The sequence below is a fragment of the Beta vulgaris genome, chromosome 4 (assembly GCF_026745355.1).
Source record: "Beta vulgaris subsp. vulgaris cultivar EL10 chromosome 4, EL10.2, whole genome shotgun sequence".
Taxonomy (NCBI): domain Eukaryota; kingdom Viridiplantae; phylum Streptophyta; class Magnoliopsida; order Caryophyllales; family Amaranthaceae; genus Beta; species Beta vulgaris.
Window position 1 is genome coordinate 48,892,511 of NC_079205.1, and position 72,089 is coordinate 48,964,599.

A 72,089-nucleotide genomic window follows, 5' to 3' on the forward strand; every position below is an offset into this window, starting at 1 on the left:
GATATATATATATGCTTTTCTCTTAGCTTGTAAAGATAAGATGAGAAAGAAATACACACATTTTACTTTCTTCTTCAGGCTTCTCTCTGAGAATACTCTCTATTTCCGCATTAATTCAACTTTAGTAAGCTGAATTAACAAATAGTATACAAAACTATCTTCTCTGATTGTTGTATCACAAATACTAAGGCCATGTTTGACATTAGTGTTTGAGGTTGCGGTTAGCGGTTTGACAAGATTAAAACGCTACTTAAAATAGTTATGAGTGTTTGGTAAGGTAGTGGTTGTAGTTGTGGGTAGCAGTTGGAGTAGATTATGAGTAGCGGTTGTGGAACGTTACTACAAGTAACGTTTGAGATTTAGAAGTAGTGGTCAAGCAAATAAACATTATATAATAGCATAAGGTAGAATTATTAACCAATGTTTTTTATTTCTTTATCCTTTTACTGTATTAATTGTTTTATTTTATGGCAATTCAATGTTTATTTTACAATCAATAGTAGAGATGTAATTTAAATATTTATTTTGAAGATAAGATATTTTACAAGTATTTTAGTAAAATGGGTAATAATTTTTCGAGGGTTGAATATTTTCTTAGATTTATACATTTTTTGAGCAGATAAAAAGTCGTATCCTCCTTTTTGTGTAACTCCTTTGAAAAAATAAATTTTGAATTTAACTATTGAACGAACATATGAAATTATTGTAGCTCATTTCATATTAGAATAAATGTCATTTATTGTCTTTTACAATTTCAACTATTTTTACCAAACACTTCTAATTAACAATTAATGTAATCGTTGATCGCTGACAGCTACTAGTAGACAGCTAGCAACTACCCCTAACAGCTATAGCTACTAGTAGACAGATAGCAGCTACCCCTAACAGCTGTAGCTACTACAACCGCTAACAGCTACTAGAACCGTTAGATTTGCCAAACATACCTTAAGAATAAATTTGTTAATCCATTACTAAGAATAAATTCCCAAATAGTATACAAAACCATTATGAAAGATGATTTTGAATATCCAAAAGTTTTCAGATCAGATGTTGGATATCGTGTACTGCCAGCTTCAAATATGCTGATTCATGGTAACCTAATAATCGGGTCATAGTCTTTTTGTAATACTGTAAGGGGTCGTTTGGTTCAAAATAAGGAATGGAAAGGGAATGGAATGGGATGAAAGGATGGAATGGAAATGGAATGTGTTACTTTAGACACTTGTTTGTTTTGATGTAGGAATGGAATTATTGGCCTAATGACTCCCTTACTTTTTGTTTCCTATGGTGTGAGGAGAGTTTCAAGATGGGGGAATCAAAATTGGGCTAGTAAGGGAGTGAAAAAAATGGATAATCCAACCAAACATAAAATAAGGGAGTGTGTTACCTCAATCCGTTTCCAAGCCTAAAATATTTCCAACCAAACGGACCCTAAGTCTGTAACTATAACTCTATAAGTTATCCATATGAAAAGGGTTGTGCAAGGGGAAGCATGAATGTTCATGAGAAATTAATGAGACCAATGTGTTTCTTCTAAAACACCTCTTCATGAATCTAAGAACTCCTTAATGAAGATCTTTACCATAGTACTAATCAAAGAGGTCAATGCAAAATCACAACAAACACAGCTATGCAATAAAACCGAAACAAAGGACAATACCAAATTGGAGTTCATAGCGTTGCCACTGTCTATAGAAACACTAAGAAAACAAAGACTGGCAATTATTAAATCTATCTTTTGATAATTTAATATATTATGATTAATGTCGAAAAATGAGTTAATACGATAGTGAAATACGAGTACAGAGGAAAATTACGTTGTGTAGAACGTCAGCAAATAAATCTTCAAGGCGTCAAACCCAGTCCCAAGACACCTTCATCCAGTATACTAATATCTGTGGGAAATTTTATGTGTGTTTGAAATGAAAAAGTTTAGAATAATCCTTGATCTTCTGAAAGCTCCAGCAGAGATGTCAGAACGAGCTTCTGTTCTCAATGGCCTTCTTAATTCTGCAAGTAAAGTCATCAACTGACATGAAGCCCAGTTCCCCACCAAATCTGGATCTAACAGTGACGGATTGCGCCTCCACCTCTTTAGGACCCACAACTGCCATTAACGGGACTCTCTGCTTCTCTGCGGTTCTGATGAGCTTAGGCAGGCGCTCACCATGACAAACTTCAGCACGTATACCATCTGCCTTGAGCATGTTGGCGACCTCATTACAGTATTCAAGCTGTAGAAACACCCATGATGATGTTTGCTCAAGATGTCAAATTCACCCGCGAAAATAAAATGTGCATATTCTAGTAACATAATATTGCATAAAGATTCATCAATTTTTACCTGTGAGTCAGTCACAGGCAGGAGCCGAGCTTGTACAGGAGATAGCCATAATGGGAAATCCCCAGCATAATGCTCTATAAGAACTCCAAAGAATCTCTCCAAGGATCCAAGTATTGCTCTGTGGATCATGATAGGCCTTTTCTTCTCTGAATTGGAGTCAACATAAGTAATGTCAAATCTTTCTGGCAAATTGAAATCAACCTGCGATAAGCAAGCATAGATTAATCTTAGCTAGCGAATTTAATCACTCGATGTAAATTCCGTACGTACATTTTATTCGATTATTCTTGTCATATCTAACGATAAAACTAATAAATCCCCTTCAGAGAAGGGTCTCGTGATGCTTCTTTGTATTTTATTCAGTTTTTACAATTAAAAAACTAGCACTAATAATATAAACAGATATAGTCATTTCATGCTTGACAAGAAAGAAATCACCAGAATAATTAAGCTCCTCTAACAGCATATGTGCCCCAATAATTTAATTCTTTCAAGAAACTGTCTAGTTGTTTTTACCTGGATTGTTGAGCACTGCCATTTTCTTCCAAGTGCATCTTCAATTTTAAGATCAATTTTCGGGCCATAGAAGGCACCCCCACCTTCATCAATTTCATAGCTCCAGCCTTTATCATCTAAAGCGTCTTTCAGAGCAGATGTAGCCTTTTCCCATATATCATCACCTCCAACAGCTTTTTCTGGCCTTGTAGATAGATTCACCTCATATTGATGAAAACCAAACTGAAGCAGTATTTGCTCTGTAAGATCGAGAACCCCCCTTATTTCATCTTTAATTTGATGCTCTAAACAAAATATGTGCGCATCATCCTACAATAGTGTGAGTACAGTTAGTCCCATACTCAAAGATCGCTAAGTAAATTTCGAATAGCAAAATTTTAAAGTTTCAGAGAGGTCACGTGGTAGGCACAGACATAAGAGAAGAATGGATGGCCAATCTTTCACAAAACTACATCTTTACCAAAAACTTAAAGGGAGGGGAGGGGGGGGGAGCAGCAGCCTGATTTCTACACAAATGTGAAAAACAAAAGGTACGCAGATAATAGGGATTTCAGCACTCATTTTGACTTGAAAATCATAAATATAAACTGAAAGGGATGCCTCGCTTATACTTCAAATAGTGGTACATAAAAAGGTTTGAAGCAACAAATTACTAGTCTCATTGATCGATTCTTCATACATAAGGGAGGAAGCAGTATCCTCGTTCTTGCTTAAGACATTATCTGATTTTCTTAGTTACTATCATTCAAAATTCAAGTGTCATAAAGACTCAACAGAAATTGTCGAGTGATTAATGCAATTTCGAAGCTAAATTTTTTTTCCTCACAACCCAGACACAAGAAGCAAAGAGAGAGAGAGAGAGAGAGAGAGAGAGAGAGAGAAAGGGGGAATACAATCCTCGAATAATAAACAGGTTGATGAATTTTGACAGCTACAAAGTTCAAAAAGATAGACAATGAGCTTCTAATATAGGTCGAAATATGGCTATCAAATTAAGTTCCAAAACAGTGGATCTTGCCAAAAGGGAGTGGAGATTCACAAGCATAAAGGAAGACGCTCATTGAATAATTTGAATAACACAAGAGCTTCTAACACTTGAGCAATCAAGCTGCTAACAAAAGTGATTTTTCTTTTTCCAGAAAAAGATAAATCCAAATAAAGTCACAGTAAGACTTCATACCTGAGTGAAACCTCTTACACGGAAAAGGCCATGCAAGCTTCCAGATAACTCGTATCTATAAACTGTTCCCAGCTCCGCCACTCTAATTGGAAAATCTCGATAAGAGTGCATTTTCCTTTTGTAAATCAAAATGTGGTAAGGGCAGTTCATTGGTCGTAGTTGATAAAGCTCATCCTCGATATTCATTTGGTCATACATATTCTCTTTGTAGAAATCGAGGTGACCACTTATCTTCCATAGATCTCCCTTCGCAACATGGGGAGTGTACAGCATACTGTATCCACGTTCAATGTGCAATTTTTTCCATGTATCTTCAATGATGTGCCTCACAATGGCGCCTTTTGGATGCCAGAAAACCAAGCCTCCTCCAGCATCTTCCTGAATACATCACAAGATGATACTTCAGCACATATTGACAATAATAATGCAATCCTAATTATATGAGGTTGTGCTATGCTGTAATGAACTGGCATAGCTTGGACTGAATTTAAGAAACTAATTTTAGAAATAGGATGAACTTTGACTGATAACCTCTGGAATACAGTGAGATAAAATAACAACTACAAGCTTTTGAGAGGCTTGCACTCTCCCAATTACCAAACTAATCTCGCAACAATATTCAGCATACTTTATCTATCCCTTATATGTCCTAAAATATAGTGCTTCTCCTCTTAAAAACTACCATCTTCTTCTTCAAGCTACTAGAAGGATGATAATAATTCTACTACCCTAAGTACTCCTGTCCATAATATTGATTTATACATACGCATTATATAATTCTATGGTATCATGTAGACTACTACACCCCTTCCTGACGTAAGTGTTCTCATCTTGGTATAGGAGTCCCTAAACTTCAAAAAAAAAGTTATGAATGATTCCACTACACTGTGCAAGTATGCAACCACACTAAATAGCACACGCGCACACTCATATATGTGTGCGTGTGTAGAAATATGGATATGAACAAATGTGTTCATAAGCAGAAGTGCACATACATGGGAATACATATTCACCATTCACGCACACAAGAGAGAGAGAGAGAAAGAGAGCCACGCGAAAGCACACACACAGTCTCATTCTTCAAATTAATGACTGAAATGGTGCAAGGCAACCTTCAAAATTTAGCAGAAAAGATCTCAATACACTTCTAGGAGAAAGAGTGTCGTCTTTACGTCCTCTTTACAAAAAAAAAGTTCGCAAAGTTATAGCTCATAGAGCCTGATTCTTCCCGGTTCTTAAAAAGCAAGAGGGGGTTTCTTTCATTCTGCAATCATAATCTCTTTTCAAAAAGCAATGACAATTATTTTAGTTAATTTCTCCATACCTAAACTTTTCATATAAATTAACCAAAAGCATAGAAGATTCAAACTTCAGCCTACGCTACAGGGTCTAAACTCTAAACTTTATAATTCCTTTCTTCATCTAAACCTGGGGTTCAGAATTTTGATCTTCAGTAGATCTATGGTAATAAGGTCAAAATTTTAAGGTAACCACAACTGGCAACCTCGTCAGTAATTTTCACGCCAATCTATGAGCCTATGTTGACAGTGGCCAACAGCTGCCAGTTGTGGTGCCCCAGAGATCATGATTTGTGATAGAGGATGAAAGGGGTGTTCTAATTTGAATAGTAATTGTATGTAGAAGAAACATATATTTCTGTTGCTACTGAATGTTAGCAGGGTCAATCGTTTTGGAGGTAAATATGCAGCGTCACCAGAGCACACAAAACCATCAAGTTCTTCTAGGTGACAAGGGAGAAGCCAATATTATGACAAAAGAGATTTAAGGATTTTAACGTGATTATATGACAGATGACCATCAAGCAGCTTTCATACACTTATGAGCTTGACTCCGGCTCAACACAAACTCCATTAGCACTTATACAGCACAAAGAACGAAGCTTGAGCTACTTAATCCTATAAAGAACCAAGCTTATCCGTAACACTTGATGCCCCTTATTAGCAATTGGCAGAAAGATATGAAAATGAAATCTTGCTTCCAGCATCAGCATTTAAGAGAAAATCATACTATAAGCTTTCCGAATGGAGCTACAAGTCTACAATCAATAACTAGTAAACAGGATAAATAAAATCTTCCAAACAGACACAATGTGAGGAAAATAAAGGATAATGCTGCTAAGAACTAATATTGTAGGGGGAAGGGTATTTTAGATATTATCTCTTCAGTTTACTTGGGGAATAAGTTGGGTAGTTTGCTAAGGGGAGTAGTATAAATATAGAGGAGTTAGAAGAGAAAAGGATCTTGAAAATTGATGAGTGGAGTGAGGTAAATGGTTATTTGGGAGAGCTTCAACCTCTCGAATGTTGGTTAGGTTGTAATCGGTGTTTATCATCAATACAATCAAATCTTAGTAGTTTTATCTTTCAATATTCATTAGTATTATTCTTAATTCCTCTAAATTTGTTGTTATGCTGAGAAATTAGCTTAGAGTCATCTTGGTTCTTAGCAAATGCATGAACTGAAACATCTCTAGATAATCTTAGAAAAGCAAGAAGCAATAGACTTTGGATACCTGTATGGAAAAGAGGTCAAGATCTTGGCCAAGACGCCTGTGGTCTCGCCGTAGAGCTTCTGCTTTGAAATGCAGGTAAGCTTTCAGCTGCTCTTCATTTTCCCATGCTGTGCCATAAATCCTTTGTAGCATTGGCCTCTTTACATCTCCTCTCCAGTAAGCACCAGCAACAGATTCAAGTTCAATGGCTCTCCTATTAATAGTTCCAGTAGATTCAACATGTGGCCCAGCACAAAGGTCCCACCATTCATCCCCTACAAGTAGATAGAGTGAATACATTACAAGACAACAAAGTAAGAAAATATACCAAGAGCATAAACTACATTGCACAAAACCATTTTAAGCTCGAAAGGCACAGAAGTATTTTATGCAAGACATATCAAACACACAATCATCATAGCTTCATAACTGGATAGCACAGGAATACTTAGCAAATTTTCATATTGACAAAATTTCTCAAACTTCAGCAATTTCATCAAATTGCTCTAAAGAATTCCGCACCATAACCAAAGTTATACAATTATAACAACTCTGATAATAAATTTCATAAGGATAACAGATTCAGCAGATGCAAACCAAGCAGAAGCAGTGACACTCAAAATTGATGATGGCATTTTCCAAGCTTATTAAGTAAAGTTGTCTTCACCGATTCTTAGCTCGATTATCTAGCTATGTCAAATGGAAAATGACGGATTTAAAACCATATGAGTTATGACAGAATGGATAGCCAGAGAGAGTTGTCTAAATTATTTTTCCACATTTTATGCTACCAAGAAGATGAATGAGTCAGACAGAAGAAAGATATTCAGAAAGAGAAAAATCAGTGTACAAAAGAATTATCACAGTGAAGATGCCAAACACCTCCTACTGGAAGCAAAAGGAAGATACCACCTTATAGTGTTCAAAGTTCAACGTTAAACTCATTAGCAAAGGACTAACCAAACAGAAAGAAAACTCAAAGTGCATACAAATAAAACTGCAAAACAAAGAAAGAGACCCTGAAAAGACCCCAAAACAAAATAGGCCCAAAGTGATGCTAGGAAGATAGCCCGATCCCGCAAGAGACCACAATCTTTAACCTTGTTCATCTTTACGCATACTACCCAGAGAAACACCAAAACTACACTACTGTAAAGGATCTTATAATCCTTATCCCTCGTAATACAATCAAAAACCCACCCAGTTTCACTTTCACCTGTGAGGCTTATGCAAAAGAAAGTTAGCTGCTTTAAACTGCCTGACACTTTCCGAACTAACAACCCTTTGTAGAGCAGACAGCAGGGCACAAGTAGAACTGGAAAGATAGAGCAATTCAGTTAGCAGAAATACAGCCTACCATGAGTTTCAAGCTTACACAACACTGCCACCCTGCACCCTTGTAGGGACAATTGGTTTTCTAAAAAAGAACGCACGGAGGTATGTGTCTAGAACTCTAGATGATGTGTTTGTCCCACAAATAATTGACGAAGGAATTACAGAAAAATAAACTACTAGAATCGCACTTCCATGCTGTAACCTCGAGATTTGGAGGAGCTAAACTGTAACATAAATGGAGAAACAGTAGAATAAGAGAAAAGAAGCTAGTAAGACACATATCAGAAAGCTTTCTGCTTTGCCTCAACAGCTATCTAAATCAATGCACTGAATGTCGGTAAATGAAACTGACACGACAGATTAACTTGAAGATGGTCTCCAAGTGTTACAGATTTCTGTAGTGGTCACATCGAAGAGAAGATTAATCTTTTTTTCAATTTTGAGAGGATGTTTGAAGAGAATATTATCCATAGAAAAAGGCCAGACTATTAAAGGGACCAATGCCAGCAACATTCACTGAAGATATCCATGATAGCAAATGCAAATACAGCTGCAAGCATGTCATATTTTTCATACCTAAACCAAAAAATAAATTGAAGTTTCTACTAGCAAAAGATTAACCGCATATAGGAGAAAATGTCACAACTGAAAACAAAAAGAAAAAGCAATCATGAACGCTCGTACTTTTTCACAAAAGCTTACCAATATGATATACTGTAATGGGTTCTTCTTTAATGCTGTCCAAAATCTCCAACTTGTAAGGTTCATTCTGAGCCATTATTCTCTTTTGGGCTTCATCCCGGGAAACTTCTTCTCTCACTAGCGGTAAGTTTCGACCAATAATGCGGTCCTACAGACGATGTAAGAAATAAATTCTGTACCATGAAACCATAAACTAATAAATATTTTACCCAGCTAGAAGTAACTATGGTTAAGAATTTGATAGATAAACAGTTCTTAACTAACCATTTCCTTCTTAATTCTCTTCAGGTCTTTATCAGTTATAGGATCCATATCGAAATCATAATAAAATCCATTATCGATCCATGGCCCAATTGTCACTTTGGCATCCGGGTACAGCTTCTGAACAGCCATGGCCATCACATGTGCACACTGCAAACAAGTATACCAGCATTACTCCCCTTAACCAGTAAAAATTAATTAGCAACACAATGCCAGAGCTGACCAAAAAAAAATAAGCCTTCTAGAAATAACGACTTTATGTAGAATGGACACGGAGGTCAACTAGCCTAGTTAGTGGTAAAGTAAGAGAGTAAGCATGTCAATTTCGTACATATTTGCACATAGTGCAAACAAATTCCATCATAAGAAAGATGAGCAGTCATAATCTCATACAAACAGAGCTACATTCTACTAGTGCACAGCAACTCAGATGGGTCTAGGAAACACCCCAAGATTTGTGTTCTTTTTTACCTAATCATATATCCTCAATTTAAATAGCAAACGAGAACTCAATTTAGAAGTCATGTATTATATTGACCTAGTTTATATAAGGGTGCATTTTCTTCACCAATTTTGCTGAGCTAAACTTATCTTAACTTGTCATAACTTTCGGGAACTTACTGAAACTTATATTAACACCTTACTAGAACTTATCGGAACTCATCTATCCTGAAACTTATTTTTTTAAGGTGAAAAGAACGCACCCTAAGAAAACTTTTAAATCCCAAACTTGAAAACTCCGGTCCTCCAGCCATTGCAAGCTTCCAACAAAAAATTGGTCCAGTGACTACCCAAAATGTAAGTAAGATACCAAAGAATTTTGAATCAACTATCAAGAGGTTATAGGCCTGAGCCGGAGAACCCCCCATCTCAAGTTTGCACCTTCGTTTCACACATGTCATCCTACCAAACACCAAAATATAAGAACCCAAATACACTCATTTTAGCAATAAAAATACAAAAGGCCAAATATACCTATTTCATGTTTCCATGTATACTTCACGAAATTCATCCAACTGGGTACCACAAACTCAATACAATCAAACTTCCGTCCACTCTTCACAATTAATCAATGGTACAATTCAGATAACAAGAACATTAAGTACCCATTCAAGTTTCAACCTTTTTCAAACTTCATACCAAATTGGATACCCAAATCTTAATTCACCCATCTACTTCCCCTGTTTCAGCAATCAAAAACAGAAAACCAAAAATACCCATTCATATTCCATCTTTTTTTCATCAATTAAGTTTCAAAAGAAGAAATTACAACCCAAAAAATAAAATACAAAACTAAACCACTAAACAAAGCAATGAAAACTTACCGTATGACGAACCCTCAAAAGCTTTTCAGAAGATTCATTAGTGGGAAGCTTAACTCTAACCTCAGAAAAACTTCCCTCCTCCAAACTTTTCTCATCTTCATCTACTAAAGTTTCTATAGATTCAGGAGAAGTAATAGCAGAAGTGCAGAACCCATTATTACGCCTACTTTGTAAAGAAAAAGAGGTGATTTTTGTGGGAGAAATTTTGGTGGAAAATGAGAAGCCATTTTTGAGAGAAGAAGTAAGAGAAGGAGAGGTAGAGAGCTTAGTTAGGAGGCGAAGAGAGGTGGAGAACAGAGAGAAAGTTATGGGTGTGGTGGTCGCCATCCTATGGATGACCAACATGGTGGTGCCTCTCAGATTTTATCGAAATCTTTTACCAGAAAAACTTGTGATTTTTGACGTCGCTGTCTTTGATAATCAGTTTTGTGAAGGGCAGAGATACCAAAAATTAGTACATACACATGTGATTAGGATGATAATCATAGTTACAATTGAATAATTTTTTTTTTTTTTTTTGCATCAAAAAACAATGAATAATTTTTTTCAATTGAAGGTGATGCTAAGACCACTAAGCTATCATTTGCGACTCATACACATTGTTATGGCTAAAATTTCAGGTTGATATTGACGCAAAGACGTTGACGCTTGGACTAAGTCAAAGATGGAACTGTTGCCCGAGAAACAAGGAATAAATAGTCGTTGTAATTCGTGATGTTGCTAGGAAGAGCTGAAGTCAAGAGTAAGTATCGTCAAAGTAGGAAGTTGGTTGAGATCATTCGAGAATTATGCGAAGTTGTCTTCGAGATCTTTGGAGACATGTTGCACCTAATTTTGAGGAGGCTAAGAGGGTATTTAAGTGGCAAGAGAGAGTAAAAAAGATATACACATTACAACAATCATCTTGAGATTTCCTTCTATTTCATATTTATAGTACTTTACATACTTCATACGAAAATAAGCAATCTTTGTATTTAGATATAATTACTTAGGTTGTACCGATTGTCTTTCACTATGAATGACAATTGCATATAGTGGATTGGTGGACTCATCTCCACCCGCGGTTTTTACCCACCTTCATTGGGTTTTCCGCGCCAACACTCATCTGTGTCGCTCCCTTGATTTTCCTTTTCCACATTTCATTATTATTTACTGCATAAATATGGTTGTCGAGTTCCCATATCGAATTACGTCGCCTAGGCGAAATTATGCATAAACACGCATGATGAGCATGAAGGATAAGATTATGACCAACAAAGACCAATACTAATGAGCATGTACCAACAGAGATGTATATATGTTCATTTAGCTTGTTATTCATGTATATATGTTCATTTGGCTTGTTATTTATGTACATATGCGCACGATACTCTATGTACTAGCATGTGCACTATCTAAGCTTTGCAGAGATACAATTATAAAAACTATTAGACTTCTCAGTTCTCACCTGGCTGTGTAGTGAGCTATTATTCAAACAAAATGATGCAAAATATGTATTTTTACATATAGTGCCCTTAAATTTTACGTTGTATTCTGACTTTTTTGAACTTTTTACATTATATTACTAAATTTTCTAAATATTACACAAAAAATCTTACAAAAAATAGATCTTTTAAGGGTATTTGTGTGAAGTTCATAAAGTTTTGGAGTATAACATGAAAAAAAATTAAAAAGGTCGTATACAATATAAAATTCCGTAAAATCTTTTAAAAAAAATTTACCTCGTCACAACCATTGTGCCATGGGGTAATACCACCGTCTCACAACTACAAAAAATTAGGAGAGGTTTTGGGGATTTATGAAAAACTACAATAACTTTTAAATATTATTGATTGGTTGAGAAATATTTGATTGTACCACATATGATTTACAACGTTTGTATCTGATGTTTTGCTTCTATTGTTCAACTTTAATACTTTAGTATTGGTGTTTTTTTTTTCCAAATTGTGACTATAAAAAGGCTCCCATGGTCCCCTAATAAACTTTAATTCTTTTTTTGGAATAGAGGTTGAGGAGAGTAAATATACAAAGAGCAACCCGTCTTGCGTACGGTCGACCACACCTGTAATACAGGTGTGGTCGTTTGCACGTGCATATCAGTCTGTAAGATCATTTTCAAAATGTCATATTTCACTCGTTTCTCATCAAAATTAAGCTTTTGACTAGGTGTTGGAAAGCTATCAAGCCAAAATTTCATCTCCAACTCGAGTCTTCACAAAATACTGAGTGTGCTGTGAGATTTGACCTTTTAAGTTGATCCTTGTGCACAAATCCTTATTATGAACAAATGGAGCTATGTGTATGAATAACAATAGAAGGATGTTCGTCTTACAAATTTTTTTTTACTTTTTATAACAAAAGGGAAAACTGATCAGTTTACTCTTATGAATAAATGAGGTTACTTGTACAAAGAAATAGGGTTACTTTTGTGAACAATAGGAGTTACTCGTATGATTAAACTGGATCGTCGTATGACTAAATGAGGTTCTCTTATGGACACATGAGGTTAATTATTCGTATGGATATATGGGGTTATTTTTGTTATCGTTTGAACATATAGGGTTACAAACCAGTTTACTCTTATGAACGAGAAACTAATCAGTTTACTCGTATGAATGAATGTGATTACTCGTTTGAATAAATACGATTACTTTTGTGAATAATTGAGGTTATCGTATGATTAAACGAGGTTACTTGTTTATATAAATGAGATTAATATGGTATGGATAAATGGGGTTACTATAAGATTAAATGAGGTTACTCATAAATTAAATGGCATTACTTGTATGACTAAACTAGAAAATGAGAAAATATAATTTACTCTTTTGAGGAATAAGGTTACTCTTATGAATGAATGAGGTTACTTTTATGAATAAATTATGTCATTCGTATGAATAAATTATGCTAATTTTATGAACAATCGAGGTTACTCGTTTAATTAAATAGGATCGTTGTATGATTAACGGGGTTACTCTTATGAACGACTGAGGTTACTCGTATATAGAAATGGAGTTACTTTTGAGAACGGTTAGGGTTACCTGTATAATTAAACAGTGTCGTTGTATAATTATATGAGGTTACTCTTGTAAACGAATGAGATTACTTGTTTGAATAAATATGGTTACTTTTGTAAACAATTGGGGGTACTTGTATGATTAAATGAGGCTACCGATATGAATAAATGAGGTTATTTTTATTAAATAAAATTACTCAGAATATTAAACTAGGCTACTGATGTTATGGTTTTATATAGAGTTTTCTCCCCTAATTATATGCTAAAAGTTGTGATTATGGTGCTCTTAGGAGCCATTTGGTACTATCTCTCTCCATCTAGTTGTGGTTTGCTATTTTGTATTGAATTGTAGGTTTTGGAGCTATTACCTACATTACATGATTGCACAGTGGATTGGAGGGGTTAGATGCCGAGTTTCTAGATCCCGAGGATGATTTCCGGGAATTTGAGCAAAGGAAGAACAAGAAACGAAGCATAAGCTGACCGGCCCGACAGGATCGGGCGGCCCGGCCCGATCGGGCGTAAATACGGATTTATATCTTTGCTGCGGGCCCGATCGGGCGTCTTATGCCCTGTCGTAATTCGGTCTTCGGCCCGATCGGGCGACTTGGCCCGACGTCGGGCGCTCTTCCAGATGCTTCTGCCTATCTTGTCCTCAGACCGCCCGACGGCATCGGGCGGGTCAGCCCGATCTCATCGGGCGACTGACAGTTTTTGCATTTTCTACTCTTTGGAGCCCGATCCCGTCGGGCGACTTTGGCCCGATCGGGCGGCTGGCGAGACGCGAGATTTTTAATGGTTGCAGGCCCTTTTCGAGATTTTCTTCTATTGTTTTAGGGCTTGTATAAATAGAAAAATCAGAATTATTAACTCCTATCTAGTTTTATTATTAGTTTTCTCCATAGAGTGTTTCAAGAACCTGATTTATTGCTTGTGATTTCAATTCAAGATCAAACCTTTTGCTTATTCATAGTTCAATTAATCGTAATCTTCTTCTTTACTTCTTTGTTATTTCTTCCATTGTTAACTATATTGTTTTTAGTTATTTGCCTGTTTCAAAGTATGAGTTTTTATATGATTCTTGTTATTGATTTATGATTATGAGTGAGTAGTTCTATATCTAGAATTGTGGAGATCTATGTATGCAATAAGTTGATAGATTAGTTTGATTATCGGTATTTCAATTGTTTCCTTTGATTGATTCTTCATGCTAGGATTATAAGTTAGGCCTGATTTATATTTCTACTGTTGCAATACTGAATCTACTTCGAGAGGAGAGATACCGTATAGGCTTTCAATTATTAGGCAAAGTGATCCTTGACTATGCGAGAGCGGCTGGGTGATCTTTGAGGGAGGTAATGTTCGAGAGAAATTGCATGTGCCCTAGACAGTTGACTTACTAGGTGGTTATTTTTCCTGATTTCCCGAATTGTATGCATAGTGATCATGATTCTAGTATTATTGATATATTTACACTTCATTTAATTCTGTTACTGTTTAGCTTAGTAACACAACATTCATCTGATTTTGTTAGTATAATATTAGAGTTCAGATACAATAGTATAACTTCTCCCTGTGGATTCGATCCTGACTTCCCTGACTACTAGTTAGTGGACCTTAGGTTATTTTTGATTAGGTGATACGACTTTAGCCTGTCAAATTTTGGCGCCGTTGCCGGGGAGACGGTTTATTTTATTTTGTCTGAATTATAGTATTAAACTAACCTCTACTCTGAAGAACACATGTTCTTTGGAGCATCTCACGTTTGTTTTAGTGTTTTTGGTGTATGAGCAGGAAATTGAAATCTCCAAATCTCATCCCGTTCGATCCAGAGATTGAAAAGACCGCTCGTAGACTCAGAAAGAAAACTAACAAGCTAAGCTGTCTGCAGGGACACCCTCCCAAAAGACACCATCTCCACCATCTTCCCCACAAGAAACCCCACCTCACCTATTACTGTCAACATGGGTGAGAATGTTACTCGAACCTTCAGAGACTATGCGCAACCATCTCCTGATAACGTGCCTACTGGGGTACGGATGCCCACTATTGCTGCTACAAATTTTGAGATCAAGTCTCATGTTTTGAATATGGTTCAGAACAATCAGTTCGCTGGGTTACCATCTGAAGACCCAAATCAGCATCTGCAGAGATTTTTACAGTGTTGTGCTACTCAGAAGCAAGCTGGTGTTACTCCTGATGAGATGAAAGTCCTTCTATTTGGTTTCTCTCTGCGCGATAAAGCTTTGTTCTGGTATAAAAGCTGCCTTCCACCATCACCACCTGGCCAGAACTTTCCAAGATTTTCCTCATCAAGTGGTACCCTTACCAGAAAACTGCAGATATGAGACATGCCATAGTTACTTTCACCCAAGATCCTGGTGAATCTCTATATGAAGCTTGGGAGCGGTTCAAGGATCTGCAGCGTCTATGTCCTCATCATGGGTTGGACCAGTGGTACTTGTGTCAGATTTTCTACACTAGAGTTGATGCAGATACACGACGGGTAATTGATGGAGCATCTGGTGGTTCTTCATGGATAAAGCAATTGAGGAAGGGTATGAACTTTTGGAGAAGCTAGCATCTAATCAAGCCTCTACCATTCGTTCCTCTTTGAAAAAGGGTGGTAAACATGATGTTGAAGCCATTTCTCTACTGTCTGGGCAACTAGCTACTCTAACTCAGAAAATTGACTCCCTGAAGTTAGGTAATGATTCCTCCCATATGAGTGTTAATGCGATGGCTAGTGCTTCTAACTATAATGTGCATGTATGTGATGCTTGTGGAATATCTGGGCACAACTCTCAAGAGTGTCCTGCGCTGGGAAATAACTGTGAGGCCGTCAATGCTTTCCAATCACAACCTAGGAACCAATTCAACCCTATTCAACACCTACAATCCTGGGTTAAGACAATCCCAATCTCATATAGGAGTACTAATGTGTTGAACCCTCAACCTCAACAACCATATCCACCTCAACAACAGGGTCAACAATACCAACTTCACAACAAGCTCCACCTGGTTTTCAGAGAAATCAAGCACCTCCACAGCCTGCTCCTCCTGCGACCAGCCATGACAGAGTTGAAGAATATGATGTTCCAGATGCAGAAGGGGTTCAATGCTTTTCAAGCTGACACAAAAGCTCAACTGGAAAATTTGGGCACGCATAACAAGATGTTGGAGACTCAACTAGCTCAGTTGGCTAGTTCTTCTGCTAGTAGGCCACCTGGGGCCTTACCTTCACAATCAATGCAACCAAGGGACACTGCCAAGCCATCACTCTTAGGAGTGGACACATTATGATGGTCCCCAATGCCTAAGGATGGTCCGGTTGAGCCAGAAAAAAATGCAGACATAACTGAAACTTCGTCAGCTCCTGAGGCTACCACCAACACATCTGCAGAGAAGCAGACAGTACCTGAAACAGTCCTCCACCACTCCTGCGATCAAGGTTCCATTTCCCACTCGTCTATCAAAGAATAAGCTGGATCACCAACTTGGTAAGTTTATGGAGGTAGTGAAAAATCTTCAGGTAACTGTTCCATTTACTGAACTCATTACTCAAGTACCTGCATATGCTAAATTTTTGAAGGAAATTTTGACTAGGAAAAGAGCCTTTAATGCAGTAGAAACTGTTGCCTTTACTGAAGAATGTAGTGCTCTTTTGCAAAATCAATCCCCCCCTAAATTGAAAGATCCGGGGAGTTTCTCCATCCCTTGTAATATTGGCACCATATTTATTGACAAAGCCTTATGTGATCTAGGTGCTAGTGTTAGTGTCATGCCCTTGACTGTTTGTAAAAAGCTTGACATGGGAGATTTAAAATGTACCAACATTACTCTTCAAATGGCTGACCGTTCTGTTAAATACCCCCTAGGTATCTTAGAGGACGTTCCTGTGAGGGTAGGTAAATTTTACATTCCTGTGGATTTTGTTGTGCTTGACATGGAAGAGGATACTCAAATCCCAATCATTTTAGGGAGACCATTCCTTCATACTGCTGGAGCTGTCATAGATGTAAAAATGGGAAATTAACTTTGACTGTGGGGGATGATAAGGTAACTTTTAGTTTGACCAATGCTTTGAAAAGTCCCATGCTAGAGGAAGCCTGTTACAGAATAGATGTCATTGATGTGCTGGTTAATGATGACATGCCTCAATCCCTTATGCGGGATCCACTGGAGGCTTTGCTTTGTTTTACTCTTCCACAGGTGATGATATTATCCGGACTACTGAAGTGGATGCTTGGGAAGCAGCTTTTACCTGTGTCGAGCTTGATGGTACTACCACTCATGAGGATGAACGGTTAGTATGTGCTACTCCACCGGTAGAGGTAAAGAAACCTGAACTGAAACCCCTTCCCCCTTCTCTGCGTATGCTTTTCTGGATGATTCTGAAAATTGCCCTGTGATTGTTAGTGCTGCATTAAATGATGGTCAAATGTCTCAACTTTTGTTCTTTTGCGACAACATAAAAAGGCCATTGGATATAAATTGATGATTTGAAAGGCATAAGCCCTGACTTTTGCATGCATAAAATTCATCTTGAGGATGATCATCGTCCTAGTATACAAGGTCAGCGTCGTTTGAACCCGAAATGCAGGAAGTTGTAAAAAAGAGGTTATGAAATTGCTTGATGCTGGGATTATCTATCCTATTTCTGATTCTAAGTGGGTGAGTCCAGTTCAAGTGGTTCCTAAAAAGGGCGGTACTACTGTAGTTAAAAATGAGAAAAATGAATTAATTGCTACAAGAGTAGTTACTGGGTGGCGTATGTGCATTGACTATAGGAAATTAAATGTTGCCACCAAGAAAGACCATTTTCCCCTTCCCTTCATTGATCAGATGTTGGAACGTCTAGCTTGTCATTCTCATTTTTGTTATCTAGATGGCTATTCTGGTTTCTTCCAAATCCCTATCCACCCAGATGACCAGGAGAAGACCACCTTTACATGTCCTATGGTACCTTTGCATATAGAAGGATGCCCTTTGGCCTATGTAATGCCCCTGCTACTTTCCAACGTTGTATGATGGCCATATTTTTGAATTTATTGAGTCCATCATGGAAGTATTTATGGATGACTTTAGTGTGTATGGCATTGATTTTGATGCATGTTTGCTGAATTTGACTAAAGTACTGAAAAGATGTGAGGATGTCCACCTTGTTTTGAACTGGGAGAAGTGCCACTTCATGGTTACTGAAGGAGTGGTACTTGGTCATATTATTTCTGAACGAGGCATCCAGGTGGACAAAGCAAAAATTCAAGTGATTGAGCAATTACCCCCTCCTGTGAATGTTAAGGGTGTTAGAGGTTTTCTTGGTCATGCGGGATTTTATCGCCGCTTTATCAAGGACTTCTCTAAAATTGCTAAACCACTTACTCAGTTGCTCCTCAAGGATGCCCCGTTCCTGTTTACTGATGAGTGTCTAGTGTCTTTTAACAGGATCAAGCAAGCTTGATTACTGCTCCTATCATCGATCTCCAGATTGGACCCTCCCATTTGAGATTATGTGTGATGCCAGTGATTATGCTGTGGGAGCTGTCCTTGGTCAGAGAAAAGACAACATCCTCCATGCCATCTACTATGCTAGCAAGACACTCGATGAAGCTCAAGTCAATTATGCCACTACAGAGAAAGAGCTGCTAGCTGTGGTCTATGCCTTGGACAAGTTCAGGACCTATCTGCTTGGGTCTAAAGTCATTGTCTACACTGATCATGCTGCATTGAAGTACCTCCTCGCCAAAAAGGAGGCCAAGCCTCGACTCATTCGGTGGATTTTCTGCTCCAAGAATTCGACTTGGAGATCAGAGATAAAAAGGGTGCGAAAATGTAGTGTTGACCATTTGTCCCGCTTGCAGTATGAAGATATGGAAGAAGGTCTTCCCATTGACGACTCCTTTCCTGATGATAAGCTCCTGGCAGTCACTTCTGTTACCCCGTGGTATGCGGACTTCGCCAACTTTTGTGTGAGTGGACAAACCCCTCCAGAGCTGAGCTACCGAGAGAAAGAAATTTCTCCATGATGCCAAACAATTCTTTTGGGATGATCCTTTGCTTTACAAGCTCTGTGCTGACACATTACAGGCGATGTATCCCAGAGTGGGAGTGCATGACATTCTGAAGCACTCTCACTCCCTTCCATGTGGAGGCCATGCTGGGCCTCCAAAACATAGCAAAGGTACTTCAATCTGGTTTTTATTGGCCAACACTTTTTCATGATGCTAGTATTTTGTTAAGTCTTGTGATGCATGCCAACGAACAGGAAATATTTCCCGTAGACATGAGATGCCCCAAACCCCATCCTAGAAGTTGAACTATTTGATGTGTGGGGTATTGATTTTATGGGTCCTTTTCCCTCTTCCTCAGGCAATAACTTTATACTTGTTGCTGTTGACTATGTCTCTAAGTGGGTAGAAGCTATTGCATCACCACCAATGATCTAAGGTTGTCATGAAAATGTTCAAAAAGATTATCTTTCCACGGTTTGGGGTACCAAGAGTTGTCATTAGTGATGGGGGATCCCACTTTCACAAAAGAACCTTTGAAGCCCTACTCAAGAAATATGGTGTCTACCATAGGACTGGCCTAGCATACCACCCTCAGACAAGTGGGCAAGTAGAAGTGTCTAACCGGGAAATAAAGTCTATTTTGGAGAAAGTGGTAGCTAAATCGAGAAAAGATTGGAGTGATAAGTTAGATGACACCTTATGGGCTTATAGAACTGCTTTTAAGACCCCTATTGGTACCACCCCTTATCGCTAGTCTATGGAAAAGCATGCCACCTACCTGTCGAACTAGAGTATAAGGCTTTTTGGGCGGTTAAAGAGTTGAACCTTGATGCAAATTAGCAGGAGAAAAGCGTTTATTGCAGATCAATGAGCTTGATGAACTTAGATTAAATGCTTATGATAGTTCGCGTTCTACAAAGAGCGCACTAAGAGATGGCATGATAAGAAAATTCTGAGTAGGGAGTTCAATATTGGTGACAAGGTTTTATTGTACAACTCTAGACTAAAGCTTTTTTGGTAAGCTAAATCTAGGTGGTCTGGTCCTTTTTCTGTCACTAACACTAACAAGTTTGGTTCTATTGAGGTGATGAATGCAACAGGTGAGAAATTCAAAGTTAATGGACAACGTCTGAAGTTGTACTATACCGGAATCCCTGTTGGATCTGTGGAGGAGTTATACCTTCAACCCCCTCCCCTTCTGTTTGAGGGATGAAGCATTATGGTCGTGCGGGACCTTTATAAACCAGCGCTAATCGGGAGGCAACCCGATTTTCTTCTTTTTTTTTCGTAGTTTTTTTTTTTTTTAGATGTTTATTCTTTTTTTACTTTGTTCATTTTTGTAGTTTGGTGAGAGAGTGAGAGGGTACTGATATCCCTCTTCAGGTTACATGTGTGCAGGAGTGCTTACCAAAAGAAAAAAAAAAAAACGAGACAGTGCTTACTGGGATGCCCGAAGCCATCGGGCGAGGCTGCCCGATCGGGCGCGCAACAAAAATACGAAAATCAAAAGAAAATGCGTCGCCCGATGCGATCGGGCTTGGGAGCCCGATCGGGCGGAAGTCCGTCAACTATTTTGCGACAAATAGAAGAGCCCATATCGGGGACACGCCCGATCGGGCCCGCAACCGAAATTGGAAAGCAGGAAAAATGCCCGATCGGGCGTGGACACCCGATCGGCCCGCAACCAAATCTTTGGAAAAGGCAGACGCCCGATGCGTCGGGCGAGTCGCCCGATCGGGCCGCAACCGAATGGAAAATTACAAAAAAAAAAAAGAACGCCCGATGGCGTCGGCGAGCTCGCCCGATCGGGCTCGGGTCCGGCTGGCGATATTTAAAGGGGATTTTCCCCTTCTTTTCACTCACTTCCTCTCACATTTTCTCTCTCTTCCAAACCCTAACCCCCAAATTCTCCCATCTTCTTCTCCAAACCCCCTTTCCACCATTGAAGACCCTCCTTCAAATCTTCAAATTCTTACCAATTTTCTCTCTATCACTTTCTACTCATCTCTCACCTATTTTCTTCATTTTCTCCCACTCTATCTCTCCCTTCATCTTTTCTCATTTTTTCTCACCATTAAAGTGAGGATTTGAGTGCTTCAAGTTTTCCCCATCTTTTCCCCATTAGAGATGAGTTGAAGGGTTGATATTTTTGCACATCTTAGCATAATGTTCACAAGGCGACGAAGATCTACACGGGTCCACACCACCACCACCACCACCACCGGAAATTCCCAGAGATGAGACTTTCCCGGAGTCATCTTCTCCACGGAAGAACAGAGGGAACGATTTCAGCGCCTCAAGGGGCGCGAGGTAAGTCCTACCACATTCCTTGATATTGAATTCTTGGATAAATTGGGCATTCATAATGAATTTAAGGAATTCATGAAAATCATTGGTATGGAACCCTTTATACTGTTCATGTCAATACCTATCCCGTGCTTGTGTATGAATTTATAGTAGCTTGAATGTGACTCACCCTCGTTCCGGACCAATCTCACATGTTTCCTATAGGCTTTAAATAGGGACTTCACCCTCACCCTGCCGGATTTGCTCGCATACTCCGTGTCCTCAACCGGGGGGAGATTGGGCATCCACCTGACTATCATCACAGGGATGTACTATGCTATAACGGGGGATGAAACAGATTTTACCTTGCAACACTGTCATGCTAGGTATATACACCAACCCATCTTCAAAATTTGGGTTCGTTTCATGTCTAAGACCTTGTTTGGGAGGGTTGAGGGCAGCTCATTCGCGGGATGAGCTTTATCTCATAGGCAGCTACATGTATCGGGGCACTCCCCGCCGTTTCCACTACAACATCCCTCACCATGTTGCGCTCCAAATGGAGCGTATTGCCACCACATACCCTAAGAGGCGCCGACGGGACGTTCTCCTCTCGGCCCATCGTGAACGGGGGGCTAGTCACTCTTTTTGCTAGGGCCATTCCAGACTTTGACGAGACCGTATCAGCCAGCCTTAGGCCCTACCCTCTTGGACTATGCCTATCTCACTCGCCTGCATTGGTTAGAACGGGGTGGGGACACATACAAGTGGCAAATTAACGGAATGCGTTCCATTGACCTGCCCAACCCTTTGGCCAAAATCAAACCTGGCCAACCTCACTATCACCTTCCCATTGCAGGTTCTGACTTTCCCACTCCCCGCCCCGAGATCCCTGAGCGTACTATTATCGTCGTCCCCATGTTGAGGATATTCCCTCATCTTCTGATGCTCCCCCTCCCCCATATTCTACTGCTCCTCCTTCCTTTGATTTTCAGGAAATGATGACCCTGCTTCATCGCATGGATACTGGCATTACAGCCAATACAGCGGCTATCCAGGGCAGCCAGCAGGTTGATGCCAATGGTGTTCTTCTACAGAATCTTAGTCAGCGGGTCGATACACTAGCCAACGATCAACACCTGGCTTTGTACTCGATGTATGACGAGAACTGCCGCTTGCATCGCATTGCTGAGCATGATGCACATCCTTCGTGGTATACTGGAACCCGAGCTACAGTCAGCCCGGCAATGAGGTGGATGGAGATGATGCTAGTGAGGACGTGCACATGGATGACTGATATCCATGTCTCCCTTCCTCTTGTTGCAATGAGGTCATTGCCTCGTTCAGCTTGGGGGAGGATTTCTGTAAGTACCCTCTCACTATTATTGCTTTTTAGGTAGGTTAGTGTTGTGTTCTTAGGTTAGTTAAGCTAGTTAATTAGTTAACTTTTTCTTTTCATAAAAAAAACAACAAAAAAATGAAATATTGCTGGAAAAAAAAATACCAAAAATACGAGTTGAACATAGTCTAATTGCTTCCCTGTGCCCCAAACTTTGCCTTTAAAAATGATTTAACTCATTATACTGGATAATCGGGCATTCGTGATTGGGATGTTGTGATGTGATCTTTGATTGCCTTGGTCTTGAGTAGATTTTGATGATAAAACACCTACTTTAACTGCATGCTTGGACTGGTTACATTGTAAGGATTCATTCGAGCCTTCGGATGCATATTTATGTCCGAATTATCCTTGTGTGTTAGTTCCTCATATCATTCTTATCTTGACTTTGGCATTGTACTCGTTGATTTCTGATGACTTTGAACATTGTGCTGTGATAGAGGCGTTCAATTGTTTTGATTTTTGGCCTCAGAATTTTCTACAAAAGAATCATTTCCCTCCTAGCCCCGCTGAGCCTAATGAGTTTTTTGGATCTATATCAAGCCACATTACATGCCTTGAGCCTTTTCAATGTTTATTGTCCCAAGCCTAGCTTGGGGGAGCATTTGTTAGGATAGAACTAGTGTGGTTGATTTTCGGGTTGATTGGAAATAATATGTTTATGATGACATGAGGTGAAGTGAATAAGAGAAAAGAAAACAAAAAAGAAAAAAAAAAATAGAAAATAACACATGAAAAGAATCAAGAAGTCACGAGTCATGAAAAAAGAGTAAAAACAGAACAATACATTTTGCTGAAAACTATCAAAGAGACAATTGTTGGTTGGTTCGAAAAATCTAAAGTTGGTCATTATTTTGGGTATGTGATTGAGACCATGGAAGCTGTTTTACCACACCTAGTTCTACTAGTGTTGATTGCTCCCCTTTTCTGGGCTTTTCCACCACATTCCCCAAATAATTCCCATACCTTTACCCGAGCCCCATTACAACCCTCAGAAAGACCTTTTGAGCACTTGTTTGAATGTTTATTGGAATGATACAGAGTCAATGTGCCAAAGTCGAAGTTTAAGTTTGTTATTCGAGTCGACTTGAGTAGGATGAGCGATATTTTACCTTTTCTAAACACATGAGAGTGTGAGAGGGAAGGGATATTATGGTTGGGTTGGTGAGCGTTCGGGCACACTTTATGCTCGCCACAAAAATTGAGAGGAGTGACATCCTGGTGAGCCCTTTTCAAGATGTGCAAGTTATGTATGGTTGCTATTTCGGACAATCTGCTTAAGTGATTGGTAGTCAAAAGTGATCTGATCAACTGAACTTGAACTTTGCTTGCTTGAAGGTTTTTGAGGTCAAAATGTTTGAGTTTCATACTTTGAGGGGTGAAGCAAATTCTATTCATATTCATGTTGTGCTTTGCTTAGGGACAAGCAAAGGTTTAGCTTGGGGGAGTTTGATGTTATGGTTTTATATAGAGTTTTCTCCCCTAATTATGTGCTAAAAGTTGTGATTATGGTGCTCTTAGGAGCCATTTGGTACTAACTCTCTCCATCTAGTTGTGGTTTGCTATTTTGTATTGAATTGTAGGTTTTGGAAGCTATACCTACTTTACATGATTGCACAGTGGATTAGAGGGTTAGATGCCGAGTTTCTAGATCCCGAGGATGATTTCCGGGAATTTGAGCAAAGGCAGAACAAGAAACGAAGCATAAGCTGACCGGCCCGATCGGGCGTAAATACGGATTTCATATCTTTGCTGCGGGCCCGATCGGGCGTCTTATGCCCTGTCGTAATTCGGTCTTCGGCCCGATCGGGCGACATTGGCCCGACGTCGGGCGCCTTCCAGACTCTGCCTCTTTCATAGACCGCCCGATGTCATCGGGCGGGTCAGCCCGATTCATCGGGCGCTGCGTTTTTGCTTTTCTACTCTTTGGAGCCCGATCCCGTCGGGCGACTTTGGCCCGATCGGGCGGCTGGCGAGACGCGAGATTTTTAATGATTGCGGGCCCTTTTTTCGAGATTTTCTTCTATTGTTTTAGGGCTTGTATAAATAGAAAAATCAGAATTATTAACTCCTATCTAGTTTTTATTATTAGTTTTCTCCATAGAGTGTTTCAAGAACCTTAATTTATTGCTTTGTGATTTCAATTCAAGATCAAACCTTTTGCTTATTCATAGTTCAATATAATTCGGTAATCTTTCTTCTTTACTTCTTTGTTATTTCTTCCATTGTTAATATATTGTTTTCTTAGTTATTTGCCATGTTTCAAAGTATGAGTTTTTATATGATTCTTGTTATTGATTTCATGATTATGAGTGAGTAGTTCTATATCTAGAATTGTGGAGATCTATGTATGCAATAAGGGATTGATAGATTAGTTTGATTATCTGGTATTTCAATTGTTTCCTTTGATTGATTCTTCATGCTAGGATTATAAGTTAGGCCTGATTTATATTTCTACTTTGCAATACTGAATCTACTTCGAGAGGAGAGATACCGTATAGGCTTTCAATTATTAGGCAAAGTGACCCTTGACTATGCGAGAGCGGCTGGGTGATCTTTGAGGGAGGTAATGTTCGAGAGAAATTCATGTGCCCTAGACAGTTGACTTACTAGGTGGTTTATTTATCCTGGATTTCCCGAATTGTATGCATAGTGATCCATGATTCTAGTACTTTATTGATATATTTACACCTTCATATTTAATTCTGTTACCTGTTTAGCTTAGTAACACAACCATTCATCTGATTTTGTTAGTATAATATTAGGTTCAGATACAATAGTATAACTTCTCCCTGTGGATTCGATCCTGACTTCCCTGACTACTAGTTAGTGGACCTTAGGTTTTTTTGATTAGGTGATACGTCTTTAGCCTGTCAGCTACTCAATTAATTATCTTCACATCTTCAATTTTCACTCTTAAAACAATCTCACCTTTGAGCGGTATTCTTAAAACAATCTCACCTTTGGACGAACTCTCTATAATCCCACTTTTAACCTTATATTCTTATATTGGTCCATTACCTATTAGTAACTTGCAATTGCAAGTGAAAACCCTTGCGTGCTAATAATTGCTACTAACATGTTTTTTTTTAATTGTATTCATGCTTCTCTTTGGTTGTTTCTTCCTCCTCCTTAGTTCTCTTTAGTCTGTCATGTATCTCTCTCTTATCTAGCTTCAACTTTTTTGTGATGCGAAGATTAATTTATCAATGCTAAAACTAATCTCCCCGCCTTCTTCCTCTACAGCATTGTCAACCCCCTCAATTCCGCTACCAGGCTCGTTCTCCTTATCTTATACCTTTTTTTTTGAAATAAACATTAATTCATTGATTCAAAGTCATACGACATCTACAATAGAAGTCAAAACTAAACAAATACATATCAAAATGAAATAAATACAATTCTAATATGACAAAACCACGATCGTTGAGTAGATCTAACAATTCTGAAAACCCTCGTCTTTCACATCGCTGTCTGATGCAGCCTTCTGCAAGGGGGGTCTGTCGATCTTTTGTAGTTTTGAAGTAGAATCGGATTCAATTCAAGTGATTGCAAACGAAGTCTTGACATCTGTTGCAACTCCGCACAGATTTCGATCAACAAATCAATATCTTGAATTACACAAAAACCCGGCCTAAAAATAAATTCTCTAGACTCTCACATGGAGAGAGATAAAACCCAATATATGGGTAGATATAACCCAATATATGGGTAGAAAAACTCTCCATTAAAGAGTGACTGAAGTTTATTAAAAACATAAACATAAAAAACTAGTAATAAGAGGAGAAAAGGGGCTTACCGCCGCCCAAAAGGGTGGTGGTAGCCCCTAGATTAAAAATTAGGATTTTGTGGGAGAAGAGAGAGAAGAGAGAAAAAGAGAGAGAAAGGAGGCGGGATATCTTGACTAGATTAAAACTCATTTCCTTATCTTATACCTTATTGTCAATTTCTTCTTCGAAACTTAAAATCATATTAATCTTAAAATTCCCACTATTTCCTTCTCATTAGCAACATTAATGGGCGATGACGTCAACGATATTATATTTCGGCCATAGCAGCATCTCTTTCTTTGTTGCTTCAATATTGTGATTTGGGTGTATGATGGTATCTTCAATGGATTTAGCAATCAAGAAATCGAGCAAATTTGCCAAAAAATTCAAAACTATATCAATCTGAGTTAATTGCTCTAAAATCGTTTTTAATCGTACTCATCTAAAAACTTGCATCGATTGCTTGCTAGTAATAGTCATGAGTAGAGGTGGGCATGGGCGTGCCGATTTGGACCCAGCCCGACACGAGCCCGCTACGTGGGCTGCAGGCCTGTCGCGGTCAAGAAATTTTTTTTTAGGCCCGCACCAGAACGATCCCGCAGGCCAAACGTTCCTTTCCTTTGTTTTTTAGCCTAAAACTGTCAAAAATACAGAAAAGCAACATAAAACACGGGTCAGGCTCGCAGGAGGCACGAGCGCGTGGACAAAATTTGAAAATTTCAAGCCCGGCCCGCCACTCACGGGCTCGGGCCTGGCCCCACCCGCCACTTACGGGCTCGGGCCTGGCCCCACCCGCCATTTTCCCAAGCCCGCGGGCCTATCCCCTAAACATGCCCGAGCCGACCCATGCCCAGGTCTAGTCATGAGTCTTTTTCTTGGTTCATCCCCTATTTCAAAATTTAACAGGGGAGTAATAGAGCAATGTGCAAGATTTGTGAAAGATTTAAATTAAAAGGATAATGCAGCAGAATTTTAATTTTTAGGAAAAACTGACGATAGATGTCTCAACTTTGGGTGATAATTTTTAAAAGCTCTGAGCTATTGATTAACATGTGTAGGTCCCAACTTTAGGGGGTATTAACTTTTAGCGGGCCTTATTGACTTGAAACTAGGTTAATTGGTCATAACTTGTAAAACTTGGGTCACACCAGAAGGGTTAATTGAGGGAGGGAAGTAGGAACTAGGTGAAATTTTTAAAAAAATCGTCAGTTTTAAGTCACTGAGGCCCGCTAAAAGTTAAGACCCCCTAAAGTTGGGACCTACACAGGTTAATCAATAGTTGAAACCTTTTAAAAATTATCGCCCAAAGTTCAGACCTATATTGTCAATTTTTCCTAATTTTTAATACCCTTTGAATATAATTGGATGCTGTAAATTCAACTAGTTTGTCAATTGTTAATCTAGTATTTCTGATCAACTTTCACACATACAATAATTGTGATCCTTGGCTCTCCTTCTTCAACTTTTCAACACTTGAAATGAATCAAACCTGGAAAAACTGAAGCTAGAAACTACGATAAAAACAGTTGAAATTTTCAATTGTGAGAAAGAAACGGTAATTTACTAATTTATGAAGCTATGTTGAAGATGAATGGAAAGTAATTTGGTAAGTATAAAGTTTTTGGTATTTGGGTTAAATCTGGGTTTGTCAAAATCTATAAAATTTGAAGGATTTGTTTAGGATCCAGTGAGAAAGGCGGACAAATCGAGTGGTAGAAGTCGAGAAGAGGAGAGGATAGACCTTGTTGCATCTACTGAGTTAATTTTGAAAGTAAACTTGATTTACTTTGCTATTATGGTAATTAATTAATGCATTAGAGAGGAAAAACATGAGTTTTTGATGGTTTACCGGTTTCTACAGATGATAGGTTAACCCGGACCAGTATAAGAAGATAAGATTAAAGGTAGGATTCTACTGAGTTAATGTAAAAGTGGGACTGTTTTACGAGTATGGCTCAAAGGTGGAATTATTCCCATCAATTTTTCCTTAAAAAAATCCCTTTACTATAATAAACCTTCTACTTCACTCTTCTTTTTCGAAAAATTGATAAGAATAATCCCACTTTTAGGTGGTCTTCTTTAAAAAGTTCCAGTTATGGGTTAACTCAATAAAATCCCACTTTTTGTCTTATCTTCTTACGATAGTCCTTATTTACCAGTTATCTGTTGGTAATAAACTCATTAATAGAGGTTACTTTTGAGGTAACTCTCCTTAATGAGTTTTAAACCCAAAAAAAAAAAAAAACGCAAGTCCTGTTCATCTTCTTCTCTCCAACTCTATTGAACCTTGGGAAAAAGCTTGAAAAAACCCAGAATATCAAAGCCTTGAGTTAACCCAAAATAAGGTTCATTTTCTTCAGCTCTTCTCTTGCGAAACTTTTAATTTTTTTTTTTCAGTAAATCATTCCCAATCATGTTCTGAGTTTTTAGTCTTCATGTTAGGGTGGAAAAATTGTACCTCTTAAACAATTCTTTGACGAAAGTAAAAATCTTTGTGTTACATTTTTTTTATAAACGAAATATCTTTAACAGACTAAAGCATCAGACATTTAATATTTTCAAACCAAAAACAACCCTTCATCCCAACATCTCTCACACACTCGTCCCCAAATCGTCATAACACCAAAAACCCATTACCGCCCATCACCGGCAAACCACCACTATTGAACTACACCAGCCCATCGCCAGTGAACATCACCGCAGCAAAAAAAATCATCAGGCAGCAGCCGAAATCACCGCCACAAAAATGATGAACCCAAACCGCACTAGCGGACGAACTGGACAACACTGAATTTAGACCATAAAGTAGAAAATGATCCGAAACCCATCCAAATCAGATAATAGAGCAGCGCATTCATCCCTCTGCCGACATTTTTATGCACAACAACAATAAAAAAACCAAAATAGCGAGCAAGGATTTTGCGAATTGCAATATACGACTAATCTACGCATTGAAAGAAGAAAATAGAGGATTTGAAAGCTAAAAAATGATACAACAACAAAAGTACGACTTTAAATTTCTAATTGTCTTGAAATAGGCGAATTTCTCTACTGCATGTATAAGAAGTGAATTTGTGACTTAGATTTTTTTTTCACTTTTGCAGAGTAGTGTGAAAGGATGAAGAAAGAGATGAAGAAAGGGATGAAGGGGAGTTGAGGAAAATGAGGGATTTAGAGAAAATTATAACGGGCAAAAAATCACGTGGTTGTGTCATTAACCTGTAGTTGTAGGTAACCAACAGGTGAAGGACCATTTTAAGAAGATAAGACAAAAGGTGGGATTTTATTGAGTTAACTCATAACTGAGACTGTTTAAAGAAGGCTACCCAAAGGTGGGATTATTCCCATCAATTTTTCCCTTGTTTTTTTGTCTCTCCTACAACTATTCCATCATTTACATAGATTTTTTTACTTTTGAATTTCGTGTGTTTCAAACAACACATGAGAGCAAAACTCCCCCAATTTCAATAATCTGAAAGCAAGGCGTTGGCCACCAGCGAGCTTCACTTGGGACAATAGGATTGACGGCTAAAGGAAAAGAGAGAAACTGCACTAGGGTTACTGATACGACCAAGATAAAAGGAACGAGTAAAAATTCTCTTATGAGCTCTATATATGAGTCAGCCACATATAAGAATATGTGCTCATTGTAAATTTCTTAAGCTATCAACAACATACTTGGATCTCTTTAAACATAACTTTTTTTTTTCTAAATGAAAAAAATGATTTTTCAATAGTAGGAAGCAGCTTACTCAAAATAGAGCTAAGATTCTTAATTTTTGTGCAAAAGTTTTACCACTATAATTATCACCTTCAATGTGAAAAGTGTGCATTTAACCATGATTCTTATATAACATCATTGTTAGTATTTTAGAATAAAATATACTAAAATCTCTATAATTATATCTCATTATAAAACTTACACAAATAATTTGATCTGCAACATTTGAACGGTAATAACAAAAAATTATGGTAGAAAATTAAACTATTGCTTTCATACCAAAATTTTCAAATATCATGCAATTACTTACCACATCATGACATTAACTTTTTCTCACTAGACAAAATTGAGAACTAACCACCTGGGCAACAAAAACCTGCTCTGTATGAGCATAATCCACGTTTATGCTTAAATGTGAGCTGTTGCTCTCTTCAGAGCCTCATTTTTCATCAATCAAGCGAAGAATATCATTTAAGACAAACTAATACATAAGCAGGCACTAGCACACGACGACCGAAAACACCGTGCCAATGTACATCAAAATCTACCAGGCGCTTCCTATCACACAAATTATTTTCCGTACGGCGGCATCTACATAATTACAATCCACTGGAGAACCAATACTAGAAAAACATTAGCTTAATACCTTGCTTGCCAGGATATCACGAATCAAGCCATTACCATTCAATTGTTAGAGAAATATGCAAACAATTGAACATATCTGAACATTTGAGTTGCAGTTTAGCATACTTAATGTTTAGATCGCTTATCCTTTTTCTTCTTTTTCTTATCCTTTGACCTCTCTTTTGATTTATGTTTGCTGGAGTGTTTCTTTTTTGATCCTTCTGAGCTAGTCTTCTTAGTTCTCTTTCGCTCTTCATCGTCAGACAACTCTTCAGAAGATTCACAATGTTTCCAAGAAGATGGCTTCTTTGGACCAAGAATAGCCTGAAGATGCCTCTCATCTTTCATGTAGTCGGTAGCCACCCTATCCGGAGATTCTGAAGAACGGGGAAGATAAGGACCAGTTTCATCCATCCTTGACCCTATAGAACCCCTTCCGCGTTTAACCCTGCCATCAGCAGAAAATCCTGGTCAGCTATTTGACATGAGATCTCACTGGGAGCAGTTAATGCACTTGACCCAAAATACAGATTGCCTTAACATATTTCCTATGTATATATCTTCTCTTTTTTCCTTTTTTTTGGGGGGGGGGGGGGGGGAGGGGGGTAGGTGTTGGGAAGCGTAGAACATAAAAAGCCCAACAAAGAAAACTTTGACTAATGGCACGACTTGACACAGAGGTGGTCTCAGAAAGTTCCTTAGCGAAGACATTTCTAGGTAAAGAAGAAGTAAAAACAATGTGGCACACAATAAATGCAAATGAGATATAACACTCGTGGGAAGAACAACATGTTGAACCAAATTATAAGTTTATTGGTGATGACAAACAGAAAATAAGAAAAAAGTAATTTATCATATTTTGAAAAAAATAAAATAGCAAACTGAATTATGCACAAAAGATACACTATCAATTATCATAACAGGAAGCAGATAAAAATTATCTCAAATTAACATAAACCGTAAACTGATCAGAACCATTTTCAACATAAAAAGAAGAGAATTTTCATAATTCTTTGCTACAAGCCCAATACATCAAGAAAAGAAAAAAGTAATATGAGACAGTATAAAATAGGAGCCAGTCTTTTAAGACAGTAAAGAAAATAAAGCATTGAAAACAGAGTATGAACTAAGGATGGCTAAGTGAATCATGCAGTGAGGTGGATGATAAGTCTGGCATACATGAATTTAAAGCAAACAGAAACAAAATGATGGGGGAATAGAGCTAAATACAGGAGCTGATTAAAAACCTTGAGTGCAGAAACTCCTCGATCTCTTCATCCCTCAAGCCTTCATCTTCTTTGGCATGATTTTCATATGACCTTTTGCTTGATGCGCAAGAGGCATTTGAATCATGCTTCTTGCTTTGGCTTCTGCTTGATGAGCAAGTGGTATTTGAATCATGCCTCTTGCTTTGGCTTCCAGACAACTCTCGATGCCCATCTCTGCTACTGTGACTACAATAGTCCCTCGACCTGCCCTTAATCCTATCATCCAGCTCCAGCTCTTTCTGCCGAACCCGCCACATTTCATCCACCTCCACAGCTCGATTTACTGTTAAACGAATAATAGAGGGTATATAAGAAAATTGAAAGTGAAAATCAAATTATTGTTCTAATGAATCAATCCTTCAAGAAGTTCATGAAAAATGAAAACAATAATGAATTCCCCAGCTGAAGGAAACCATAAGCATAATTGATTAATTGCCATACACCCAGCCAAGCCCCCTATAAGGTTCACATATGTAAGGCGCAGCAAGGGGAAGGCCGAAAAGGTAATTCAGGAATTGCGTCTTAGAGTTAACGACGTGGGGAATTTGTTCGAGGGTCAGAATGTCAGAGACGGAATAATATATAGAGAGTCTATAAATAAGAGGGAGGGGGCAAGGGGCAAGGGGCCAGTGAGAGATATCCAAATATTTTGAGAATTCAGCTTGTATTCTGTGGGAGTGATCCAGCCACTCAACAGCTGTTAAAACTGTGCTTGGTGAATTGAATGCAATACAATATCTCTCGTTTTCTCAGTCTTTTCCCTTTTGCTTGTTTTTATTTGGACTTCCCATATTCTTCTTCTCTGTCTTTGCATCTAAAATTCTCTGGTTCTTGTCAAATCAAAGTCAGTTTATAACAATAATTCAAACATTGTGCAAAAGCTAGAGGCTACCAAACTCCAAAGTCCTCCAGACATCACTCCAAAAACCTTCGGAAAAATCAGTTGCATGAGACAAAATTATATCTCCGATGGCCAACCACATGGAACATTTGCCTCCACTCCCTTCTAAGTCTATCAAGAGTTAAATGCTCTACATTATAATTTTTTCAAAATTCGGCCTACCCAGCTGCTTCTAATATCTCCAATATCCCCAACCTTCCACTACCCTAACCGGTGTCCAGTGCACCACCCTCTAGACAACACCTCTCATGGCCAAACCACCGCAGTGGATTCTCTCTTATCTTAACCTCAATTTTTGCAACTTCAGCCCTCATTCGTATATTTTCATACCAAATTCTATATCTTAGAGTATTCTCACACATCCATCTCTGCTACTCTAATCTTGCTAATATCCTTCCTAAATGTCCAAGTCCAACATTTAAACACACATAATAACGTTAGTCTAGTAAATGTACTCTCTTGTTTTCCTTTCAACCTTAAGAGGTACACTAGCGGTCGCACAAAATATTAGTTCCCCCTCTTCGTTTCTCTCCATTTAAGCCATCCTGACAGAGTCCTATGAGTCATGTTGTAGCCAATATTTCCCTTCCTCTTAGAGACCGGTCCAAGGTACTCAAAACACTCATTAATGGGCCCCTCCTTTCCCTCCGATATTACTATATCCTTAATTGACTCCCTCTTAATACTAGAGTTACACTCCATATACATGTTTTGCTCTGACTTAACTTAAGTTCTCATGATTCTTATGTTTGCCACCATTGCTCCAACACTCCAATCTAGCTCAAGCCCGCCTGTAGTCTCATTCACCAATACCATATTATTCGCATATACGATACATTTCACCCTAAATAGGTTGTCTTATTTCATGAAAAGGATTAAATGCAGATCCCTGATCTTATCCTATCGTAAAAGACATCGAGGTTTAGACGTATACAAAAAGAAAATACTAAAATAGACTTCCTAGGATAAGTAAGACCTAACATCCTCTAGGATACCAAAGTGCATAAGAACAAATGCATTATGGTATGAAATGAGAATAACACAAGTTTGGAAGGGAGATATAAATATACTTTATTCAGTTCAAGAGCTCACTATAAAACAATGTAACTAAAATTCAATTTCCTCGTTATGGTTGCATATTCTCATCTTGTGGAACAATACACATTCCATCAGAAAAGTGGCAAATTTATTTTTACTCATTTTAGTTGTGCAATTATCCTCTCTCTTTAGAAATAGCAAAAATACCTTTTCATTACAAGCTTCAATTAAAAATTTCGAATCACAATCTCCAAGCACATTATACCAAAATTACAAAATATTACTGGAACATACGTGCCTATTGATATAGCATAACCTTTAAATGCACTAACCATTCTAACCTATTGCCTTAATTAAAAGAAAACAATGGCAGAAAAAATTGATAGTGTGGACAACTGGACAACACATAATTGATACATGGTGCAAAGCCATATAAAGCTATAGCCTATATCAAGCTGTAAAAACTTTTCTTGGTCTAAACTCCAAACAGAAGAAAGTAATGGTATGGACAATATGTTTATATGATGATTCAATCAAAAAGTATTTTCCAGCAATAAGTAATGATTTAGATAAAATCTTCTTGTTGGGATGGATCATAGATGTACACTAACCATATAAAAGTTATAGGGATAATTGCACAATGAAAACGAGTTAAAGAATAAAATTTTCCAAATTGACGGCAGGTTCAATCATCCGCACACATAAGTACATATTGGTTTAGCAAAGGTATGAATTAAAAGGCTAACAGCAACTAATTTCAATAATCCTAAAATAATAACAAGAAAGACAAGTCACCTTGCTGTATCCCGCGAATGGTGGCGGAAATAAACCGAGAATTAGGGCGACCCCTGACGGTAGGCTTGCGAAGATAAGCAAGCACTCCCTCTTGTTGAGCTTGTCGCCGTAATTCCGCAGCTTCTCTCAATAGAACTGCCGCTATTCTATTCTCAGTCTCCAAATCCATTTCAACAAATGCGCCTAAAATCAAAGAAAAAACAAAAACACACATAAGTTTGCATTCGAGAGCTCCAACTTCAATTGAAATATATGAATTCAATTGTTGAATGTTGAGTAATGTAGTTTAATTTCAAATATCGATCAATGATATCTTCATCGGAAATTTCAATAAGCAAACCCTAACTAATTAATCAACAATGTCCAAATTGAACAATTTACATCTAAAAATTGAATTAATTTAAAAATCTAACACATATAAACTTAAAAAAAGTTGGAAAATATGAAATTAAAAGAGAAAAATATAAAGTTAAAAACTTACAATGTTCGAATGAATTAATGGAGGAATGAGGCTGCCTACTTGGTGTCTGGGTCGCGAAGACGCAAAGTCGAACTTCGAATTAGAGGCAGCGGTCGGCGGTCGGCGCCCGTCACTGGTTCGCTGGTTCCGTCGGAAGTCTTCACTGCTGCTCGGTAGTCGGTACTCGGTAGTCGATACTCGGTGGTTCGGCCGTTCAGTTGTAAGAGAGAGAGGAGAGAAAGAAGAGAGAGAGAGAGGAGTCAGAGAGAGAAAGATGAATCGTGTATTCGCGTGCCTTGCCCTGCTCGAAATTCCACCCCGTTTTTTTTTTTACTTTTTTTAATCTGAATTTTTTTTTTTAAAATTTGGAGATACAGTTGTACCTCTTTATGTCCGCCAAACACATTAGAGCACCCACAATGGCAAGCTACAAGTAGTTGTAGCTTTGTATGCCACATCATATTTCCAAACTACAACATTTTTAAGCTACAATCTCTCCCATTGGAAAACTATAACTACTTGTAGTTTCTGTAGGTCCCACATGTCATAACTCCAATTATATATAGAGAAAATGTATTGGAAAGTAAAATATGAAAGAGAAAAGTGAAAGTGGGGCCCACAAAAAATTGACAAAGCTAGTAGCTTTGTGGAGCTACTTGGCTTCACAAAGCAACAAGCTAAATTTGTCTCCAATGATAAAGCTAGTAGCTCTATCTTTTAGAAAATTACAAGCAAGGACTTCCAAACAACCATTGGAGTTGCTCTTAGGATTTATGGGGTAGGACATTGCTTGAGTGACCTTAAGGGTTGTCAACCCTCTTAGGCTATGTTCAGTTCACCTTATTTTTGTTTATTTCAGATCTAATCAGATCAGATCAGATCAGATCAGAAAAAATAAGTTCAGATCAGATCAGATCAGATCAGTCAGTTTTAAAAACTCATTTTTACTATTAAATATCTTTCATTACATATTGATAAAAATTATAATAATTGAATATTAATAAAGTACTCATTGAGACGAATCAAACAAGACCCCACATGACTATATTTTTTCTTATATATTGAGAGAAATCTAAAAGATAAGATCTTGTAATCAGATCAGTTCAGAAAAAATAAGTTCAAATCAGATCAGATCAGAAAAAATAAGTTCAGATCAGATCAGATAAGTTCAGATCAGAAAATTTCAGGTGAACTAAACATAGCCTTATTATTGATTTTTCATTGGTTAGGATTACATTAAAACATTATTTTTATATCTCTTCTCTCCTCATTTATTACATACATATTAATATTTTATTCTAATGTATCTAAGAGGGTTAGCAACCCTAAGGGTTACTCAAACATTTTCCTATGGGGTATGCTAAATACATCATTTAAAAAAAAAACTAAATACAACATTTAATATTTTATACTTCCTTCGTTTCATAATAAGGCTATGTTTAGTCATCTGAAATTTTGTGATCTGAACTTATCTGATCTGATTTACAAGATCTTATCTTTTACAAAATATATTATTGCTATTATATTATTACTTTGTAATTCATTATTATGCAATACATTATAAGATCTTGTTTATAGTATTACATTATAAGATATTGTTTATAGTATTACTACTAGTTTTGAAGCCCGTGTGTTGCACGGGTTGTTTTTTATATTTTTTTTGTAATTTTTTGTTAACATTATTGATTTTGTGTTATTGTAAAATGAGATTTTTCAACACGATTTTATTTACATACATACTTCATCTGTTCCTTTTCCATTGCAATAATCACCACTTTGGGTAGTTTTAATTATCTATTTGGACCAATCAACTTTTAGTTAAAAAAACAACTATAATTGTCAATATTACCTTTACTTTATGTTAATAAAATCATCATTAATTATTCATCAAATTGCCTCATAAAGTTGCGCTTACTTTATTAAGGATTTACTTATCCTCTACACTTGTTAATTAAAGGAGTACATCTATGCTAAACTACACTTTTTTTTTTTCATTTTCTTAAAAATCATGCCCAAATCCATTATTGTAGTAGAAAAAGAATTGATAAAATATTTGTTATTATACCCTTATTTTTAGATTATCTTTAATATCTTTAATTATCTATTAATAAAGTTTATAAAAAGTTGATATAAAGTTAGTATTGCAATGGTTGTTTCCATCTCTAATAAGTGAAGGCATGTTGACCGGTATTGTCAACTAACATATCAGTCTATCACTATAATAAAGTAGATATCTCATGTCCAAAAAGTTTAAAAATAAAATAAAGTACATATTGAGTGGCCACAAATGCAAAGAAGCTGTCATTGAAAATGTTGGCTACTTTAGTAGATTTGCAGCCGTTCATTAGATGTTATCGTATGGTTTAGGCAAATCTCAAGAATCAGGTTTTTCATTTTATTTTGTGATTTATGTGTGAATCATAGCCGTAGAGTGAATATACATTATAGTAGTACTTATAATAGATTTCTAGTTATAATAGATCCCTAAAAGATAAATTTTTTTGGTTTTTGTCATAACCGTAGAGTGAATAAACTCTTATCTCTCAAACTCTAAATTTTATTATCTCTCAAACTCTAAATTTTATTATCTCTAAATTAATAAGATGACATGGCAATCCTAGGTGGCGCGCTCTATGCTCCCGAAAAGTTCCTCCTTTATATATATATATATATATATATATATATATATATATATATATATATATATATATATTGATTATTATAATTTTATTTCTATCACAACTTCTACACAACTTTTATTAATAATAATAATTATTATTATTATCATTATTATAGTAACAACAACAATAACTATAATCATAATAATTATTATTATTACTAAAAATAACTATATAACCCAAGTTATTAATTTATAAGAGCACTTATAAAATGTTTCACAATTGAGAAATCGGTAAACTCAGCTCTTTTTTTCATATAAAATAAAATAAGATATACAAACAACTATGACTTGCGCAAGAAATAAATGCGTAGCGTGCAACTTCAAATAGCTAGAGAGATTTGGAATTCGTTAGGAAGAGGTATACCACATCTAAATTTATAATTTGTATATCGCACTTAGCTTATTTTGAAATGTAATCCGAACTTAGTAGTTTCGTTGTCATGAATTTGAGCTATCATATTTTATATATTTTTTATTTTTGCGTCAATCTTATGTTCTTAACATGTGACTTTTAATTTTCTATTATTTAATAACAGCAAAATAACTTAAAATAATGATAACAATGACATTTATAATGATAACAACAAGATTAATAATAATTACCAATATTAATAATTAATAAGTACAACAGCAACAATAATAATCCTTTTGAACAAATGTACTAGTAAATAATAGTATTAATAGTAATAATGAATTTTTAAATATAAGCATGATCCGATCTGATCTGAACTTATTTTTTCTGATCTGATATGATCTGATTAGATCTGAAATAAGCAAAAATAAGGTGAACTGAACATAGCCTAAGTGAAACCAAGCTCTAAATGGTAAAAAAAAAAGTTTACTTTTATTACAAATATGCCACCAAAAAGTAGGAGGGCACCACAACTCTTTTTTCCATCACTCTACTTTATTGTGGTCCCAATTTTCTCTCTCTAGATTCCTTGATAACTCCCCACTTTCTCTATGTTTCACTTATTGTGAAACGGAGGAAGTAGAATTTAACCATGGTTAATTTTACCTTTTTTATAGTTAAAAGAAACATGAGACGGTTATAACTTCTTGTTTATTTGTTGTACCTAACTACCCATTATAGTATAACAATAGTATATGAGATTACAATATTAGCTGATCATTTTTTTTTTCGGATTACAATAAAAATAATAGCAGCAATTCGGTGAGTACTCAATTATGTAATTTCAAATTTATTGTCTATTAAAAGTATAGTAGGAGATCATTTTTTCTTTTCCGAATTAGGGGGTCATTTGTCCTACATGACCCCCCTATAGGGGGTCATTTGTTATGGATGACCCCCTATCATGTTTAGTATGATCATGATCCTTCTATGAGGGATAGGTTAGTCTTTAATTCTATTTGTTATATTTAGCCTTTTTTTGATGTATATAACACTTATGTTTTCAAAAAGCCTAATTAATTATTCCATATAATTAATTGTATTTCCTGATAATTATATTATTAACAAATATTTTCCATATCCGCAATACGAGTTCGAACTTGTCTGTATGATTCATACTCTCAGATAGATTACACCCTCTTGTATAGTGTCCCATATTACACACACCCATGTTTTGCAAAATCTAAAAACACTTCATATCGAAAATAAATCTAGATGACTTGAGAATCATATAAAGATAAGAGTCAACCTGCTGGTATAAGATGCCGAGATAAAGCAGATATCATTTTTTCTCTGAATTCTAGCTCTCGAGGTAGATCTACGTCGATAATATCGACCTAGTGTAGTGCTTGCATGGCCCATGCAAGTAGTACACTAGGTCGGTATCATCCTAGTGGCAAGCCCACCACTGGAATCCAGATACGAGACACATTGAAGTTGATTTTAAAAGACGAACACACAATAATGACATCTTTGAATAGTGAGAACACGTCCGTCGATAATGGTCGTGTGTTGTTGAACCAGTGCTTCAACATCCTCTCTTTGGGAGCAAGTTAGGATGTAGTAGACTCCTGTTTTTTGAACAGTCACATAACCTCTCCTAATCTATTGGGAGTTTTTGACACCCTAAACAATATGCAGTCGGGGAGGTTGGGAGCCAAAAAACATGCTTATGACAGACATTGCCCTATAGGCGAATGATGGTTATTATTAGGAGAGGCTTTAGTAAATGCTCCTATCCTATAACGAGAGGATTGGGAATTTTCTAGCATGAGAAATTAATGAGAAAGTTTCTTTTCAGGGGAAATTAATGAGGAAGTTGAAACTTCTAGTATTTAAGGTTATTACAAAGGAAATAAAGCGTGAAAAATGAGAGATATACGGTGGTTGGGAAGAAATAGAGAGGCAACGAGGAGCTTGGTTAAATCAGATCATCGAATTGCTTTTTAGGGTTTGTCAAGTGTGGTGCTACACTATTGGTTGAATTGTGCATGAAAACTAAATGCAAAGTCTAGAAGGACATACTGCCGAGTCTAGGTTGCAGACAGAAATTCTCGTAAAAGGAATGGAATTGATTGTCAAACACATAAAGTTCTTCGATTTTAGGGGAAGAGCACACAACGCGTGCAAAGAGGAGAAAATCTCTCTACATGGAACAGTAACCTAGGGTGAAAAACATGGCAGACTCACTTTCCTAGTGAGAGAAAACTCTCGTTTTAGAGAGAGAAAAATATCTGCAAAGTAAAGCAGCAGGCAGCGCCTCTAACTTCTAGCCCACGTGGCATTTCCTCTTCAATCTCTCCTCATATGAATTTTAAAAAAGCCTTAACCCTTAATCACCTTAAAAATTGATGTGGAACTTCTAGTTGCTAAAAATTATTAACTTTTTTCACAAAATTATGGTATAGTCTTTGGAAAATATTTTTCTCTTGCCCATATAAGCACTTATCACCCCATTTCGCCTCACGTGATTCACCAATAGGAGTTACCATGGAGTCCAACACATCATCTCCCACTCATCCAACTCTACTTCCCAACCTCCAAATTTACAATTAAGCCTCCCCTACCCCTTTGGCTCCTATGGACAATTTCAACCCTATGCAAAACCCTCGTGATCATGCTTTTTGCCCCAATGACAAGCAGCCACATACGCTTCATGGTGACAGATTCTAAAATGAAGACTTGGCGAATTCTTCTCTTCCTTCTTTTATTCTGAGGATAGAGAAAGTTCACGGTGGGCCCCTTTGGTCGACTCTACTCCTTTTTATGGGCCAGTTGAGTCCTCAGAAAATTGGAGAAATTTTGGGGTAGTTGAAGCAAGAGAGTCTCCTCAAACCCCTTTGCAAATTCCCGGTTCTCATTTATCTCTTCAAACCGGTTCAACGAGCTTCTTCCACACTCCAACTCTTGGTGTGTGAACATTAGAATTCGTTGACCTTTGCATTTTTCCCTTCTTCAATTCTTTGATGGATTCCCCTACAATTCCAGTTGAAGTGTATAATCAAGTCAATCCCAAGTGTCAAGAGAAGATTCAAGGGGATGGCTCTGAGTTTCAATTCCTAAACAAGCCAAGTGATGATGACAAAATACAAAATACTTCCGGCGAGCAAATGGGCAAATATGGTGATTCAATTCTGTCTAAGAGGAAGTTTGATTTTCTTGAAATTGCGGATGATGGAACAATAAGCGTGAACGAAAAAAATACTTCCTCACTCCTGTAAATGATTTGGTCCAAGAAGATGATGATTCATGCTTGCTTGTTTTGTGATAGAAAAAAACTCTTCCTCACTCTTGTCGCATCCAGACAAAGGTTAAAAAAATCCTTACTGAACCTCTTTGTGATGAGTTGGAAAAGCCAAATGTTGTGAATGAAAAAAACTTGCTTGTGAGGCACCGAGATGAGCTGTTGGGCGTCCCTCTAAGCCTAAAAGGGGGTAATCATTCAAGCTATGCCAAATGAGAGGAAGAGAAAATTTGAAGATTTCGAGCCTATAATCCAGGGATTTATGGATGAAACAACTTTAAATCTTCACAAATGGGTTGCTGAAAAAAAAAGACGAGATCATGGCTAACTTTAAGAAGCTGAAAAACAGGGTCATTTTTTATGAGGTTGGCTTGGAGATTGGGCCCAAACAATCTCTAGGCGAACCATGAAGATAATATCATGGAATTGTAGGGGCCTGCCTTATTCACTCGGCGGACTCCCCTATGATTCCATTTTTAGCCTGGCTAGTCCGTAAGTTCAATCCTCAAATTATGTTTCTAACGGAGACTAAATCTAATGCTAACCTTATAAATAAATTAGCTTTGTATTTAGGATTTGCTAATGTAGCTTCAGTAGATACTGATAACTATGCTGGTGGCTTGATTCTTTCTTGGATGAATGATGTAAAGCCATGTGTTAACAACAACTCTAAAAATTATTTTGCTTGTATAATAAATGATGTAAGCTCTAGTTATATACTTGTATGTATATATGAAAGCTACATTTTCCGTATCGTTCGCCTTATCTAGAACTTAAGAAAGACGTCTGGGATATGATCACAGCAGAACTATATCGCAGTAATATAGATTATGTAGTCATGGGTGACTTCAACCAAGTTGAATTCTAAGTCAAAAAATGGGTGGATCAGATTCAATCCCAGGGAGGCGATGTTCTCATAATTTTGGACTCAACTAAAATTCTCAAAAATTGATTATCATGGACAAAATTTCACTTGGTGTGACAATAGATCTACTCCGAACAAATTAATGAAAGATTGGATAGAGTGTATGCTTCGGAAAACTGGATTCAATTCTTCCGAGAAGCGACTACTTTGAACTTGCCCATTTTAGTCTTAGATCATAGCCTAATAATTCTTTTTACTCCCTCAGAAAATGCAAGGAGGAAAGACCCAATAAAAATGGAAGATTGGTGCTTTAACTTTCAGGAAATAAAAGAATTGGTTTAAAAGTAGTGGAATGAGGATGTTCAAGGGTCCCCTATGTATTGAATTGCGTGTAAATGCTCTACAACAAGATTTAATATGTTCAAGTGGAGTCGTGAGTATAAGTCAAAATACAACCTAATTTGGGAGAATGGGTTAGTAGAATGTGGTGGAATTCAAGAGTGGCTTCAATATGAGGATATGGGAGAAACTGAGCATCTGGTCAGGAAAGAACAGGTTGAAAAAAATTTCCATTCAATCAAATTGTGGAAGCAACGAGCAAATGGATAGGATTAGAAAACACAAATTCCAATGGTTTTTCAGGAAGACGAAAGCTAGGAAGAAAAGGAATGAAATTATGATTCTAAATGATCAAGCCGGTTCATGTGTCTCGGATAAAGCGGATATTCAACATACCTTGGTAGACTAACCACCATCTATCAAAGTTTTGATCACTCTGAATCTTTCTGGTAGGAGCTTAATGAATTGGAAGGTTTAGTGCCGAGATTATCTGATCAACAAAGAATTGATCTTCAGAAGTCTGTTTCTCAATAAAAGTGTTGTGTTTCAGATGGACTGTCTTAAGGCCCCATGTCTAGATGGCATCCCTACAAGATCCTATCAGAGATTTTGGTCGGATGTCGGAGAGGATATCTTCTTAGCAGTATCCCACTTTTTTAATTATGGGTTCTTATTGAAAGTATGAAAATTTACCGATATCTGTCTCAATCTTAAATAGATCCATATCCCTCCACTAAAGCCAGAGCATCCACTCTAGTGTGCTCGGAATAACGAAGAAGAGTGCCAATTTGTTGGGCATGAAGGCCACCCATATGGGTTTCTAGAAGCGCCAGAACCACCAATTTATGCATACAAACCAATTCTTTGAGTGAGGCCTCAAAGGCATTGCAGCCAGCCCCCTGGACATTCCATATCATACAAGATATGTGCAAAGAGTCTTGCACAAATTAAGGTAATCTATCTTCCATTAACACCGGAGTTGAGAGTAACGAAGACAAAAAAATCTTAACTAATTGACCTCAAGACGCGATTAATCTCATTGGGTAGTATCAAATTGGCTATTAGCTCCGGGGGTTCAGGACTCGATTTGAACCATTTTTTCGTCCGAACTTCTAAAATATGCGTCAAGGGGGTCGCTACTATGAAATAAGGGTTCTCAATTGGATGGCCCACAAAGAGAGTCTTCTCGGTTGGAATCGTCAGTTGAATCACGTTCGGAGGTTGGAGAACTACAGGGAATGGCCTCATGCTAGTAGGAAGAGAGGGTAGGTTGGCTCGAGGTGTTTGCATCTGTGGATTCAATAAAGAGAGGAGTATGATTAGCTTGAGGATTCGAGGTTTCAATAGGTTGGCTTTGGGGTGTGCGTTCTCTTTGTCAGGAAGAGAGATCTGGTTAGGGTTGGACTTAGTAGGAATATTATTGGAATTGTTATATTTAAGAATATTCTCGAATTTAGATATAGAATATATCGTTTCTTGAGGATAACTTTTAGACAGGATCTTAGTAATCTTGGAAGGTTGAGATGACTTTCCTAAACTAAAAGTGCTTAGGTGAGAAGGAGGCGTGGATTGGACTTGTGAATCATCACCGAGGTTAACTGTTGGGATTGAGTGCATAGCCGAGATATTCTCTCCTAAAATTGGCGATTGATCAAGATAGGCTCCTTGATTGAGGTCATCTAAATGTTCATCCCTATCTTCATCCATAATATCCTCACGTAGAATTTGAAATCTTGAACCAACTCCCTCTTTGGCGCCCTGAATTTTTGTTGCTACTGCTTTAGCAACATTGGATGAATTTGCCCCTACTTTTCCAGCAACTTCTTGGGCTGGTTGAGCCACCTGACCATGGTTGTTTGCCAAAGCACCGGCCTTGTCGCTGCGCATGATTCTTTTTTTTTGAGGTTTCTTAATAAGCATCCAAGAACCAAAAGCGTCGACTTCTTTAGGCTTAGGTTGGTGCACATCCATTATTCCAACTTCTTGTGGATTATCATGGACCATATTATCAGCTCGAATTTCTTCAATTAAATCCGGGCAATTTGACTCTTACTGCCCTAATCTTCCACAGTTGAACCAAAGCATTTTAATCCCTTCATATTGAATCCTCCATATTTTCCCCTTAAGCCATAATTTCGAAAGAAGGGGCTTTCAAAGATCAACCTCAACACTAAGTCTGGTGAATTGGCCACGTTCTGCTTGTGCAGTAGTCTTATTAATACTAACAAATTCGCCAATTTGGACTCAACTTTATGAAGAAAATTGACTTCAAAGTATTCTATCGCCATGTTCGGAATTTGGACCCAAGTAGTAAGAAATTGGAGAGGTTTGTCATTTGGAACAAAGTTGGGAATCTATTTTCTGATTGGAAGGTAGTTGTCATCGATCATCCATAGACCTTGAGAAAGAACATAATTGAAATCACTAGGATCTGTGAATGAGCAATAAAGAACTTTGCCCAATATTTGTTAAGGAGAGATCTCCCTTGAGACTCCATTTTTTCTTGAGTTTTCTCATAAGCCCTATGTAGCCTACATTTCCAATGAACATCTTTATGATGAAAGAGCATTTCCAAGACTGTCTTATTCTTTTCTTTTCTTCCTTCGTTAGCATAATGGATGGGCAACGAAAATATCAAGGGTAAAATCCTCAGGGGGTTCATCATTGCCTGAGATATCTTCTTCCTCATCCAAAGATAAAATAGGGATATCCCTCATTGCATATGAGAATGATTTTTTTACCATGTCTCGAAAGGATTGATTAAAACATTATGACTATGAATGACTGACAACGTAAGGGGAATCCTGCCACTTACACCATCTGGGTGGTCTGAGGCTTGCCCTTCCTGTGGATTGCCATAAAAAATCCAATTAGCTAGTAATTTTCCGTTTAGGTTTCTTGATAGATCGAGCAAGTTGATCTTGATCCTCAGTCGAATTCAACTTGTTTTCGAGAATATTGGATAAGTCATCTTTAGGATCACTATTGGGTTCGCCTTAGGGAAAGAGCATTATTTGTCAAATAATGAACTAGAACTAATTATATCAAACTCTATTTCTCTCATTTGGGGGTGAATTTTATAAGTAGTATGCCAACTTGCTAATAATATGAGGCTAAAGAAGAGCAAACTGATACCGAAAACCTTTCTTCTCTTTGCCTCTTTAGTATCTCATCAGGTTTATCTCCTATTTTGCTTGATTTCTTTTGCCCCTTTTTTTTCCTCCTACAAATTACAATCATGTTTCTAGGGGAGAATAAGCAGCCAAACAAAGGAACTTTTGCACAAAGCACCGAAGCAAACAAAGAAAAAACTAATTTAGGATTTTTATGATAAAAACGACCCTCTTTTTCTTTTATAAAAATCATAGAATAATTTAAAGTATAGGAGCAAGAAAAACCAAATAATATAAAAGTTGTAAATGTCATTCGTGAATATCATGCCAAGAAAAGGAATATAAAGCAAGGTTAATTGCCGGAGCTCTGATTTTATAGTCGGAATCCAATGAAAAGGTGCTTAATTTAATAAGATACTAGTGAGTATCCCGAGCGATGTCTCGGGTTGTTACTTTTCAAAAAAAATTGTCTAGTGAAGTAAAATTGGCGTAATGACATGATACGTAATTGCATGATATTTTGAGAAATAAACCTTAAAAGTTTAGGAATAAAAACAATAGCTTAACCTTCTCCAAGGAATTGGAGCAAGAGTTTATATGTCTACTATAGTTTCTTGTTATTTTCATAAAAAAAGTTAGGTATCTACTTGTGTAAATCTTTTAACGAGATTTAATTATAAGACATTATGATATTTTATTTTGAAATACTAAACAACGGTGATATGTTGGATTCATGGTAAGCTTTCATTTTTCGTTTCAAAGGTCACGTGTTTGATACCTTGTAACTACACAGCATTATTTTTTTAGTTGAGGGTTTGACTTGGAAATAAAGCATTTGCTAGTATAAGCATTAAAAGAGAGTGCCACATAGCACATAAACTTCCTTAAGAACACTTTTTAATATATTAGTATTGATGTTAGATAAGGTGCTTTTTAACAAAAAATGATTATACAAGGTGTTTTTGCATAAAAAATGTAATTGATAAGGTGCTTGAGTATAACGCGCGTATTAATGAGGAAGCAAGAGCAAATTTGAATAGGCCTTGTATAGGGGAAGAGGTGTGGATTGCACTTAGGGGTATGCATCCTACGAAAACCCTGGACCAGATGGTATTCAACCTGTTTTCTATCAAAAGCATTGGGAGGTAGTAGGGAGTTCTATCTCCAATTTGGTCATCTCTTGTTTTAAGTTAGCAAGTATTCCACAGTCTTTTAATGATTTCTTCATCACTTTAATCCCAAAGATTGATAATCCTTTCGAGCTTAAGGATTTAAGGCCTATAGGTCTTTGTAATACTATTTACAAAATTTTAACAAAGACTATAGCAAATATAAACCCTTTCTAGAAGATATCATTGATCCTATTCAATCTAGCTTTGTTCCTAACAGAAACATTTTGGACAATATCCTAGTTATTAAGGAAGTAGATCATAGTTTTAAAAAGGCACAAAATAATGTCAAAGTTATGGCCTTAAAAATTGATCTTTCTTAAGCTTATGATAGTCTTGAGTGGTCCTTTATTAAAGAAACCTTGGGTTTATTTGGATTTCCTTCTCAAGTCACTAGGCTCATTATGAATTGCATTTGTTCTCCTAGAATACCAATTTTATGGAATGGGGAAATTACTAATCAATTTTGTCCTTCAAGGGGAATAGGACAAGGGGAACGCACTATCTTCCTATGTATTCGTACTTTGTATGGAAAGACTTTCTCGTTTAATATAAGCAAATTTTTTGGATAAAAGTTGGATCCCTTTCAAAATAACAAACAGTATTGACATCTCTCACATATTTTATGCTGATGATGTGTTCTTATTTGGTAAGGCTTCAGTAGCAAATTGTCGAGTCATAATGGAGGTGTTACACAGATTTGGGAATGAATCAGGTCTTTTTGTTGATTTACAAAAATCAAAAATTATTTTTCCCCCTAAACTAAGTCCCTCTTATAGGCATCTTATTATTAAGAAAATGGGAATGTCTAGCACAACTTATTTTGGGAAATATTTGGGTGTTAGTATCTTGCTTAATAAGTTAAAAAAAAAAAGGGGATTATGCTTCAATGTTAAATAAAACAAAAGACAAAATTAGGGGGGTGACAGGCTAAGTTAATTAACATTGCGGGGAGAACCACCCTTATAAAATCTGTCCTAAACACTTACCCTCTCTATGCAATGCAATCTACACTTCTACCTAATTCAATACTTGATGACATGGAGAAGAGTTGCAAAAAAATTCTTTGGAATGCCACAGAGAAAAAACATTATTTGCCTAGAATGAGTTGGGATAGAGTAAGAGAACCGATTCATATGAGAGGTTTGGGTTTTAGGAATTTAAAAAGCTGGAATATTACCTTCATGACCAAGTTAGGTTGAAGCTTTATTAAAGGTGAACAAAACTTTTGACTTCGAAATATCTTAATAAAGTTTCCTTTATGAACTATGCTCATAAGAATGGAGATTCACCTTTGTGGAGTGATATCCTAAAGGGTAGGGATGTTCTTCATGATGGTTTAATTCATAGAATAGGAAATGACAATGACACTTCATTATGGTTTCATAAATGGGTAGGAGAAGAGGAGCTAATAAAATATGTTGTACAAAAAATTCCGGATTCTTTAGAATATTGGAGTGTTAGTAGAATAATTCGGAGTGGACAGTGGTGGGTGGATGATATTAAACCATATCTCCCGGAAAAATTGATCAATCTCCTTATATCCACACCTATTCCTTCTAACACAAACAAAAAAGATAAGTTAGCTTGGGGGCCAAGAAGTTCTGGAAGGTATGATATCAAAAGTGCTTATAGGATAGTTTATCCTCCTAATTGTTATTTCCAACACTCTTTAATTAATTGGAAGAGGCTTTGGAAAAATGCGTTACCCTATAAGTACACCATGTTATTGTGGCATCTTTGCCACCAAATTCTTCTAGTTGGTACAATTCTAAAAGCTAAATTTCCTAATCTTAATCCAAACTGTGCTAGATGTATTGATAAAGAGGAGGATCATATACATGTTTTTAGGGACTGTTACAATTCTAGGGTTATTTGGAATAGGGTTTTATATTCAAACATAAATATTGACCAACCTAGTATGAAGGTGTTTATGAATAGTGATTGAAATACTTGGATGTCGCTTAACAGTACTAGAGGTAGCAAAGATTAGGTGATGGTGTTTGGGGTTATTGTCTGGCATATATGAAAAACAAAAATGAGGCAGTGTTCCAGCAGAAAATGAGGCATAGCCCTTATGTTTTTAATAGATTAACCACAGATTTGGTGGCCAACTTTAACTCTTTTCAGGACAAAGGGAAAAAGCAAAGTACAGAAGCAGAATGTGTCAAACGGAGGCTTCCTTAGGTTGGTTCCTACAAAATCAATTCTGATGGTTGTTGGAAATCAACTACTGAAGGCAGTGGAGGAGGAGTAATCAGAAAGGATGATGGCAGCTGGTTTTTGGGATACTCCTTTAAAACCCAAGCTAAGGATCCAGCACATGCGAAACTACTAGCGGAAAGAAAGGGCATTGAGCTAGCTAAAGACTTTGGATTGTAAAAAATTAAGGTAGAAATGAATGCCTTAGTCATTCATCAATTGCTGAAGGAGGTGGAAGATAATGAAATGTATGAGTTGGGAATGATCATACAAGAGATTAAAGTTGCAATTGATTCCTATTTTGAAGCTCAGTTTGTTCATGTTAAAAGGGAAGCAAATATGATGGCTCACAAGTTAGCAAAGTTTGGATTAGAAATGAAGGAATACTCGAGAATTCATGTACTCGTCCTAGACTATGTTAAGGAAGAGCTTGAAAAAGATTTGCTTGGTGCACATGTTCAGGGAGCTTAGGAGGTTGATCGTGACACACTTTGGATGGCTGAATATTCAAAATGCAGTCTTAACTCTTTTAATGCTGTTTTTATATATGATTTTGTTTATATGTAGTGGAAGGAACTTTAGTGTCTGGCAAGTTTGGAACAATATTTGTAAGATAATTATCTAATTTATACTACCTCTATTTTTATTTAGTTGCAACGTTTTGACTTTCACGCTTGCCAATGTACAATTTCAATTCGTTTTATCTCTAATTGTATGTAAGTAAAAATTATAAAAATTTGATATTATGAAAGCTTACATCGAAACGAATCAAATAAGACCCCACATGACTATATTTTGTTTAACATATAAATCAATAAATGTGGTCAAATAAGAGAACATGAATAGTGCAATTTGTCAAACGTTGCAACTGAAAGAGAACGGAGGTAGTATAACTACCCTTTGTTTTTTTTAAAAAAAATAAGGTATTTTTTAACAAAATTTCCTAACAATAATAATAATAATAGTAACAATAATAATAATAATGATACTGTCCAAGACAGTAGTGACAATTTCATTTCATGACTATGATTAAGATATTAAATAAGACAAGTTTACATGACTTAAATAGTCCACATTAGTTACAGTACATATTGTTCAAATGAGTTAAACTACGTTAGATAGGGAACATGTCTAAACTCTAAAGTAACAACGATTATTTCAGTAAACTTTTGAAAAAAATGATGTTATAAGCTATAAGGAGTTGCTAAACAAGTCAAGATAATGTACAATCTCAAAGAAGTTTAAATAACTTATATCTAATGGAATACAAAAAAATTGATTATAGAAGATGTCAAATTTCAATGCACTTAATTAAGAAGTAACAGGTCAGTATACGCTACATTGATGTGGAGCAAAACTTGTCTTCTTCTTGCAAGTCAACTATTTGTCTTTTCCACAGCACCTTCACATAACCCAGAAGAAACAACATTAGTACTAATGAAGGAACAAATGCTAATAGAGAATCCATGAATGAATAATGAAATTCAACAATATTAAGGACCGCAAATACAGATGTTGGCAGAAGAAGTTTCAACCACAAAAATTTGCACTCTACTTGAGTTCCAACACTTATAAAATCTTGCATGTAGCTTATGGTACATTCTGTTCACCGTCAAAAAATAACTTCAGTTATAAGTTTAGCAAAAAAAATAGTTAGCTAGATTTTTGTTCCAATGAATCTAGTGGGGGTAAAACCCTCTTATCACTCGTTTAGCTAAAACTAAAATTTAGCCAAATAGAGTTTGCGAAGGAGCAAAGCATATGCAATAATACTGACATGCTTTTCCGTTAGTTTGCCCTGATTGGATCTTCTCATGCGTCCTATTAACAATGTCCCCCCATTCAGCAAGGAAATCCGCCAAAATTCCCAGTATTTCTTTTTTTCTGGGAGGCCCCTACCAGGAACCCCTTTAGTAAGGAGAATTTCCTTTGAACTGCCCTCGCACAGTGCCGCTCACCCAAAGGCCCAACAAGAACAACCCCCCCCCCCCCCCCCCCACACCCCACCCACCCAATGCCCAGTATATGTCATATAGTCATATATAAATTTATCAGATATACTCTTAATACCCCCTGAGATTACACCCTCTTGTCCAATTTTAGAGACAGTCTCTTTGATCTGAACTCAGTAAGGAATCTCATCTAGCTCTAGATCGAGATACAACGAAATAGAAATGATGCATAACATTAGTAAATTTTGCAGGAAAATGGTCTAGTTATAAACAATAGAAGCACCTTTTGTATCTCTTTTTGGAACCACAAGGGCAAAATGCATTCCTACTAATCTGACCACTCTGAGCCATATTTGATTTAGCAAGATCCAAAGGAGTAGAACCCATCAACTTCTGGACCTGAATAAAACAACTTGTTAAGCAATGAGAAGCTTCAGATACACGTACAAAACAAAGATAATAGCACCATAATCAAAATCCTTACGGTTTTACACGCTTCACTTTTTGCAATTAGAAGTTTATCAGTTGCATTAACTTTCAAGGATCATCTTTGTTTCTATACCCTCTTAAGTAAGCACATGTCAAGACTCAAGTGTTTGTCATATAACCAGGGTTTGTAATATATAGATCTAGAGGTGACAACATTACACAGAGTTCTCGGTTTGCTCGAGATCAGACAAACTGGTCGGAAGTTGGAAACTCGACATAGTTATCTGGTCATAAAGTCGAATACTAGATTCCTGGTTAGACTTAGTTCAGAACTGAAAATTTGTAGGATTCACAAATTGGAATCCGCAGACCCTCTCACTCAGCACGTTCTGAAATCAGATAACCGAACTGCTTCTATCTCAACCTGACAAAATCAGGCATCAAGGTTTGTGCAAAGTTAACAGTTGTCATCCCAAAGAAATGGAGCATATAGCAAAAAGAGAGATCGGCTGTGGAGTAATAGTCATTGTCTTCGAAGGGAAAAGAGTCATTGTCTTCGAAAGGAGATCCAATTTCAAGTACAAGAACAAAATTCCTCCTTTCAACACACTTTCTAGATTCATGGATACCGTCATTTTACCATTGGGAATCAATGGAGAAAACTTGGCAGCTCATCAAGTATGCCCCTTTCATCTTATAAAAACTCAATCAAGTATGCATTTCCCACATACAATCAAAAAAGGAATGTTTGACTTGATTGCAATCTCCAATCCAAGGCTGTTTAATGTATGCGTAAGCACTCTCAGTAAGAGAGAAAATGCGGTACTAAGTTTACCCTATGGCCCGTTTGGTAGGTGGGTACTAGATGGCGAGAATGGCAATGAAATCATATATAATTGGTAAGGAAAATCCTCAACTGATTACCCATAGTAAGGAATCTCATCCCCCAAACATGTGATGTTTTTCAGAGATTTCAATTTCCTCTTATACAACATCTAAAGTGGTAATAAATTTTTAGTGAAAATTTATGAAGAAAAACACATGTGATGTATTAGTTTCGGAAATTTAGGTAACTTCGCTCAGTTGATGCCTCTCCAGATTTTTCTCTTAAAAAAATGTGCTAAATATCATTACCATTACAGCCAACCAAATGGGCCATTCGCAGTTCACGAAATAGGAAAAGTTAGACCACAGGAAAAAGAAAGATAAACGGATGACTTGGCACCAAATTATAATGGTACTGATGCCTATGAGAAAGTAGATTTTCAACAGAAAACTTGCAAACATTTGATGGCCTGGGCATGCTGATAAAATCATAAAGTTTATATGTTACTCCCTCCGACTTTTTTTAGTTGCTACATCATTGTGGGCACAAGTATTTAGAAAAGGTGTGGTAGGAATCATAAATTTATGGGAGAGTATGTAGGATTATAGGAAGATGACAAAGATAAAGAGGAATATTGGTACTATTTGGTAGGCCATGGTTACCAAATAAAAAAATGTAGCACGTAAGGAAATATATTCATTTATGGAAAATGTAGCAAGTAAAAGAAGATAGAGGAAGTATTACAGAAGAATGATCAATGGCTATGCATGATTGGAAGAAGTATCATCAATTATGAGTTCTTGGATTATTTTCTTCTCTAGTAAAAATTTCATTTCATTCACAAAATTTACAGCCTAAACTATGGAAGTAAGCATACCTTCTAGGAAGGGTTCCTCAACCTAGGCTTCCATACAGATTACAAGCTCTAAACCAATCTGTCACTAAAACCAATGCTCTTCAGTCCTCCCCATTACATTCTCAGTATGAATTTTAATCACAAACTTTACACTAGTTTACAATGGCTTGGAAACTATTAGGAGCAGGAGGCTTATTCCCCAAGATAGTAAGAGCAGCTAGGCAAATATTTCCAAATTTTTTTTTTTTTTTTTGCATTTTGCCTCCAAATATGCTTCCAGCTTTCTGTATCCTCTTTGCCATTTCTGATATGTGACCAATTGTAAACCAAGGCTGCTTATTTTGTACTATAAGGAAAATGAAAGAAAATATGATTGTGGGTTTCAATTTGCGTCCACAGATGACACATCTATCATCATCACTAACCCCTACGCTTTCCAATTTGTCACGCGTCCTCAGCTTTGTAAATTGTAATAGCATGTAGAATTGTGTTGGGAACATTTTACCTCTTTCACACCCATCTGTGCCATGGCACTTTGGTCTCCTCTCCTTTCATCCAATCATAAGCAAATGCCACTATATACTGCTCGGATTTGTGATGCTGACATGTGTTTCCAGTATATCCATGCACTAAAGTAGCTCTCATCCCACATATTTTCCTCCAAGTGCAGCTACTACTAGAACTCTAGAAGTAGGCTGGTAATTCCACCAGTTTAGATCCTGAACATATAAGTGATGCACCCACTTAACCCACAAAATTGTCAGCTTGGATGGCAATTTTCCAAATATAAGAACCAACAAAGGCAACATTCCAAACAGCAATATTCTTAACGCCTAAGCCCCCCATGCTCTAAAGGTCTGCAAAGGTTTTCCCTAGCCACTACTGGGCTATTCTAAAGATGCTTGCCTTCCCATATAAAGGCTCTAAATAGTGAAGTAAATTTTTGAACAACATTGGCAGGAAGAACATCCCAATATGAGTGAACACTCAGAAGCACAGCATTTACAAGTTGGAGTCTTCCACTATAAAAGAGGTGTCTAAACTCCCAAACTTTAATCCTAGCCATCATATTATCAGCAACAGATAACCTTCTAGCCCAAGATACGAAAATGCCACATTAGCCGTGTTGAAACCAGATAAGCAAGAGCTCTCTCTTCAGTTCTGGTGCCAATATCACAAACTACACTGCAGACTTTCAAGGATTTTGCAGCTAACCCAGAGGAAATGGCGAAGGAAGCAAAACCTATAAGGAGATTGATTGATTCAAAGTTCCCTTTGCAGAACATCAGCAAGTCATTAGTACAACACAAGTGTGTGAGGAAGCAAAGCCTCTAAGGAGAGTGATTGATCCAAAGTTTCCTTTGCAAAACATCAGCAAGTCATTAGTATAACACCAGTGTGTGAGGTTCAGAAAAGCACATGGATGAAATTTGAAATCAGGTCTAGCACTCACCTTATTCAGGATCTACTCAAGTAGTCCACACATATCACAAAAGGTATGGATATAAAAGTCCCCCTACCTTAAACCTTTAGCCCCTTGAAATACCCATGAAGAGCACCATACGGAGTAAAACAACTAATTACCAATGTCACATGATTCACGGCTCAATCCATAATGCGGAGCGGGTTCGGGAACAGAGTTCTCGTTTTACGGTATTGCTTTTAGGATGGAGCCCCCTTCATATGTGAATTGCGAATATAAAGGGGCGAATTGGAACGATTGAACCGATTCAGAATTTAGGGGGTGGGAGAATTATGTGACACTGGTACGACATACAACTTACTCCTTTTCCAGCAAAATGCTCAGCCAAATATGACTTTGATGGTCATGTCGTTAGTTAATTTGTCAATGTACTCCCTCCATCCCTTAATGCATGCTCCATTGGACTTCTGAAAGTCTCCAATACTCTTATTCAAACAACTATATTTTTAATTGTGCATAACTAAAAATTATGAAAATTTGATATTTATACACATTGCGACGATCCTAACAAGATGACATGATTCTTTTTGTTATAAATAGGTGAGATGGAATGGACAAAGTATCTAGACCTTTGACCCAAAAAAAAGCAATGGAGCACATATTTATGGCCACAAGGAGTCCATACTCAAAAGTAATGTCATAACATCATTTGGGGATTAAAAATACTTCCGGAGATTCTTTTTCATACATTTATTACTTGTAAACAAACATGGCTATTCATCCACTCTTTCCAGAGCTGAAATCCAGATAAAGCTAGACTGGACATATAAGAGTCAATTCGGTCTCCAAGTTATTTCTAGGTTCCAGTACGATCAGATTCAAGTTCCCACTGTTTTTACCCCAACAAAACGTGAGGGTATACATTTAATAATATGTCTTTGAGACTTTTGAGAGCATCATTCAAAAGGGTGTTCATCTTAGGGTTTTGCTTCTCTATCTCTTTTTCCTTTCATCCTCTTAGCATTACATCTGTAGATTTAGTCATACCTTCTCCTACAAAATTTCGCGTTCGCTGTGATATGTGATGTTACGATTTTATATAGAGTTTTTCTCCCCCATTTATATGCTAAAAGTTATGGTTATGGTGCTCTTAGGAGCCATTTGGTACTAACTCTCTCCATCTAGTTGTGGTTTATTGTTTTGTATTGGATTGTAGGTTTTGGGGAGCTATTACCTACTTTATATGATCGCACATTGGATTAAGAGAGGTTGGACGCTGAGTTTCAAGATCCCGAGGATGCTTTCCGGGACTTTAAGCAAAGGAAGAACAAGGAACGAGCCTAAGCTAACCGGCCCGATACGATCGGGCGGCCCAGCCCGATCGGGCGAAGAAACAAACTTCATATTTCTACAGCGGGCCCGATCGGGCGCTGAACGCCCAGTAGTGATTCGGTGTTCCGCCCGATCGGGCGCCTTTGCCAGCTGCTGCCAAACTGCTATGTTAACAGGCCGCCCGATGTCATCGGGAGGGTCAGCCCGATGTCATCGGGAGGGTCAGCCCGATGTCATCGGGAGGGTCAGCCCGATGTCATCGGGAGGGTCAGCCCGATGTCATCGGGAGGGTCAGCCCGATGTCATCGGGAGGGTCAGCCCGATGTCATCGGGAGGGTCAGCCCGATGTCATCGGGAGGGTCAGCCCGATGTCATCGGGAGGGTCAGCCCGATGTCATCGGGAGGGTCAACATTTTGGTCCTGTTCTTCTGTTTTGGAGCCCGATTCCATCGGGTATCTCTGGCCCGATTGGGCGACTGACGACACGCGTTTTTTTAATGAATACGAGCCCGTTTTTCGAGACTTTTGGCTATTGTTTTAGGGCTTGTATAAATAGAAAAATCAGAATTATTAGAATCATCTTGGTTTTTATTATTAGTTTTCTCTAGAGAGTGTTTCAAGAACCTTAATTTTGTGCTTTGTGATTTCAATTCAAGATCAAACCTTTTGCTTAATCATAGTTCAATATAACTCGGTAATCTTTCTTCATTATTTCTTTGTTATTTCTTCCATTGTTAATTAGATTATTTTCTTAGTTATTTGCCATGTTTCAAAGTATGAGTTTTTATATGACTTTTGATATTGTTTTCATGATTATGAGTGAGCAGTCATATATCTAGAATTGTGGAGATCTATGTATGCAATGAGGGATTGATAGATTACTTTGATTATCTTGTATTTCAACTGTTTCCTTTGATTGATTCTTCATGCTAGAATTATAAGTTGGGCCTGATTTATATTCCTATTGTTGCAATACTGAATCTACTTCGAGAGAAAAGATACCGTATAGGCTTTTAATTATTAGGCAAAGTGACTCTGACTATGCAAGAGCGGCTGGGTGATCTTTGAGGGAGGTAATGTTCGAGAGAAATTACATGTGCCCTAGACAGTTGACTTACTAGGTGGTTATTATTTATCCCTGATTTCCTAATTTGTATGCATAGTGATCCATGATTCAAGTGCTTTATTAATATATTTACACCTTCACATTCAGTTCTGGTATTTGTTTAGTTTAGTAACACAACTCCATTCATCTGATTTTGTTAGTGTAATATTAGAGTTCAGATACAATAATATAACTTCTCCATGTGGATTCGATCCTGACTTCCCTGACTAGTTAGTGGACCTTAGGTTATTTTTAATTAGGTGATACGACTTTAGCCTATCAAATTTTGGCGCCGTTGCCGGGGTGACGGTTTATTTTATTTTATCTGAATTATAGTATTAAACTAACCTCTACTCTGAAGAACACTTGTTCTTTGGAGCATCTCACGTTTGTTTTAGTGTTTTTGGTGTATAAGCAGGAAATTGAAATCCCCAAATCTCATCCCGTTCGATCCGGAGATTGAAAAGACCGCTCGTAGACTCAGAAAGAAAATTAATCAAGCTAAGCTGTCTGCCGGGACACCCTCCCAAAAGACACCTTCTCCACCATCTTCCCCACACCAAGAATCCCCCACCTCACCTATTACTCTCTAACATGGGTGAGAATGTTACTCGAACCTTCAGAGACTACGCACAACCATCTCCTTGACATCGGGCGACCTGTTAACATAGCAGTTTGGCAGCAGCTGGCAGGGGCGCCCGATGTCAGGCCAAGTCGCCCGATCGGGCAGAACACCGAATCACTACTGGGCGTTTAGCGCCCGATCGGGCCCGCAGCAGAAATATGAAGTTTGTTTCTTTGCCTTAGGCTCGTTCCTTGTTCTTCCTTTGCTCAAAGTCCCGGAAAGCATCCTCGGGATCTTGAAACTCAGCGTCCAACCTCTATTAATCCAATGTGCGATCATACAATTAATAGCTCCCCAAAACCTACAATCCAATACAAAACAACAAACCACAACTAGATGGAGAGAGTTAGTACTAAATAGCTCCTAAGAGCACCATAACCATAACTTTTAGCATATAAATAGGGGAGAAAAACTCTATATAAAATCGTAACATCAAACTCTCCCAAGATAAACCTTTGCTTGTCCCTAAGCAAAAACCATGACATGGATATGTTTATGATTGCTTCACCCCTTTATATATGAAAACGAAGATCAAAATCTTTATAAGGCTCATAAATCATTTAAGCAGGCACAATTCAAGTTCAACTGTTCAGATTACTCTCATTGCCAATCACACAAATAAACAATCAAATGCGGCTGCCTTATATGAAATGCAAGTCTCGAAAAGGCACTCATTAGGATGTTATTCCGCTCAGGCAAAAGATGTGCCCGATCACTCACCATCCCAACCATAATAACCCGTCCCACTCACACTCTCATGTGTTTGTAAAGGTCGTAATGCCGCTCATCCTAATCATGTCGACTTAAGTAGCAACGTACTCTTCAACCTTGACAAACTTACCCCATATCAATCCAATAAACAATGTAAACACAAGCTCAAGAGGACTTTTTCAGGGTTGTAACGGGGCTTAGGTAAGGGTAGGAAATATGTATAGGGAATGTGTGGAAAAGACCAAGAATGGGAGAGCACAATTCATTAGAAGTAACAATCAAAACATAGTCAATAACCATATCCCAATTCCATAAACCAACAAATTTCAATAAACCCGACCTTGAACAATGAGATGAATATTTATTTTATTACAAGGTTTTTTTCTTTGCAAGCAATTATGAAGGAAGAAATTCTTAACTTTTTTTTCAATCTTTCAATCCTTTTTTTGTTTTTCTTTTTCATTGCTTCTTTTTGATCCAACAATCACATGAATTTTATCTTGCTTATTCTTTTATTTTTCTCAACTTTTTGAAGCTTAATACAACCATCTCCATCCAATGTAACTCATAAAAACTAATTCACATACTAACTCAGACAAATGCTCCCCCAAACTAGGCTTGGGACTAATATCAAAACAAAGGCCATGGGCATGTAATGAGGTTTAGTATCATGAAATAGTCATTAGGCTAAGCGGGGCTAAGGAGGATAGTGGTATATCACAAAAATCACCTTGAGGCTCAAAAATCAGACAAAAGACCGCCTCTATCACAGCAATTGCTACAAGTCATCAGATATCAATGAGTACGTTGTCAAAGTCAAGACCAGTCAGCTAATGAGGAACTAACACACAAGAAACAGAATGGATATAAAAGTGAATCCATTGGCAAGAATGAATCCTCACAGTCTAACCAATTCAAGTATGCAGTTAAGATAAGCGCGTTATCGTCAAAACTCATTCAAGGTCATGGCATTTAAAGTTCACATTCCAGCATCACAATCTCAAGTGTCTAACTATCCAGATGAAGAGCCCAAATACACTTTCAAAGAACATCATGGGACACAGGGAAGCAATCACACCAATCCAGTCAAATCGTATTTTTGGTATTTTTTTTTCAGCAATATTTCATTTTTTTTGTTGCTTTTTGTTTTTATGAAAAAGAAACAATTAACTAACTTATCTAGCCTAAGAACACAATAAAACTAATCTATCTAAAAAGCAATAACAGTGAGAATAGTACTTACATAAGTCCTCCCCCAAGCTGAACGTGGCAATGACCGCATTGCAACAAGGGGAAAGAGGAACATGGATATCAGTCATCCATGTGAGTATCCTCACCATCGTCATCTCCATCAGACTCACCACCGCCGCCTCGGCTACAGGAGCCCGGCTGACGGTAGCTCGGGTTCCAAGTGTACTAAGAGGGGTGTGCATCATGCTCAGCAATGCGATGAAGGCAGCAGTTCTCGTCGTACATCGAATACAGAGCCAGGTGCTGATCATTGGCTAACGTATCGACCCGGTAGATTCTGAAGAATTACACCATTGGCATCAACCTGCTAGTTGATGCCCTGGATGGCCGTTGTGTTGGCCGTAATGCCAGTCTCCATCCGCTGGAGCATGCTCATCATCTCCTGAAAGTCAAAAGAAGGAGGAACAGTAGAATATGGGGGAAGGGAAGCATCAGAAGAGGAGGGGATATCCTCGATATGGGGTGGACGACGGTGGTAGGTACGCTCAAGTATCGGGGGACAAGGCGCGGGAAAGTCAGAACCGGCAATGGGAAGGTGGTAATGATGTTGGCCGGGTTTGATTTTCGCCAAAGGGTTGGGCAGCTCGGCGGAGGGCCTTTCGTTGACGTGCCACTGGTAGGTATCCCCACTCCGCTCCAACTAGTGAAGGCGGGTGAGGTAGGCATAGTCCAGTAAGGTAGGACCTAAGGCCGGCTGATAACGAGTATCATCGAAATTAGGGATGGACCGAGCAAACACAGTAACCAACCCCCCATTCACGATAGGGCGAGAGGTCAACGAGCCATCAGCGCCAGCTTAGGGTAAGTGGTGGCAATTCACTCCATTTGGAGCGCAACATGATGAGATTGAGGGATATTGTAGTGAAAGCGGCGCGGAGTGCCCCGGTACATGTAACTACCAATCATATAAAGTTCATCCCCCCGAATGAGTTGACCTTCAACCCTCCCAAACAAAGTCTTGGACATAAAGCGAACCCAAATTTTAAAGATGGGTTGGTGGATGTACCTAGCATGACAATGTTGAAGGGTGAAATCAGTTTCGTCCTCTGTAATAGCATAGTATATATCACGGTGATGATAGTCAGGGGGGTGCCCAATCTCCCCCCGATTGAGGACACGGAGTATGCGAGCAAACTCCGGGAGGGTGAGGGTGAAGTCTCGATTTAGGAGCCGATAGGAAACATGAGAACTCGGTCCCGTGCGAGGGTGGGTCACATGTAAACTACTGTAAAACTCATATACAAGCACGGGGTATGTGTTAACATGAACGGTAAAAAGGAGTTCCATGCCAATTATTTTCATATATTCTTTAAATTTAGAGGCAATACCCAATTTATCTAAAAATTCGATGTCAAGGAAAGTTGTAGGACTTACCTCGCGCCCCTTGAGGCGCTGAAATCGTTCTCTTTGTTCCTCTGTGGAGAATATGACATCCGGGAAAGTGTCATCTCGAGGGATTTCCGGTGGTGGCGCTGAAATCGTTCTCCTTAAAATGGTTAGGTGATTAGGTGGTCCAAGCTTTTTCCTCTCTTCCACCATTAAAGAGTAAGTTGAAGCTTCACCTTTTTGCACATTCAAGAACCATGTTCACAAGGCGACGAAAAAATACAACGGGCTCACAACCACCACCACCGAAAATCCCTCGAGATGACACTTTCCCGGATGTCATATTCTCCACAGAGGAACAAAGAGAACGATTTCAGCGCCTCAAGGGGCGCGAGGTAAGTCCTATAACTTTCCTTGACATCGAATTTTTAAATAAATTGTGTATTGCCTCTGAATTTAAAGAATTTATGAAAATAATTGGCATGGAACCCCTTTTTACAGTTCATGTTAACATATACCCTGTGCTTATATATGAGTTTTACAGTAGTTTACATGTGACCCACCCTCGCACGGGATCGATTTCTCATGTTTCCTATTGCCTCCTAAATCGGGACTTCACCCTCCCAGAGTTTGCTCGCATACTCCGTGTCCTCAATCGGGGGGAGATTGGGCACCCCGCTGACTATCATCACCGTGATATTTACTATGCTATTACAGGGGACGAAACTGATTTCACCCTTCAACATTGTCATGCTAGGTACATCCACCAACCCATCTTTAAAATTTGGGTTCGTTTTATGTCCAAGACTTTGTTTGGGAGAGTTGAAGGTCAACTCATTCGGGGGGATGACTTTATCTTATTGGTAGTTACATGTACCGGGGCACTCAGTGCCGCTTTCACTACAATATCCCTCATCATGTTGCGCTCCAAATGGAGCGAATTGCCAACACTTACCCTAAGCGGCGTGCTGATGGCTCGTTGAGCTCTCGCTCTATCGTGAATGGGGGGTTGGTTACTCTGTTTGCTCGGGCCATCCCTGATTTCGATGATACTCGTTATCAGTCGGCCTTAGGTCCTACCTTACTGGACTATGCCTATCTCACCCACCTTCACTGGTTGGAGCGGAGTGGGGATACATACCAGTGGCACGTCAACGGAAGGCCCTCCGTCGAGCTGCCTAACCCTTTGGCGAAAATCAAACCCGGCCAACCTCATTACCACCTTCCCATTGCCGGTTCTGACTTTCCCGCCCCTTGTCCCCCGATACTTGAGCGTACCTACCACCGTCGTCCACCCCATATCGAGGATATCCCCTCCTCTTCTGATGCTCCCCCTCCCCCATATTCTACTGTTCCTCCTTCTTTTGACTTTTAGGAGATGATGAGCATGCTCCAACGGATGGAGACTGGCATTACGGCCAACACAGCGTCCATCCACGGCATCAGCTAGCAGGTTGATGCCAATGGTGTACTTTCTCAGAACCTCAGTTAGCGAGTCGATACATTGGCCAATGATCAGCACCTGGCTCTGTATTCAATGTACGACGAGAACTGCCGCCTTCATCGCATTGCTGTGCATGATGCACACCCCTCTTGGTACACTTGGAACCTGAGCTACAGTCAGCTGGGCTCCTGTAGTCGAGGCGGCGGTGGTGAGTCTGATGGAGATGACGATGGTAAGGATACTCACATGGATGACTGATATCCATGTTCCTCTTTCCCCTTGTTGCAATGCGGTCATTGCCACGTTCAACTTGGGGGAGGACTTCTGTAAGTACTACTCTCACTGTTATTGCTTTTTAGATAGATTAGTTTTATTGTGTTCTTAGGCTAGATAAGTTAGTTAATTAGTTAATTGTTTCTTTTTCATAAAAACAAAAACAACAAAAAAATGAAATATTGCTGAAAAAAAAAAATACCAAAAATACGATTTGACTAGATTGGTGTGATTGCTTCGTTGTGCCCCATGATGTTCTTTGAAAGTGTATTTGGGCTCTTTATCTGGATAGCTAGACACTTGAGATTATGATGCTGGAATGTGAACTTTAAATGCCATGACCTTGAATGAGTTTTGACAATAACGCGCTTATCTTGACTGCATACATGAATTGGTTAGACTGTGAGGATTCATTCTTGCCAATGGATTCACTTTTATATCCATTCTGTTTCTTGTGTGTTAGTTCCTCATTAGCTGACTGATCTTGACTTTGACAACGTACTCATTGATATATGATGACTTGTAGCAATTGATGTGACAGAGGCGTTCTTTTGTCTGATTTTTGAGCCTCAAGGTGATTTTTGTTATATACCACTATCCTCCTTAGTCCCGCTTAGCCTAATGACTATTTCATGATACTAAACCTCATTACATGCCCATGGCCTTTGTTTTGATATTAGTCCCAAGCCTAGCTTGGGAGAGCATTTGTCTGAGTTAGTATGTGAATTGGTTTTTATGAGTTACATTGGATGAAGATGGTTGTATTAAGCTTCAAAAAGTTGAGAAAAAGAAAAGAATAAGCAAGATGAGATTCATGTGATTGATGGATCAAAAAGAGGCAATGAAAAAGAAAAACAAAAAAAGGATTGAAAGATTGAACAAAAAGTTAAGAATTTCTTCCTTCACAATTGCTTGCAAAGAAAAAACCTTGTAATAAAATAAATATTCATCACATTGCTTCAAGGTCGGGTTTATTGATAATTTGTTGGTTTATGGAATTGGGATATGGTTATTGACTATGTTTTGGTTGTTACTTCTAATGAATTGTGCTCTCCCATTCTTGGTCTTTTCCACCACATTCCCTATACATATTTCCTACCCTTACCTAAGCCCCGTTACAACCCTGAAAAAGTCCTCTTGAGCTTGTGTTTACATTGTTTATTGGATTGATATGGAGTTAGTTTGTCAACGTTGAAGAGTACGTTGCTACTTGAGTCGACATGATTAGGATGAGCGGCATTACGACCTTTCCAAACACATGAGAGTGTGAGTGGGACGGGTTATTATGGTTGGGATGGTGAGTGATCGGGCACATCTTTTGCCTGGGCGGAATGACATCCTAGTGAGTGCCTTTTCGAGACTTGCATTTCATATAAGGCAGCCGCATTTGATTGTTTATTTGGGCGATTGGCAATGAGAGTAATCTGAACAGTTGAACTTGAATTGTGCCTGAATGATTTATGAGCCTTATAAAGATTTTGATCTTCGTTTTCATATATAAAAGGGTGAAGCAATCATAAACATATCCATGTCATGGTTTTTGCTTAGGGACAAGCAAAGGTTTAGCTTGGGGGAGTTTGATGTTACGATTTTATATAGAGTTTTTCTCCACTATTTATATGCTAAAAGTTATGGTTATGGTGCTCTTAGGAGCCATTTGGTACTAACTCTCTCTATCTAGTTGTGGTTTGTTATTTTGTATTGGATTGTAGGTTTTGGGGAGCTATTACCTACTTTATATGATCGCACATTGGATTAAGAGAGGTTGGACGCTGAGTTTCAAGATCCCAAGGATGCTTTCCGGGAATTTGAGCAAAGGAAGAACAAGGAACGAGCCTAAGCTGACCGGCCGGATACGATCGGGCGGCCCAGCCCGATCGGGCGAAAAAACAAACTTCATATTTCTGCTGCGGGCCCGATCGGGCGCTGAACGCCCGGTAGTGATTCGGTGTTCCGCCCGATCGGGCGACTTGGCCCGACATCGGGCCCCCCCTGCCAGCTGCTGCCAAACTGCTATGTTAACAGGCCGCCCGATGTCATCGGGCGGGTCAGCCCGATCTCATCGGGCGTCTCTGCATTTTGGTCCTGTTCTTCTGTTTTGGAGCCCGATTCCATCGGGCATCTCTGGCCTGATCGGGCGACTGACGACACGCGTTTTTTTAATGAATACGAGCCCGTTTTTCGAGACTTTTGGCTATTGTTTTAGGGCTTGTATAAATAGAAAAATCAGAATTATTAGAATCATCTTGGTTTTTATTACTTCCTCCGTTTCAAAATAGATGCTACATTGTTGACTAAAACGCTTGTCGATGCACTACTTTGACTACTAATATCTTTAATTATGTATTAGAGTAAAGTATAAAATTTTGATTTTCTGAAAATATACATTAAGACAAATCCAATAACATATTACATTATAACATTTGATTTTACCCAATAGTAAATAATGCATGATCAAACCTCATTCATGAATAGTGGAAAAGTCAACAATGTAGCATCTATTTTGAAACGGAGGAAGTATTAGTTTTCTCTAGAGAGTGTTTCAAGAACCTTAATTTTGTGCTTTGTGATTTCAATTCAAGATCAAACCTTTTGCTTAATCATAGTTCAACATAATTCGGTAATCTTTCTTCATTATTTCTTTGTTATTTCTTCCATTATTAATTAGATTATTTTCTTAGTTATTTGCCATGTTTCAAAGTATGAGTTTTTATATGACTTTTGTTATTGTTTTCATGATTATGAGTGAGTAGTCCTATATCTAGAATTGTGGAGATCTATGTATGCAATGAGGGATTGATAGATTAGTTTGATTATCTTGTATTTCAACTGTTTCCTTTGATTGATTCTTCATGCTAGAATTATAAGTTAGGCCTGATTTATATTCCTATTGTTGCAATACTGAATCTACTTCGAGAGGAGAGATACCGTACAGGCTTTTAATTATTAGGCAAAGTGACCCTTGACTATGCGAGAGCGGCTGGGTGATCTTTGAGGGAGGTAATGTTCGAGAGAAATTACATGTGCCCTAGACAGTTGACTTACTAGGTGGTTATTATTTATTCCTAATTTCCTGATTTGTATGCATAGTGATCCATGATTCAAGTGCTTTATTAATATATTTACACCTTCATATTCAGTTCTGCTATTTGTTTAGTTTAGTAACACGACTCCATTCATCTGATTTTGTTAGTGTAATATTAGAGTTCAGATACAATAATATAACTTCTCCCTGTGGATTCGATTCTGACTTCCCTGACTACTAGTTAGTGGACCTTAGGTTGTTTTTGATTAGGTGATACGACTTTAGCCTATCAATATGCACCAAATCTAGTAGGTCAGAGGCCATTGGACTAGGGTCGAGCATGAATGAACACTCAGACAAGGACCCACTCAACGCGATTTTGCCTCCTCTAATAGCTGAATCATAAAGCATGTAATTGACAGCCTCCAAGAAATTAAAAGAAGCAGAGATGAGTAATATGCAACTGGTCCAGGAATATATTTGGACTGTCCAGCCTTGGATTTCACATTAGGGTGTGTCCGAGTTCCCAATGGTCCAGCTTTGATCTGATGAATAATCCTAGTATATATTGATTGAAGTTGACTATCTTTGACAAAAAGTCATATGTGGCAAATTAGTTCAAGAAAAGAGTGGCACATTGACATTTAAAGGAGCAGCTCAAGTATAAGGAATTCAGCAATGTATCGATGACTCTAGATAAGGGAATGTCCATCACATCATGTCCTCTAAATATGACAGATAGATCATTTCACATTATTCTAGTATCAGAATTCTGACTTCCAAGGTTCTGCAACTAACCAATTCAGACACTACATACTGCACACTGATAACACGTAAACTAACCATTTCAAAAACTACTTAGTGTGCAACAATCACACAGAATATTACTGAAATGCTAAATAAGAGCATAGAACTTAAAAACAACAATTGAGGAAAGACATCACTAACCTCAGCCATGCTCTTTGGCATTGGCTTTCCCTCTTCCTTTAACTTCTGTAGTTTAAACTGTGCTTCTTTAGCCCACGTATACTTTGCCAAAGTATTCTCAACATCAGCCATCGTACACTTGCACTGCTTTGCTGCTGCTTGTTTTTGACTGATTTGGAGATTCTGCAATCAGTTAATTTTGACAATGCTCCAATCAAAATATAGATGGTGAATATGAGAGCTTAACAGGAAGTTTCAGTGAGTCATTGTTGCAATTATAATTGAGAACTTGCTGAGCATAAGATCGTCAAACCAAAAGTATCATAAGAACAGGACTTCTCCAAGCATCTATTAAACATCTTGATCTCCCCCCTCTTATATTTATACTTATAACTATTATTTCCTTATGGAGAGAATGTATACTTCCGCCATTCCATGAGTATTGCAATTCGCAACGTTTGGATTTTTATGCTATTCACACACTTCTCTTTGACCATCTATGGTTATGTATGCACAAAGAAATATACATAGCTACTTACACAAGAAAAAAATAAACAGACTTTCTATATTGCCATATGAGATAAAATCAACCTGTCCATTCGGATCGAAATTCCCAAGATATCGAAGAATTTCTTCCTGCTTAGCAAAAGCATCAGCAAATGTGGCTTCACTACTCCGGCCTACTACATATTGCTTCAAAGTTCCCAGCTTTCTCGCCTTACCCAGCTCATCAGCAAAACCTTCAGTTACCATAATTAATTACACAAACTAATTAAACTCTTCCACTTACATATAATAGCATGACATAATTTCTTACCGCAAATAATAATCATGATATAATGATTAATCCCATTCCATATAATGCGTGCATTATGCTCCCGGGAGCACAATGAGAACTGTGCTCCCACAATACAAAAATACAAAATAGAACATTTATGAAAATGAATATTTCACTGTTGAAGTGGAACATTACAAAATTCACTTACAAAAACGAACATTTTATTGTTGAAATGGAACATTACAAGAATTCATTTACGAAAAAGAACATTTTACTGTTGAAGTGGAACATTACTAGAATCCAAATACGAAAATGAACATTTTATTGTTGAGGTGAAACATTAATATAATTCAATTGCTTAAGTAGAACATATGCTTATCAAATACAGAACATATTTTTTCGGAAAATAGAAGATATTTTTTTGGTGGAAAATAAGTTTAAAAGAACATTAATTAAAATAAAACATTTGCTTATCGAAATAAAACAGATTCACGAAATATAGAACATAATTTTCTGTTGAAAAATAAGCTTAAAATGATCATTTGTTGAAATATAACATTTGCTTATTTAAAATAGAATAATTTTTACAGAAAATAGAACATATTTTTTTACTGAAAAATATGTTTAACATGAACATTTGTTAAAATAAAACATTTACTCATCGGGAAATGAAACAAAATTTATTAGGTGCATGGTGTGCAGTGTCCTGGAGCACGGTCGGAGCACGATGCACACCATGCACCCAGTAAATTTTTTCCATCTCCGATGAGTAAATGTTCTATTTCAACAAATGTTCATGTTAAGCATATTTTTCAACAAAAAAATATGTTCTAATTTTTGTAAAAATTGTTCTATTTTCAATAAACACATGTTCTATTTCAACAAATCTTCGTTTTAAGCTTATTTTTCAGCCGAAAATTATGTTCTATATTTCGTGAATCTGTTTTAATTTCGATAAGCAAATGTTCTATTTTAAAACTTATTTTCCACCAAAATATATGTTCTATATTTAATAAGCATATGTTCTATTTAAGTAATTGAATTCTAGTATTTTCCACTTCAATAAAAAATATTCATTTTCGTATTTGGATTCTGGTAATATTTCACTTAAACAGTAAAATGTTTTTTTTTTTTCATAAATAAATTGTTGTAATGTTCCATTTTAATAATAGAATGTCCATTTTCGTGTTCCACTTCAAGAGTAAAATGTTCGTTTTCGTATTTGTAAATGTACTATTTTATAGTGTGGGAGCGCAGTTCTTATTGTGTTCCCGGAGCACAATGCATGCATTAGAAAATGATGCTAAAATTTCAAAATTAAATAAAACATTATAAACGGAAAAATACCCATAAAAGAAAAAGAGTTAGAAAATTGAAACTTACGATCGAGAGTGAAGGATTCCTCGGTAGAATCTGGTGAATCAGAGGTGGGTTTTTTGCCGGTGAAGACCCCTTTAATCTTGTCCATCCATGCGCCATCGAGGTGAGACGTGGCGAAGATCGAACGGTACTGTGATGGAGTTTGTTGACTGTGACTGTAACTGTAAGAGAAGAAAATGGATGGATTGTTGCGAATGCTTTGCAAAATTCTGTGAGCCATTTTTGGGGTTTTTGATCTTTGTTTTCCTTTTGTGTAGGGTTTTAGCTTAGTGAGGTATTTCCAAGCTGAATCTATTAAACGGTGTAGTTTTGCTACTGATTATTAGCTCTTGTAAAACGTTGGTTATGAATCTGATGACACAAGCATACTAGCAATTAGCAAAGGCTAATAAACTAACGACTAATGATTAATGATTAATGATTAATGATTAATGATTAATGATGAATGAAGAATGATGAAGATTAATGATTAATGACTAATGAGTGTGTAGGTTATTAGGTTAGGTGATGGTAGTTACTAGGTGGAATTAGCAAGATGTACTTCCAATATGAGGTAAACAAAAATATTGTACAGTCAATTGTATGAAATACTCACTCCGTCTCAAAATATAGTTCCCATTTTCATTTTGGATGTCCCAAAATATAGTTTCCATTTTCATATTTAATTCCACATTTTTCTGTACTTTGTCTAGAAAAACTGTGTCCCATCATTTATTTGCTTCTTGAATTTTGTTTTTTCCTTTGTTTATTCAACCAAAATGTTACAATTAATGCTCTTTCACCAATTATCATCCATTCTCTCTCCTAAAATCTTTTCCCATACAACATTTATTTAAATAAATAAAAAATCTTTATTATCCCTCTTATATTCTACTTGCATAAATTACCGTGAAAAAAGAGAAATGCGAACTATATTTTGGGACGGAGGGAGTATTACTTTAGTTTATGAAGGAGGCTCACTTTAAGAGATAAGAGGAGTTCCTTAAATGAGTCTATTTGATCCTTAAATTTATGGGTTACGAGATAGGAAATAATGCAACTACTCTATCACCTCAACCTTCCCAGGTCTTTTAAATATATAGCTAACATAAAGATTGCAACTTGAGTCTTATATTTTTTTATTTCTTTTGAAGGAAAACTTGAGTCTTATTGATTAACCTTTAGATATGTGATTTCCCTAATATACGTAACTTTAGACGCAATTTGCCTAATGTAACACATAGGCCCTCCAAGTTATGTCCATACTTGGTAATTTAGTTTCTCTTATCTTGTTGTCCTCTTTGGCTAAGTGAGTGCTACTTATCCAATGAATTTTCTTTAACTACACTCACATACCTAAATCTTTCTTTGCGATTAATCAACGTGAAATGTATGTATGAAAATAAAGGGACTAACAAATATCTAAGATAGTAGGAATGATAATGCTTCTCAACATGTTATACATTTTTAGATATTATTGATTACCAAAAAGAAGGTAAAGATACCAAGGATGTCTTGACCTAGTGGTTAAGATTGAGGTGCTATGTACGATAGGTCACAGGTTTGAATCCCCCCTCCCCTTCTTTGTACTTTGTATCACCTTTGTGGCTCCAATGGATAAAAAAAAGAAGGTAAAGGTTACAACCTGACAACCAAAGGAGTAGCATAAACATGTTAATATGTTATACATTCTTTTTAATTTTAGGTGAAGACCTAGACAATAGTTGACTATCCTTTTGATAACATAAACAAGTCGAGATTCTAGCAAAAGCAAAGAGAGCAAAAGATAATGCTTCTTAAGACATTGGCGATACAATTCAAGTGAAGTTGTAGCCTACAAGGCAATACTTTATATATCCAAGTTTTTTCACCCCATTCTGATTCTTAAATGAGACTATGAGAGGCTCTTTAGTTTCTAGTATATTTGATGTTACAATTTGTCAATTTGAGTCAACCTATTGAGTGTTGAATAATATGAACATTGATAATGTTAGGCTGTTGTCAATAAATCAAGTCGAATCATCCATCAACTAAAAGCTCAGCTCAAGTTTACCATCGAAGAAATGGCAAAACAGGGATGTGCCTGCTTCGAGCCAGTATGATAAAGCTCATTAACGTGCAGTCTGCCGTGGCTCGTTCTACATGAGCTAGTTCAGGCTAAACATTAATTAACTAAAGTTTCCTAGATTGTGCAGGCGGCTTCACGAACTAACCAAGTCTGTGATTAACCTAGTTCACCCAACTTCAATTACAAGTTCAGTATGATATGCTAGTTCAGGCTAACTATAAACCAACTAAATTTTCGGAGATTGTGCGGGCTTCATCAGTCATCACCCTTGGAGGAAACTAACAACTAATAAAGCCTGTGACAAATCTAGTTCATCCAAGTTTAGTACAAGCTCAGAATGATGAATCACCAACTGATGGAAGAACAGGCAATTATCGATAACAAACAAATCAGTTGGCGGAAATATAAACAAAACGAATGATCCAAGAATAAATGATGCAAGAAATCTGATCCACTATGTGTAAACAAGTCCTAAATACACGAACCTGTGAATCTCAATGTGTATAACACTAGAAAGGACAAGCACAAGAAAACCAAAATAAGATGAAACTCAACACAAGTATTAAAATTAGATTTCAATATATGAATCAGATTTTTCTTTTTCAAATAATTTTACAATCTACAAAGAATTACACACAGCTAACATAAGCAAAAACAAAGAATTACCAGCCAGCCACCAGAATTTCGAATTCGATTTCCAGAAACAAGGTGTAGCACTAAAGGAAACAAAATCATCCCCTAATCTTTGCAGCAAGTTTAAGTAAACTTTCAGTATAGATCTGCTTGAGATACTACAGAGACATCATATCCTCTGTCATATCAACTCCAAAAAAAACACATTCACTGATCAGGATTCATCCGATTCCACGTATGGCTTCGGATTAACAATGGATC

The 72,089-nt window shown here is 37.4% G+C and overlaps 4 protein-coding genes and 1 non-coding gene across 9 annotated transcripts in view; all 5 read right to left on the reverse strand.

Moving 5' to 3' along the window:
- Positions 1-1,613: 1,613 nt before the first annotated feature.
- Positions 1,614-10,592, reverse strand: LOC104890976 (threonine--tRNA ligase, chloroplastic/mitochondrial 2). Of its 2 annotated transcripts, XM_010676603.3 has the most exons (8): positions 10,176-10,592; positions 8,854-9,000; positions 8,590-8,737; positions 6,574-6,827; positions 4,041-4,418; positions 2,861-3,169; positions 2,345-2,545; positions 1,614-2,234 (listed from the first exon to the last, which is right to left on the reverse strand). In XM_010676603.3, exons 1-8 carry the CDS (start codon positions 10,518-10,520, stop codon positions 1,974-1,976), a joined length of 2,043 nt encoding a protein of 680 aa, XP_010674905.2. In that variant the 5' UTR covers positions 10,521-10,592; the 3' UTR covers positions 1,614-1,973. The 2 variants fall into 2 exon arrangements, with proteins under 2 accessions (XP_010674905.2, XP_019104568.2); XM_019249023.3 differs by lacking the exon at positions 10,176-10,592 and having other exon boundaries at positions 8,590-8,762; positions 8,854-8,994.
- Positions 10,593-15,529: 4,937 nt separating this feature from the next.
- LOC125497137 (small nucleolar RNA R71) lies at positions 15,530-15,636 on the reverse strand. The gene has a single exon (XR_007273780.2). It is a non-coding gene; the product is annotated as a small nucleolar RNA R71 (small nucleolar RNA).
- A 14,971-nt stretch (positions 15,637-30,607) lies between these two features.
- On the reverse strand, positions 30,608-35,824 carry LOC104890977 (uncharacterized). Of its 2 annotated transcripts, XM_057394337.1 has the most exons (5): positions 35,553-35,824; positions 35,483-35,519; positions 35,002-35,184; positions 32,247-32,550; positions 30,608-31,447 (listed from the first exon to the last, which is right to left on the reverse strand). In XM_057394337.1, the coding sequence occupies exons 3-5, from the start codon at positions 35,168-35,170 to the stop codon at positions 31,126-31,128; spliced, it is 795 nt and encodes a 264-aa protein (XP_057250320.1). In that variant the 5' UTR covers positions 35,171-35,184; positions 35,483-35,519; positions 35,553-35,824; the 3' UTR covers positions 30,608-31,125. The 2 variants fall into 2 exon arrangements, with proteins under 2 accessions (XP_057250320.1, XP_010674906.2); XM_010676604.4 differs by having other exon boundaries at positions 35,483-35,823.
- A 14,638-nt stretch (positions 35,825-50,462) lies between these two features.
- LOC104890978 (hypothetical protein) lies at positions 50,463-69,485 on the reverse strand. 3 transcript variants are annotated; one of them, XM_010676605.4, is made up of 5 exons: positions 69,152-69,480; positions 67,582-67,730; positions 67,012-67,173; positions 51,721-51,836; positions 50,463-50,887 (listed from the first exon to the last, which is right to left on the reverse strand). In XM_010676605.4, exons 1-5 carry the CDS (start codon positions 69,366-69,368, stop codon positions 50,866-50,868), a joined length of 666 nt encoding a protein of 221 aa, XP_010674907.2. In that variant the 5' UTR covers positions 69,369-69,480; the 3' UTR covers positions 50,463-50,865. The 3 variants fall into 3 exon arrangements, 2 of the variants coding, with proteins under 2 accessions (XP_010674907.2, XP_010674908.2); XR_002039720.3 differs by lacking the exon at positions 50,463-50,887 and adding an exon at positions 51,922-52,290 and having other exon boundaries at positions 51,716-51,836; positions 69,152-69,484; XM_010676606.4 differs by lacking the exons at positions 50,463-50,887; positions 51,721-51,836 and adding an exon at positions 53,741-54,267 and having other exon boundaries at positions 69,152-69,485.
- Positions 69,486-71,755: 2,270 nt separating this feature from the next.
- Positions 71,756-72,089, reverse strand: part of LOC104890979 (hypothetical protein) — a 2,308-nt gene continuing 1,974 nt past the window's right edge. The window contains exon 2 of the mRNA XM_010676607.3: positions 71,756-72,089. This exon is cut by the window's right edge and continues 764 nt beyond it. The gene's annotated coding sequence lies outside the window, so the exon portion shown is untranslated.

Bases quoted from the DNA above. Each gene is read 5' to 3' on its own strand.
- LOC104890977 (XM_057394337.1), bottom strand. From the start codon at position 35,170: ATGGATTTGGAGACTGAGAATAGAATAGCGGCAGTTCTATTGAGAGAA. The intron at 32,551-35,001 runs GTGACTTGTCTT...TTCGTTTAACAG, and splicing joins CATTCGCGGGATACAGCAAG to TAAATCGAGCTGTGGAGGTG. The intron at 31,448-32,246 runs GTTTTTAATCAG...TGCTGATGGCAG, and splicing joins GAGGAGTTTCTGCACTCAAG to GGTTAAACGCGGAAGGGGTT.
- LOC104890978 (XM_010676605.4), bottom strand. From the start codon at position 69,368: ATGGCTCACAGAATTTTGCAAAGCATTCGCAACAATCCATCCATTTTC. The intron at 67,731-69,151 runs GTAAGTTTCAAT...TGGTAACTGAAG, and splicing joins GGAATCCTTCACTCTCGATC to GTTTTGCTGATGAGCTGGGT. The intron at 51,837-67,011 runs GTTAGTGATGTC...TGTTTTATTCAG, and splicing joins TGCCAAAGAGCATGGCTGAG to GTCCAGAAGTTGATGGGTTC.
- LOC104890976 (XM_010676603.3), bottom strand. From the start codon at position 10,520: ATGTTGGTCATCCATAGGATGGCGACCACCACACCCATAACTTTCTCT. The intron at 8,738-8,853 runs GTTAGTTAAGAA...CATCGTCTGTAG, and splicing joins AGAGAATTAAGAAGGAAATG to GACCGCATTATTGGTCGAAA. The intron at 2,546-2,860 runs GTAAAAACAACT...TGCTTATCGCAG, and splicing joins GGCAGTGCTCAACAATCCAG to GTTGATTTCAATTTGCCAGA.